Here is a 71,113-nt window from a genome sequence, read left to right on the forward strand (position 1 = left end):
TTGGATGTAGTCATGTAGGGCATAATAAGAAAAAAGTTTCCAAACCTCTTCACTACTACAGGGATCCTCTGTACAGGCGGTCCGGTTAGCCTCTACACAGGCGGTTCCAGGAACCGCTTGTGGTGCACCGCCTGTGATGTAAAACAACATCACAGGCGGTCAATCAAAAACCGCCTGTGATAGACACAAATCACAGGCGGTCCGGTTTAAAAGAACCGCCTGTGATACACACACATCACAGGCGGTTTTAATTATAAGCCGCCTGTATTCCAGAAACAGAATTAATAATAGAATTAATAACAGAAACAGAATTAATAACAGATTCAAACACAGATTCAAACACATATTCCATACACATATTCATCATACAAAGATTCCATACACAGATTCAAACAAGTTCTATAGCAGGTTCCATACACAGATTCATCCACATATATATCAAGTTCCATCATACCAAGATTTATACACATCAAGTTGCATAACAACTCAACATCTCAAAGTTCCATAGACAACTAAACATCTAAAGTTCCTAACTAAAGACCTAAACACTGTGTGATATTGTGTACAAACTTAGTTCTGGGAATTTTTGCAAATTTCCATTTACATTGTAGAATAGCCCTTGTTGATGAAGAACTTCACGGCGCATAAAGTAAAGCAAGTCTCTTACAACCTTAGCCACGCCGGTGGAAACCATATCTCTTTCTAACCATTCAGCATTGATCTTAGATTTAGGAACCTTCAATGAAAGCAAAAAGCAATCGGTGCTAAGAGTAATGTGATGAGCAACAATATAACATAAAAATTGCAACATAGACAATGATAGCGAACTTACATCCTCACGATTGACCATGTAATGGAAGGTGACACGACACCATTCGCATACATAATAACCGCACAGGACAGTACCCGGAGGTTGTTTGTCACCATATGGAAATAATGATATTGACAAATTAGGCTTGTCCTCTGGATGTTCGCCGCCAAGATCTTTCCAATAAAAACGGTATGCACTGCATATAAGAATAGCATTGTGAGATTAAGAATACATTTGTTAAGTTGTAATAAGTACAAGTGTGCAATAATAATCATACTTCTCCAAAATCTTCAAGAAGTCGTTATACGTAGCCTTTTCCATTCTCAATGAGTCAAAGACCACGACTTTACCATCCTTTGGCCAGATCATGATACAAATGTAGTGGTCACTATATAGACATAGACGAAAACACATGTTAATATCACGATTGCCATAATTTATAGTTCAAAATTAAACCATGTCGATAACTTACTTAAAGTGGTGCGGAGCTATTATTAAGTCCTTGCCATGTTGTACATGATTATACATGGCTCGTCCAATGTATGCCGCCATTACCTTCATTTCCTTTCTCTGGTTCTGTTTGACGGCTTTCTCAAATTCAGCATCGTCCAAGTCTTTGTATTCTTCTCCTTGCCTCCGAGCAACTACTTTGTAGCGAGCTTGGGATATCATCAACGGGTCAAGAAACCCTGTCTTAAGTTGTTTCTTCTTATCATCCATGTATTGCATCCTACGTGTAATAGTGTTAATCGTTAGACTCTCGTTTATGTGTGCGTGTACAAAACTAACAAATATGAAAGTTTAGAGGTACTTACAAGCAAAAGAGGGTTAAGTAGTTGGTTTCCATCCTTTGTCGGTGGTACAACGACCAGAGATCGTCAAAGAATAAATGCCGCACAGGATTTATATGATCATTGCTCTAAAATGCATCTTCTGGCACAACAAATGTGAATTCCTCGAGTTTGTATTTGTTGCTAGCCACCATGTACCACTCATGCATTCTAATCTCCGGAGTCGACAACTTAGAAAGTTGCACCGTCGTTAAGAACGGCCTCCCATTCACAAATTTAGGAGGAACATCCTCCTTCTTGTATACCGAGACATTGGTTTTAAGACGTAATGATTCTCGAGTATGAATCATTCCATCTTCTTCCCATACTTCGAAATTGTCTATTTGGGCCGACCGTGTGCCTACTCCATGAGATGCTGATACTTCTTTTGATTGATTAGTCATAACTCTCTGCAATTTATGCAGGTAGCGTGCCACTGATTCTGACGGTTTCTTGACATCGTCTGTGGCGATTCGCTTATGAATTTTCTTTGAAATAGTTGGCCCTTCAACATTGGTGCCAACCTTTGGTTCCTTTTTGATGTTGACGTCGACATTCTGAGGAACAATTTTGTCTACGTCCCCCTCGTCAAGTTCCTTCGCAAGAGGCGATATGATTGTTTCAACGATTTTTTTGGAGGTCGGTGTCATATCTTCCTGCACCATGGGGTGTGGAATGATCGAACGAGCTTTTTGTTGCATTGGTGTTGAATTCGGCTCATCACCAAACTTGATGTCGCGTCGATGCCAAAGGACCAACTCGTTCATTGCCTCCTGCAAAGTTATGATCCCCTCAACTGGAAAATCTATCTCCCAATCTTCACAACCACTGTCTGTGATTTCTAGAACTGAGACCACAGCATAGTGTGGCGGGACAGGATTGTCCTTGTAGTTAACAAGTCCTGGTTTTACCAAACCAGTAGCAGCTTGCTTTGTTTTTGTCCCAGATCGATTGATTGGAATATGAAGAAAGCAAGGCTTGTCCTCAACAATATCGTCTACAGGGTACTTGGTCAAGTCTTGCACAGATCCAACGCTGCTAGGGACTATAGGTGGACTCATGTGGCTTGGCTTGAGTTCAAATGATATGCATTCTGTTTTCTTCATTTTGTTCATCACGTCATTAATAGCCTTTTGTACCCTTTCATCAATAGTCTCTTCAAGGGTCCTTTTCGACTTCTCGTGTTTCCTATATGACGACGCATACTCTGGAAACGCCTCTCTCCAGGAAATCTTAGAAGAGATTCCCCGAGCCCGTCCAGTGTGTTCAGGATTGCCTAGTGCTGCAGTTAGTATGTCATTCTCCCTCCTAGGCTTAAATTCTCCTTTTTTCTCTTATCTGCATATTCTTGAATTTTTGACGAAACTTCGCCTACCAATTCTGGATGCAAAAGTTTGCCGTCCTCACTCAAACCTGCTCGACCTAAGATCCAACGAATAGATCTCTCATCGATATCTTTTAAAATTGGGTCCAAAGTGCCGTTAGTTATAGCTTCCTCGATAATCTTGTTCCACTGCACAGTTCGGTCTTCTGACGAACAAATTTCTCCCACTGAGCTTGAGTGATTTTCCCCATTTTCTTGGGCGGAGGAACCTTATTCTTCTTAACAAAGTCCCTATTCATCTCGGCCTTCCACCCACGAAACATCTTGGCCATAGCAGAGAGCATCGACTTCCTTACTGCATCCTCTGTGCCTTTTGGGAACTTGAATGACTCAGACAACTTAGCCCATAGCTTGTTGCGGGTGTCTTCATCTAAATCCTTCCATTTTTGAAGTGTGATTGGCACTATATCTCTAACAGTAGCCCCGCAGGAATTTCGAAACTTTGTAACCACGTCAAGTGGTTCTTCAGGAAACCCCTCTGCATTTAGTTTTGTTACATACATAACTGCACCTTCTTTCATCTGATTTGGACCTCGTCGCCCTCGTTTCCGCTTATGTGAAACGGATGATTCAGGCATCGGAGCATCCTCCGTGTTTCGTGTAGAAGATGCATCCTCTTTCTTCTCTTCATTTGAAATCTATATAGTGAAAAAATTAATGGCCTTTCATATATGAACATTATTTTACAATATAGTCGGCATATTTCTATTTACCTCTTCATCGTTGGGAATATAGTCGGCATCAAGCTCATCTGATGTTTTTTTCTTCCTTGGAGGTATAGGAGTACAAGGATTGTCGTCACTAGAACTATCCTCCCCGCTCCCTTCACCGGAGCTGCTCGTTGTCTGCCGTTCAAGTTTGGTCGCGTCTTCATCAACTTTGTTAGACGCACCGGTGCAGACCACATCCATACTAGGCTGCTCGTTGTCTGCCATTCAAGCTGGTTCCATCGATAAAGGGATATACTGTTAGTCTGATATACTGGTTCCATCAATAAGGGAACTTGGAGAAAAGGTGATTCAAAAGAAATCGAGCCCAAACCCCCCTACGGGGCAGGATCGGGTCGGGAAGCAAGCTCGCAGATAGAAGGGCACTTTCCAATGCAGTTAGACAGAGAAGGCATGGCTGTGATGTTATAATGCTGAAGGACCCCAAGAAGAGATTATGCCCTATAGTCTACCACCTCTCGTTATTTGTGGGCTTCACCGAGGGCGGTAAACATTTGGTGACATCAAACGACCTTCGGGCTGGGGACGTCTGCGAGCTTGTTAAGGGGCCAGACGATGGTGAGCCGGTGTACTCTGTCCGGATGTGTGGTCACAAAATTTAAAGCCGCCCCGGCTTCATCTGTGTGCTTCTCTTCTCTTATGTCGGCTACTAAGATCACTTAGGACCCCACCTAAGAGAAGAGAAGCACACACATGCAGCCGGGGCAGCTTTTAATTTTGTGACCACACATCCGGACATAGTACACCGGCTCAACATTGTCTGGCCTCTTAACAAGCTCGCAGACGTCTTCAGCCCGAAGGTCGTTTGCTATCACCAAATGTTTCCAGCCATCGGTGAAGCCCACAAATAACGGGAGGTGGTAGACTACATGGCTTAATCTCTTCTTGGGGTCCTTCAGCATTATAACATCACAGCCATGCTGAAGGACCCCAAGAAGAGAATAAGCCCTGTAGGACCCCAAGAAGAGATTAAGCCCTGTAGTCTACCACCTCCCGTTATTTGTGGGCTTCACCGAGGGCGGGAAACATTTGGTGACATCAAACGACCTTCGGGCTGGGGACGTCTGCGAGCTTGTTAAGGGGCCAGACGATGGTGAGCCGGTGTACTCTGTCCGGATGTGTGGTCACAAAATTTAAAGTCGCCCCGGCTTCATCTGTGCGCTTCTCTTCTCTTATGTCGGCTACTAAGATCACTTAGCACCCCACCTAAGAGAAGAGAAGCACACACATGCAGCCGGGGCAGCTTTAAATTTTGTGACCACACATCCGGACATAGTACACCGGCTCACCATCGTCTGGCCCCTTAACAAGCTCGCAGACGTCTTCAACCCGAAGGTCGTTTGCTATCACCAAATGTTTCCAGCCATCGGTGAAGCCCACAAATAACGGGAGGTGGTAGACTACAGGACTTAATCTCTTCTTGGGGTCCGCCGATTCAGGCATTCCGCCGATGCCATTCTCCATATAAGTCCCAAACAGAGAATAGGGATGAGGTAGTCAAGATTGTAGGCGCTAGTGCTCAACTACTAGCATCTATAGATATGGACACAAGTCCAAATTTGGTGCTACTCGGCACCATCGATATCACTAGAAAAAAATACATCAAAGAGATCCACTTCCCAATAGTACTCGAAGATAGTTCATTGACTTGACACTCTCTAAGAGGTTCATACAAAATACATTCTCTCTAAGAGTGAAACCTACGATACTCATATCGTGTTGTTTAGGACTAAACATCAACAACCCCTTGACTGGTCGCTATCATACTCAATTCCAAAATATTTTTCCAATATGTCGGCTTGAGTAAGGAGATCTGGGCTTGGGAGTTCCTCCAAATCATCTGCAGCTTCATCATCTTTAGCATATTGCAGGGCTTCATCTTGAATAATTTTAGCCCTCTTGGAGTCAGCATACTTTTTGATGGACAGAGCACACTTCTCAAGCATGTCGCATACATCTCCAATTTGAAACAAAGTGGTCTTAAGTGTGTACACTGATTCCGGTTCACTAGTATCCACAACCCCATCAGTCACTAGACTGCGAATGATGTCAACATGTGTCTCGATGACTCGAACTGAGCTCTCAACCATGTCAAGTGGCTCTTTTTCCATCTCTAAAACTGAAAATGGCCAAGTCTCACAATCAAAATTGAGATCGCAACAAAGGCAGGGATCAGAGGGAAAACAAGGATGTGGCTTATAGGGCAAAAAGACGGGTCCAAATAACATTGTCATGGCTATGAACAAGTCAAAGATGGGAGATAAGAACAAATCTTATAACATAGGGTTGGGAAGCAAAGATAGGTAGTCAAAAAACTAAGAAGGGAGATAAGAACAAGTCTTATAACATAGGGAGATAATAACATTGCCATGGCTATGTACTTCCATGATGTATGTGGCCATAAGCACTAAAAATAGACTTGTTGCCCCAATCACTATGGAGATTTTCTACCAAGAAGGGGTCCTAGTAGTGCACCATGATCAAGGAGTGCACTGATAATTAACAATATAAGCATGAATTTGTAGTGCACCAACAATATAAGCATAATGACCAACAATATAAGCATAATGACCACTGATGATCAAGGGGTACTAAAAATATGTAAGTGAAAACACCAACAATATAAGCATAATGACCAACATTAACAATATAAGATTAACAATAATTAATCTAAGCACTGATAATTAACAATATATGATCAAGGAGTGCACTGAGGAATCAAGGCATGACTAGCAGAAACAAGTAATCAAGTAATCAAGGCATGACTAGCAGAAACAAGTAATCAAGGCATGAATTTATAACAAGTAATTAAGGCATGATCAAGGAGTGCACCGAGGGCTCGGAGATGGGCACGGCGGCGCACTCGGCGCTCGGGCTCGGCGGCGCTCGGGCTCGGGGACGGGGACGACGACGCTCGGAGATGGAGACGGCGACGCTCGGAGATGGAGACGGCGACGCTCGGAGATGGAGACGGCGACGCTCGGAGATGGAGACGGCGACGCTCGGGCTCGGAGATGGGGACGGGGACGGCGGAGTTGGGCTCGGGGACGGCGCGGTCTGGCGGGCGCCCAGCTCGGAGACGGTGGCGCTTGGGCTCGGGCTCGGCGACGGCGTGGCGGGCGCTCACGGCTCGGAGACGGGGACGGGAACGACGGCGCAGCAGCCTGGCGGCGTAGTATCAGCTCCGGGCGAAACCTAAACCCTAAGCCACCGTACTGAGGCTTTTATATAGTAAACACATCACAGGTGGATTTTTAGAACAACCGCTTGTGATGTATAACATCACAAGCGCTTTTCTATTTTGACCGCCTGTGATATGTAAACTTCACAGGCGGTCCAAATAGAAAACCGCTTGTGATGTTATACATCACAAGCGGTTTTTCTAAAAATCTGCCTGTGATGTGTATGTAGTATAAAAGGCTCGGTGGTTCCAGCGCAGGAACCCTAACTTCCGGAGCCCGACACGCCGCTAGGCTGCGCACTACTGTAGCGGCGGCGGATTTTTTTGATCTACGGGGAGAAGGTTTTGTTTTTGATTTTCAGGCTTGATTTCAAGAGTTTATGCATATATATGATCTCCGTTTGTTTTCTTTGTCATTTTGATACGATTTTTTACCTCAATTTTGTAATATAGACCGGAATTGAAGAAAAACTCAGGAATTCCAAAATTTGGACTTGTAGTTGATCTAATTTAAAGATTTTTTTTGAAGAGTTGTCTCACCTCAAGGTACCTATATTGCTGCAATCTTGTTTCATTTTCATGCACATTAATTCGTTCATAATTTAGGGATTAAATTCAATTAATTAGGGATATTTTAAAAAAAATTTGTCTCATGTGCTAGGTACATCTCGATATGATCTTGTTTCACTTTCATGAACATTTATTTTTTCATGTTACATCTCGATATTGACGTTAATCAATATAGGGATAGGTAATGGACCGAGGTTGGATGTACAATGTGCCAAGACCACATCCGTCGTACATTCGAAATTTGAGAAGCTTTATTGAAGCGGCCAACAAGCACGCGAATTTGCGAAAGAGCAAGGAGATATTATGTCCGTGCATCGATTGTGATAATAAGATAACTTGGAGAGATATAGGAGTAATCCAATCACATCTGCTAAAAAGAGGGTTTAAAAACAATTACACGATATGGTCAGAACATGGTGAGTTGGATCCGTGTGAAGTGCCTGGTAATGACGAGAGAGTTGTCGGAATTTTAGATCTTAAAGTTGATGGTAAAGTGGATAATGTGGATGCTAATCAAGATTTTGAAGAATTTGATTGTGAAGAGATGTTGCGCCATATGGAACCAGAAATGTTAAGTTCTGTGGGATCGCAGAAAGGGCTATCTAAAATGGAGGGACTGGAAAGTGCCTCAAAAGAACCTTTATATGATGAATCAAAGGGTTGTGACAAAGAGTTTACTACACTGCGTACAGTTCTAGAACTTCTGAAGTTGAAGGCTAGCGCCGGATGGTCTGATACTAGCTTCACAGATCTTTTGAATTTTCTGTCTCAATTACTACCAAAACCCAACAAACTACCAACAAGCACTTATAAAGCGAAGAAGCTTATATCTCCCATAGCTCTGGGTGTGCAAAAAAATCATGCATGTCCGAACCATTGTATTCTGTATCGTGGCGATTTTGAGAACGCATCAAGATGCCCAGTTTGCAATGTCAGTCGATACAAGAAGAGCTACAATCAAGACTGTGTAAAAAAATTCTCGAAGAAAAATAAAAACAAGAAATCCACTATTGGACCTGAAAGTGACGATGACACTTTTGATGACATGGATGGGAAAAAGAAGTCAAAGAACCCAGCTTTGGTGATGTGGTATCTTCCAGTAATTGATCGCTTAAAACGTTTGTTCTCAAACCCTAGGGAGGCTGAGCTTATGCGTTGGCATGCTGAAAATCGCAAGCAGAATAACAAACAGATTCGACACCCTGCTGATGCATCACAATGGAAAAATTTCGATCTTATGTATCCTGAGTTTGCCAAAGAAACCAGAAATGTAAGATTTGCTTTGGGTACAGACGGAATGAATCCATTTGGTGAAAAAAGAAGTGTACATAGCACCTGGCCCGTGACTTTAACGATGTACAACCTTCCATCATGGCTGTGTCACAAAAGAAAGTATATTATGTTGACTATTCTTATTCAAGGTCCGAAATCAGCTGGTGTTGATATTGATGTGTTCCTAGAACCTCTTATGGAAGATATGACAAAGCTCTGGAATGAAGGAGTTAGAATATGGGATGAGTATTGCCGTGAGTATTTCAACTTAAGAGCAATTATATTTGTTACCATCCATGATTCTCCCGGTGGCGCCACACTATCAGGGCAAAAGACTAAAGGAAAGGATGGTTGTGTAGTGTGCGTCGATGGAACTGCTTCCATGTACCTTAAATCATCCAAGAAGTTGGTGTTCATGGGACACAGACGGTTCTTGATGAAGCAGCATAAGTACCGAAAGATGAAAGAGGAATTTAACAATCAACTGGAAAGTGAAGGTGCACCAAAGCCTTATAGTGGGAAACTTGTTTTTGAAATTGTAAAGAACATTCATGTTGTATTCGGAAAGGGAAAAACAAAGGAGAAAAGAGAAAGAGAACTGACCCTTCAACTTACACAACTTTCAAGAAGCAATCAATATTTTTCAAGTACCTCCCATACTGGAAGGATATGGAAATTTGCCACAGCATTGATTTGATGCATGTAACAAAAAATGTTTTTGACAGCATCATTGGAACCTTGCTGGGCATGCCGAGTAAGACAAAAGACGGACTTAAATCACGCAATGATCTAGTAGATCTTCAAATCAGACCGGAACTTCATCCAGTGGATAGTGGCAAAGGAAAGCCTTACCTCCCCCCAGCTAGCTACAACTTGTCAGTTGAGGAGAGAACAAAGATTTGCAAATGTTTGCGTGGGGTCAAAGTGCCCACAGGTTTCTCATCCAATATCAGCAGACTAGTCAGGATGAAGGACTTGTCTCTATTTGGCTACAACTCTCATGACTGCCATGTGATGATGACTGTGTTCCTCCCAATTGCGGTAAGAGCCCTCGAAACAGAGCATGTCAAAGTTGTCATCACACGCTTGTGTTACTTTTTCAATGCGGTTTCACAAAAAGTAATAGCTTTAGAAGACTTGGACTATCTAAAGGCATACATCATCGAGACTATGTGCAAGCTTGAAATGTGTTTTCCTCCATCATTTTTTGATATGCAAGTACACCTAATCATACATCTCGTGGATCAGATAAAAATATTAGGGCCACTATATTTACATCATATGTTTCAGTTGGAGCGATACCTGGGAGTATTAAAAGGTTATGTGCGAAATCGCGCTCACCCAGAGGGTTCAATCATGGAGGGATACACTACAGAAGAAGTGATTGAGAGCTGTATAGATTCACTACAGGAAACGACTAAATTTTCGTGGGCCAAAAACCCACGAAAATAAGCCTAAACCGACGAAAATAGCCTATTTTCGTCGGCAGGCCGACGAAAATAGCCGCCGAAAATAAGTTCGACGAAAATAGGGAATTATTTTCGTCGGTACCGACGAAAACGACTTATTTTCGTCGGCTTCCCTAAGGCCGACGAAAATAGTTGGTCGGCTGACTCTTTTCGTCGGCCACTGAGGCCGACGAAAATAGGGACATAATTTTCGTCGGCCCTGGGTGGTGGCCGACGAAAATATCTGGGCACGTATTTTCGTCGGCCACCACCCAGGCCAACGAAAATTCATGATACCCCCCAAAAACAGATTGTTCTACACCTTTTATTAATTCACAGCAAAATAAACATATACACAATCATATATACAGATTTCACAAACAATACAGTTTTCACAAACAACATTCACAAGCAATTACATAATTGTTTCAAACATATTCCATACATATAGTCCATACATAAACAAAGTCATTCCCTCCAGAACCATAAACAAAGTCTATACATATCCATACATAGTCCATAAACAAAGTCACTACTCACTCCGGCGGGCTATGTGAGTTTTGGCCACTCCCTCCTCCGCCACCAGGAAGGTGGCCACTCCCTCCAGAACCATGGACGAGGAAGTCTTGGACGTTGACAGCACCCTCCGATCCCTGAGCTCCCTGAGCATGTGACGCTGAACCCTGCAATTCATCAATCATTCAAATAAGGCTGTGTTTGGTCAATATTTGTATAAAACTAAACATGGAACGTCACCTGTGATCCATGGTGAGGAGGAGGCTGTGCATGCATCCACGGGTACTGTTGTGCTGGCCACCCCTGAGGTGGTGGCACCCACCCCGTCGGTGGCGGTGCCATCCACGCTTGAAATGGTTGAGAGCCCGCCGGTGGCTGGAAGACCGGTGGCACCCATCCCGGGACTGGCTGCGATCCTTGGAGTGGTGGAGGTGTCCAAGTGCCTGGAGGTGCCTGCGTCCACCCAACACCAGTCCACTGTGGCTGCGACGCTGGAGCTTGTCCTGGCCACTGTCCCCATCCTTGTACCTGCGAGCCATTTTTTATAATAAAAAAAGAGTTGCTATGGAATTGAAGTGTTCAGATAGTGTTACCTGGGGAGGGCGAAAAGCATCGGCCTACACTCTCAGGCTGTCCAAAATACGTGGACAATTCCGGAACGGCAAACCTCACAAGCCAATGTGACGTTCGCCGTTCCCGAACGGGTGACGCATACGGTTCGCTATGGTTAACGATTAAAACTAAACTCTAAACATTAAAAAAAATCGGAGATTAAACAAAAGACATCACCCTCTGATCACATTGAGGATTAGACAAAGAATGCAACGACACAACCATAAGATAGAAGTGCCCTATACGCCAATGGCACAACCATAAGACAGAGGCTCGTCACGGCCGCCACGGCACGCCACGGCCGCCACGACCGCCATGAGCATCAAATGTGGTGTGATAACAATCTTACAAACAATCTTACAAACAATATTATATACGGGGAGGCTCACCGCGGTGAACGAGGGCGGCGTGGACGAACGGCGAGCGCGGTGTGGACGAACGATGGGCTCTCTTCTTCGCGACGGCGGCCACGGGCTCCCTTCGCGGACGGCGGGCTCTCTTCTTCGCGGGCGGGCGTGGGGCTCGACAGGCGTGCAGGGGCAAGGGGCGCGGCGTGCAGGGGCGGGCGGCGAGGGGCGCGGCTGCCGGGGCGGCGTCCAGGCGTGCAGCACGGCGTCGTGGGGGCGCGGGAGCTCTGCGGGCGGCGTCGTGGGGCCGGGCGCGGGAGCTCTGCGAGGGGCCGGTGGTGCGCCGGCGTCGTGGGGCCGGGCGCGGAGCTCTGCGAGGGGCTGGGCGGCGCGGCGGCGTCGTGGGGGCCGGGCGTCGTGGGAGCCGGGCGCGGCGGCGTCGTGGGAGCTCTGCACGGCGGCGAGGGGCGGGAGCTCTGCACGGCGAGGGGCGGGAGCTCTGCACGGCGGCGCGGCGGCGTGTTGGCGTGCGGCGGCGCGGCGTGTGGTGAAAGAACGGTTTGAAACGAGCGAGAGAAGGCTGGGTCCGACGATGTAGGGCTTTATTTTCGTCGGCCTCAGTGAGGCCGACGAAAATACTGGTCGGTCAACGACGTATTTTCGTCGGTTTGGGCTCGGCCCACGAAAATAACGTTATTTTCGTCGGCCTAGTGGCCGACGAAAATAATAAAACATATTTTCGTGGGCCTGCCGACGAAAATATTAATGGGCCCACGAAAATACGTTTTATATTCGTCGGCCACTAGGCCGACGAAAATAACTTCCTTATGTTCGTGGGCCGGCCGACGAAAATATACCGGCCCACGAACTTTTAGGCTTTTCCTGTAGTGATTACATCAGTGACGGAACAATGATAGGTGTGCCTGTACCTAAACATGAGGGTAAACTATGTGGGAGAGGGAGAATGGGCAAGAAAACTTTTCGCGTTGAGGATTACAAGCTAGTACATTGTGCTCATGGTAGTGTACTACAACATCTCACGATAGCCGAGCCTTACATAGAGGAACACCTGAATGAGCTTCGTAAAGAAAATCAGAACCGCACAGAGGACTGGATCATGAGGGAGCACAAACATCATTTCATCGAATGGTTAATGGACAAAAACATCCCATTCGGAGACTCTTCGGATGAGAAAACAATGAAGAATTTGGCTTCTGGGCCATCGTGTTTTGTGACATCATGGCAAGCATATGACATCAATGGGTACACATTCTACACTAAATCAAAAGACATGAAAAGTGTTGCACAAAATAGCGGTGTTCGTATCGATGCTTTTGACCTACATGGACAGAAGACCACATATTTTGGATTCATAGAGGAAATATGGGAACTTGATTATGGCCCAAGCATGAAAATATCCTTATTTAAGTGCCAATGGGTACAACATCCCGTGGGGGTGATAGTGGATAACTACGGACTCACACTGGTAGACTTAAAGAAAGTAGGATATAAAGATGACCCGTGGGTTCTCGCCGAATGTGTTGCACAAGTGTTCTATGTACTCGATCCAGCAGATGAGAAGATGCATGTAGTTATTTCTGGAAAGCAAAAAATTGTTGGAGTTGAGAATGTGGGAGACCAAGATGAGGAATACAATAAGTATGAAGAGATGTTCGTCTTTAACGGTCCAGAGAGAATCAAGCGTGTGGAAAAGAAAATTGATAAGAACTTAAAGCCATACATGCGGAAAAATGGTAGTTCATGAAAAATTGTATGAATCAAATTGTATTTGTTATCATGTATGATCGACTATGAATTGTGGTTGCCAATTAATTTAAAATCTCTCTAGTTATCTATGTGTGCTATTATAATTCATTTAAATTGTATTTGCATATTATTGTTAAAAATTAAATATTAATTCATTTAAATTGTATTTGCATATTTCTGTTAAAAATTAAAATTATTTTCATATTTAAATTGTATTTTCATATTTTTACAATCACATGCGGTTTTTGTCTTAGGGTCCGCTTGTGAAAATGATAGAGCACCACAGGCGGTCCTAAACAAAAACCGCTTGTGATACTATTACATCACAGGCGTACTGAACCGTCTAGAACATCACAGGCGGTTTTCTAACCGAACCGCCTGTGATGTAAAAATCCTACCGCTTGTATAGAGCCAAATTGTACTAGTGCTTCGTCCCTGCATTATTTGCTTACCTTTTGTGTTGTTTTAGTACGCGTGGGAGTTCATATGCCACACTAGCGAGGCGTGAGAGATCGAACAAAGCTGGCGAGCACGTGGGTTATGTCTCCTAAGTCATGAAGGAGACATGCAGACTATCTTAGTATTGCATTGGACATTCAAGAAGACCCACACGTGTGAGTGTCCATACTAGCCAGAGCGCCCAGCGGTCGACTTGCATTGAGACATTGAGTAGAAACAAAGCATGCATGCACATGCCAATGGACGCACACATGCACTTTCTCGTTCAAAGAGAAGATTGGACAGCGATGGTGGACTGGTGAGAGAATTGGGACTGAAGATCAGCATGTGCACCTCAGAAGCGGCATAAAATCTCCATATCTCTAGTGTACTCCATCATTACTATTAAGGATAATTGTGATTATACTCTACGTTACACTTGTCACTACCGAAATCCGGCTCTTTACTAATTGTCTGGATCTTTACCGAGTGCTATTTATTTAGGCTTTGTCGAGTAACTGAAGCACTCGGCAAAACATATGTGTCCAGTAGTACGCTATTGTGATTTTGCCGTCCATTTTTCAACTTTGTGATTTTACCCCTCTGGTTTGAAAACAAAGCTACCGTTTACCCCTTCCTAATCTCAACGCTATAAGCAAAAATCAGAATTAGTAATTAAAAAATAAAAAATGTAAAAATAAATGGGTAAAAGGTTCGAACTATCCTACTTCTATTCCGTATGAGCGCTACCCCAACAAAAGTAAAATCACAATGGCATAATATAACCATGGTGAAATCACAATAAATTGTATGGGCATTTTTGTCTTTTCACATCAGATTTAACATTCTTAACTGCACATAACAACACAATTATGATTTGACCCCTTCATTTTGAAAACCAAGAGCTGCTATACCGTTGCACCGTTATGTGCAGTTTTTTTTGAAAGGGAGAGACAAAAGACTTGCCGCTCCAATATATTAGAAGAAGTAGAACTAACAGAAAATTACAAGAAACCAAGACGACTTACAAGACTAGAAGCGAACTCCTGAACAAATTTACTAAGCGGACCTACTAGCCAGCCGAGCCATGGAAACAACCAACTAACTCTTTGACCACTAGCGCGACCTGCTCCGCTGATCTAAGCTGACTGTGAAAGATTCTATTGTTCCTCACTAACCAAATGCTCCACCAAAAATAAATGATAAGGCCATCAAAGGATCTTCTCGAAGGCTTGTTGCACCTACTTCTCAAATTTCTCCACCGAGCCATAGATCCCCTTAAAGGACAAAAGAATCGTCCAAGACAAGATTTTGTCCCACACCTCCCTGCTGAAGGGGCAGTCCTTGCAGAGATGAATCGTCGTTTCAAAGGTCGAATTACAGAGACAACAAGAAGGATTGTGAGGCCATCCTCTTTTCTGAAGGTTCTCTGCTATCAACACTCTGTTGTGTAAAAGAGTCCAAGCGAAGAAGCGACACTTGGGTTCAGTTTTTGCTTTCCAAATGGAACATATTTTCATTGTGCAGAAGTTTGTTGAGAACTGAATGTGCCTGTTTGGTTCAGCTTTTTTTTGACCAGCTTTTCTGAAAATCTGGCTGTGGAGAGAATCTGGCTGTGGGGAGAATCTGAGTATAATTACGATTACGTGTGGAAGAAGATAAAGTTGTTCATAGGGCTCAGGATCTAGAAAGTAACGGATTCCTACTATTACAAACGACTCGACCGATTATGTGTTTATGTTGATTTTGGATGTTTTTTATCCCAACAAATTTTATAGAAGCTGGCTAAAAAGCTGAACGTTTGGCAGTCCGCAGCAGCTTTTGGTGGCCAGAAGCTGCCAGAAGCCGAAACAAACAAGGCCAATGTTATATGCGCTGCTTGCACTGTACTGACCATCAGTCGTCCATCTCCAAGAGATGGAATCCTCCAAGTTATTAAGTTCTTGCATGCTACTGATAGCCTGCCATAGGGTTACAAAATCTTTTATTTCGTCTTCTCGTATGCATGGCAGACATAGCTGAATCCAGCTATTGGCTCTAAGAGCATGAAAAACTGAGATGTTCTTCTTCCTTGCTTTCTTGAACAGAATTGGTGCTATATTCTTAGGAACCTGACCATGGATCCAACTAGATTTCCAAAAACTTGTTGTTCTCCCATTACCAACGTTGACCACCGTGGATGCATTGAAAAGTTCTTCATCTATTTTGTCGCATGGCGATTGCAAACCAATCCACGCCTTATCCCTGTTCTTCCAACGCATCCACAGCCATCTGATTCTTAAAGCCTTTGCGTAGCGTTCTAGGTTCAGAATGCCCAGTCCCCCCTTGTTCTTTGGCTGACATGTTGTAGACCAGTTGATCAAACAGTGACCTCCACTGCAAGCTTCGGGGTTGTTTCCTTTCCAAAGAAAGCCTCTTCTTATCTTATCAATTTTCTTTAGCAGCCATTTTTGAACTGGAAAACCCGTAAGATGATAAATCGGTTGGGCTGTTAATACTGATTTAACCAATGTTTCTCTGCCTGCTTTAGAGAGTAGTCTGCCTTTCCAACCGGCCAGTCTGTTGTTGATTTTTCCAGTAGCGGTTGCAAGGAGATCCTTTTAATCTTCCTAAAGTGGAGGGGAAGACCAAGATACTTTCCAGGTAAGTTAGCATATTTACCCGGGAACACATCGGCAAGATTTGACCAAAGCGACTGAGGATAACGAATTGAAAAGATTTCTGTTTTATCAAAATTTATCTTTAGCCCTGAACAACCTTCAAAGACTTCCAGAATCGTTTTGAGAACTTTGAGGTCCGACTTGTCTGCTCTCACAAACACCCCAGCATCATCTGCATATAGGGAACAACGAAGCTTTGCCCCTTTAGGCAGGACGCTTCCCAGTAGCCCAGCCTGAGCCGCCTTATCGATCATACGCTGGAGAGGGTCCATTGCTAAAATGAAAAGAAATGGAGAAAGGGGTCCCCTTGTCGTACACCACGCCTGTGTTTAGTTATGTGCAGTTAAAAGTGTTAAATCGAATGTGAAAAGACGATAAATCTGATTAAATTTGTGTGTGTAGTAGTGGTAAGTATACTAATGCATACTTTGTGTTTTAAACACATTGATACTTCTTTTTATAAACTCAAGTCAAGTTTAGCTTGTTTTGATCTTGAAACAATTTAAAATTGCAAATGTTTTAGGACAGAAGGAAATTATATGTTTTTGTTGCAAAATAGTGAAACTCGCGAAAACAAAATATCCTGGAGTTGACAATAATCAGAAAACATGGATAATGGATAAACAATGGTTCCTCCACAGTTCTCACTATATATAAAAAAACAAGTCCCATCTATACATGTTGAGTCGACTTTAAACTTGAACTTAACTATATATGTATAAGTTCACCAGTATATTATAGAGATCCAGTTGCGGAGGATAGGTGAGAAATAAAGGCATGACATATATACATTGTCTAATAAAACAATGGATTATTATAGTTTATCGCAACTTTAGCAATTGAAACAGCTATAGTAGTAGGTACCGGACAAACTCAAGGTATGACAATATCGTACCAACAAGACACTACCGGAATCAGCTCCTTTGCCGTGTGTTCTAAACACACGGCAAAGGCTATTTTACACTCGGCAAAGGCTTTGCCGAGTGTAACACTCGACAAAGAACGCTCGGCGAACTGTACATCGGCAACAGCTTCTTTGCCGAGTACTTTTTGTCGGGCACTCGGCAAAGTCTTTGCCGAGTGCCATTTGGCACTCGGCAAAGAAAAGTCACCGTCACGGCGCCAAGTAACGGTGACGGATCCTTTGCCGAGTGCCTACGGCGACACTCGACAAAGACTGGTCCAGTGGACCCCACAGCCAGTCCTTGTGCCGAGAGCCCTAGTAGGCACTCGGCAAAGGAGGTTTCTTTGCCGAGTGTCTGGTGTCCTGGCACTCGGCAAAGAACCCTCCAGTGGGCCCCTTTGCCAGTATCTTTGCCGAGTGCCTTGGCAAAAGCACTCGGCAAAGATGTCTTTGCCGGTTCCCAGGTTTCCTTCTTTGCCGAGTGCCACTGTCAGCACTCGGCAAAGATGTCTTTACCGGTTCCCAGGTTTCCTTCTTTGCCGAGTGCCATGGTCATAGCACTCGGCAAAGCAACCCTTTGCCGAGTGTTACACTCGGCAAAGTGACCAGGATGTCCCTTTTTTATTTGCTTTTGTTGTTCCATCCAAACAAACAAAAGATATATATCATTCACATCACATTATATATCAAGCACATCACAGAAGGCGCAATTTCATCGATTAAAATAAATGAAATATAGCATTACATCGATTAAAAATAATCTTCATATGTGTCCGGGTTAGCCGGATCATAAGTGTCATCATCACTATCAACCATTTCATAGTCGACATCATCTGAAGGCGCAATTTCTTCATTGGCATTGCCTTCAAGTATTTCTAAGTCATTCTCGTTTTGCACCTCATCATCCTCGTCATCAACAACCATTTCAATATCTACTTCCATTCCGATCGCTTCGGTTAAGTCTATCTCAAATTGCCCTTCGAGCCCATCTTCTTGGAAGAACTCTCTGTCATATGTGTCCGGGTCTAAGTTATAATCTTCATCGTTTGGAACAGGTAATTTAGCGTGCGGTGATACCTTATACACAACATCCCAACCCTTAAGATGTTGTTTCGTTTGGCACGCATATGGAAGATAATACACTTTGTGTGGCCTGTTGGGCCACAATATAGACATCGTCTCCTGGTAAGGTGGAATCCTGTCGAATTTCGACTAGCCCAAGATTAGAATGTGTCCGTCTCGTAACTTCAGGGTCAAACCAATGACATTTGAATATCACTGGAGTAAAAGGTTTGGAACCATAAAAATTGAGTTCATATATATCTTCAATTCTTCCATAATACTCGACCTCGTCAAGCCCGGGCGTATAGACTCCAGAACACGTGGTTTTTCGATTGGGCCGGCTTTGGTCGTAGCTTGTTGTGCGAAAACGGTATCCATTGACGTCATACCCAGAAAATTTCCTGACCCTATAGGCAAAGCCATTGGCTACTTGTCTCAACTCGGCACTCATAGACGACTCTCTTTGGCCCTGCAAGTTCAAACACGCTAGATTGTTATATTATTCGCACGTAAGAGCAACTTCAAATGACAAACTAAGCACGTACCTTACGTTTAAACCAGGAAATGAAATCGGGCAATCCATTTCCCGCACCCTTTCGAAGAAGGGTATCATATTCCTGTGGAGTTGGGTCCCTTGATCGACGCCAGAATTCATGAAGAAATTGCTCCATGTATGGCATCACCTCTTCAAGGTTGGTCAATACATATAGCATGATATGGCGCCACTCTTCATGTCTCAGGGTCTTGGTGGTCGAACCACTTGCGCTTCCGAGTTGCCCTCGAAAAATGCTGAGGTTCGATTCATTGTCGCCATCATTGTAACGAGGGGGTGGATTATGCACGCTCGGCAGTTTGTCACCATAGTAAGTTGTTGTGAAGTTTGACACCTCCTCCAGTATGTATGCCTCTGCAATGGAAGCCTCGAAGTTTCATGTGTAGTTCTCTTAGGTTTCTACACATAGTGTCCCACAACTTTCTCCAAACATTCTAAAATTTTTATCGCAGCCTGTACATATGATATCATGACACGTGAACAAGTTTCAGGATTTTCTGACTTTGTTTGTGTTTTATACAATTTTTAAACATGTGTATGGCAAGTTCACGGCCATGTTTAGTGAGCATGTTGCTCGAAGTTTCCGGTCCTCTCCTGGAATCGGTCGTAACTTATGCTAAGTAACATGAATATCATTTTTGCATGCACGATTTTCCAAGTTTCGAGTGACCTACAGTTCAAATCTAAATTTTCCGAAGAAATTCAAATAAACGAACTAAATCTACTAACGATTGAAAACTCTGTTAAAATTGTCCACAAATGATACATGTAGGTCTACATAGTGTAGGAACACACCACAAAAATTTCGAGAGACAAAATAAAAAAAATAAAAATATACTTTGCCGAGTGTCCAGAGATGGCACTCGGCAAAGTATGTTTTGCCGAGTGCCTGCTATGTGACACTCGGTACAGAACCTCTTTGCCGAGAGCCAACGGCTGACACTCGGCAAAGACTAACGGCCGTCAGCTTTGGGACGGCCGCTGACGGCCGTTTGCCGAGAGCCCCCTTTGCCGAGTGTTTGACACTCGGCAAAGTTGTCTTTGCCGAGTGTCGTTCTATGCCGAGTGTTCAGCTCTCGGCAAAGCACGATTTGCCGAGTGCCTAACTGTACCGAGTGCGGCACTCAGCAAAGCTTTCTTTGCCGAGTGCCCGACAAAAGGCACTCGGCAAAGAAGCCCACACTCGGCAAAGCCTCGAATTCCGGTAGTGAGAGCTCCATCGCTAAGTACGTCTCTATTCCCTAACGGTTTTATACGTATGATTTTATATTTCATGATGAGAAAAAAAATCAGCGTTATTATACGTACGAGCCAAGTTTGAACTCGCAAGAAGGAAAGCCGATATGATCGAGTATTCCTTGGAGTGAACATGGCCTCCTCTACAAATTCACATGAAAAATTCAGAATGGGGCCTAATTGGTTTGTACTAGCTAGTTTACAGCTTTACAGAGGAAAGAGGCAGGGCGGAAAAACTAAAAGTGCTACTTATCCTAGCTAGTTTTCATCATCACTTATTGACAAGGCCATACCATCAGCAGTCTCAAATCCAAGGTGAATACATTCACACACTACCGAAAAACTCCATGCATGCGCACGAAGCTAGGTTAATCAACTGAACAGTGTGTGAACTCCGGTTAAAATTAAAGTAACCAGCCTTCACCGCGTAAGTATGAACAGGTAACTGCATTTAATTACTACTGCCCTCTATTAGTTTGAAACCCTCTCCAGTAGACCTCTCTAGGTTTGACGGTCAAAGTTTTAGGCGAGGGGAGGGGGAGGCCCAGCTAGCGGTGCAGTTACCGAGATAAAAACACACAAGGCCCCTATCTTAACCTCCACTTCTCCTCCCCCCGTAAAGAGAGATTAAAAAAGGATTAGTTCTTCTGTACTAGCCTGGCGTCCGAGAGAGAGAGAGAGCACCCGGCCTTGTTAACAATTCGTCCTGGAGGATCCTATGCGAGGTTTTTAGGGTGTTTTTTGCTCACTTCTCCATGCGCGGCGTTGAAGCTAGACGATGGACTTGCTTGGGAACGCCAAGCTTTTCTATGGCCGGAAGACAAGGGTTCGTGTCCTCTTCTAGGATGCAGGTGGCACGTACTCTCCGTCCAGCATGCATGAACTTGGTCCTCGTCTTTTCATCTTTTCTGCCTGTCGAGTGTCGACCCTTCAATTCATCTTTTGAAGCAAATTATAGTGTAGTATTTCTTTCCCTTTTTTTTTGAAGCATGCATTGCAAGTAGGGATTGTCGTGCACCATCTACAATACTCCATTGAGAGTATTGACTGACTATCGATTGCATTGAAAGAATTTTTCCTATCTCACACAGTATCATATGCATTTGGATACAGACCATTTCATTATTTTACGATAGCTAGGGTAGGAATTCTTTAGTTCTAGCTAAATCTTGATCATGACTGGAGTTTTGGAATGATTGTGTGAAATATTACACGGTATATATATAATGATTGTAGTACTTGTGTTAGATGGTGAGATAATGGAGCTAGGAAGGGCGAACCTAGGATTTTGTGAAAAACCCATATCAGATACATGTTCAGCTTCTGCATGTGACTGTGAATGCGTTAGGGTTAATATAATTAAGGAGAGGCCTAGACCATACCAGGAGTAATTGCTCATATGCTTATTTCAGCAGGCTTGAACAGTGTTTTGGCTCGTAGCTGGGGCAGCTTGATGCTGTAATATACAGTTGAAGAAGCGTATACATGCATGCATATGTCAACTGGATGTGCATAAATGTCCAGGCACTGGTGTACTGTACCCGTGTGCGTGCATGTGCATCTATCATACAATTGAAAAAAAAAATCCTACCAGAACATCTGCTTACTAATTGAGATTCTAGACAAATAGAACAAAACTTAGATCTCGTGTCATTTCTTTTTTTTCCTTCTTCCAAGATGGGTTCGATTTCTTAATCGTTCTTGACAGCAACCTGCCAGTCAAATGGCCGTGACAACGTATACTATTATCGAGTAAAAGGTCGCCACTTTAGTAGTACATGTACATGCATGCGCAGATACATCATCAGGTACTCATATATGGGCACACATATAGACATGTTTTGAGGAAAATGAGACAAAGTATAGTGGAGACTTCCCTAGAAAGCAGAAGAAAAAGAAGTGGTTTATGTTCCGTTAAATCATACTACAACTTTTTTTTATTATACTCTCCATTTTGTCATCATTAGGTACTCATATATGGGCACACATATAGTACTGCCAATTTTTCTTGCTAAAAAAAGTTCCACTATATATATGTATGTATGCACAAATAAACTAATTTTCTTAGAAAAGAAAACCGGTGTAATACATACTAAGGGCTAGTTTGGGAACCCTGGTTTTCTAAGGAATTTTATTTTTCCAAAAAAAATAGTTTATTTTTCCTTCGGAAATTAGGAATCTCTTATAAAATTCGAGTTCCCAAACTATTCCTAATATATATATCATACTCTCCATCAGTCTATATATAGATTACATATAGTAAGTATAGAGTATCTCGCTATCACATAGTGCCACTAATCTTCTGGAGTGTACCAGTTGTATAAATATCTATCAGTATCAGCACTACTGTTTGCTGAATACCCCAAAACTCTCTGCTTGACTTCTCTTCCCTAACCTTTGCACTGTCCAAAATGGCTTCCTGATCCCCTCACTTCCTCGAATCATTCTAAGAAGAAACTCAAGCCGCTACCATTAGGGGCAGATTAATTGCTGCACTTTCAGATAATCTACCATGGCCACTGTGAACAACTGGCTCGCTTTCTCCCTCTCCCCGCAGGAGCTGCCGCCCTCCCAGACGACGGACTCCACGCTCATCTCGGCCGCCACCGCCGACCATGTCTCCGGCGATGTCTGCTTCAACATCCCCCAAGGTAGCATCTATCTATCTGGCGACATACGTGCATAAATAAGTGCTCATATATATCTTCTGCAGTTTGTGGTACGAATACTTATTGAGGCTAGCATGAAATGTCGTTTGTTCTTTCAGATTGGAGCATGAGGGGATCAGAGCTTTCGGCGCTCGTCGCGGAGCCGAAGCTGGAGGACTTCCTCGGCGGCATCTCCTTCTCCGAGCAGCATCACAAGTCCAACTGCAACTTGATACCCAGCACTAGCAGCACAGTTTGCTACGCGAGCTCAGCTGCTAGCACCGGCTACCATCACCAGCTGTACCAGCCCACCAGCTCCGCGCTCCACTTCGCGGACTCCGTCATGGTGGCCTCCTCGGCCGGTGTCCACGACGGCGGTTCCATGCTCAGCGCGGCCGCCGCTAACGGTGTCGCTGGCGCTGCCAGTGCCAACGGCGGCGGCATCGGGCTGTCCATGATCAAGAACTGGCTGCGGAGCCAACCGGCGCCCATGCAGCCGAGGGCGGCGGCGGCTGAGGGCGCGCAGGGGCTCTCTTTGTCCATGAACATGGCGGGGACGACCCAAGGCGCTGCTGGCATGCCACTTCTCGCTGGAGAGCGCGCACGGGCGCCCGAGAGTGTATCGACGTCAGCACAGGGTGGTGCCGTCGTCGTCACGGCGCCGAAGGAGGATAGCGGTGGCAGCGGTGTTGCCGGTGCTCTAGTAGCCGTGAGCACGGACACGGGTGGCAGCGGCGGCGCGTCGGCTGACAACACGGCAAGGAAGACGGTGGACACGTTCGGGCAGCGCACGTCGATTTACCGTGGCGTGACAAGGTAAGGGGGTGGATGAATCAAGTAATCATGAAATTTTGAAAAGCCATTGGTAATCCAAGGAACTGTCATGATAGATTTGATTGCATCTAGACATAGTTCCGATCGAATCAAATGAGTAGGCCAATGTTTAGCCTTTGGGGATCTCGCTGATTATTAGGAGTACCATTGTATTGGGCATGGTTGTGGTATAGTAGTAGACAATTAACAAAAAAGCTACCACTTTTCAATTATTTTAGGCATAGATGGACTGGGAGATATGAGGCACATCTTTGGGATAACAGTTGCAGAAGGGAAGGACAAACTCGTAAGGGTCGTCAAGGTATACAAATATAATGCAACATACTGTCATTAAATATGCTTTTTCTGTAAGTTTTATATTTCACCAATGATGTTGTTATTGTTAACTGACATTGCTTCACACTATCAATTTTGGATTCGGCGCAATGATTTGTGGGATTGAAATCAAATCTTAAATCAACAGTCTATTTAGGTACGCGATTTCTCTTCAACTACTTAATGCAGTTCGTTTCTCCCTATAACCATATTCTTTTTCATCTCAAATCTCACTCGACTCTTTTTTTTTAATCTTGTACCATTGATAGGTGGCTATGATAAAGAGGAGAAAGCTGCTAGGGCTTATGATCTTGCTGCTCTGAAGTACTGGGGTGCCACAACAACAACAAATTTTCCAGTATGTATATGTAGGATGCGGTTTTACTTTACTGAAGTTCATATCTCGTTATGGCCTACAAATATGTATCAAATGCTGTACATTAGCTAGTGATCTGGAGTGAAGGTTCTATAGTAAAGTAAACGCTGTGTGCGGAGTGCATTAGCGGGAGGTCTCTCTTTTATTTTCTAAAAAAATGGACATTACTGAAATTGTACTTAAAGTCGTTTTTTTGTATTTCCAGGTGAGTAACTACGAAAAGGAGCTCGAGGACATGAAGCACATGACAAGGCAGGAGTTTGTAGCGTCTCTGAGAAGGTCGGTCTAACAGCATTGATTAATCAGTACCAACTCTACTGAATAAAATCTGCTGCTCTTTGTTAAATTTTGAGCGAGGTCAACTGCATATTTGATCTTATTAGACCACTGTATATGAATGCAGGAAGAGCAGTGGTTTCTCCAGAGGTGCATCCATTTACAGGGGAGTGACTAGGTATGAATCCATATATAATAGCTAGGAACATCAACAAACACACATACACTTGGGTTGATGTGGCAGATGCATGCATGGATTGAAAATGTGTGCATGGTGTTTTACTTGAACTGTCTGTAATTATAGGCATCACCAACATGGAAGATGGCAAGCACGGATTGGACGAGTTGCAGGGAACAAGGATCTTTACTTGGGCACCTTCAGTAAGTAGCAAACAAATATGTTTTTGCATTGTATATTTAAATTCACCACATATACAAGCAAGTTACAGTCAACTAACACAATCTCAACGCAATGAGAAAGCAAGTGTTCCAGCTGATAGTACACATTTGTAGACCAGCTGCATATGGTTGTTTGGTATGCATGATGACTATTAAAAATGTGACCATCGCATTAAGTCATGCAAAGTTGCATTGCAGTAGTACATTGCTTAGTGCATGCTCCTCAAGTGGCTTTTTTCAAACCTGATCCCATGTCTGGTTATATTGTTGTCTCCCATTCACCCGTGCATCAGGTCAAAATAGTACCATGCCTGATTAAGAAAAACAAAACGAGCATGCACTGGCAGCAGCAGACTAATAAACAAAGTTCCAGCATTTACTAATAAACTAATTAGGCTACAGCATCCAAAAGATTCTTCCAATTAAGCCACAACTGTTCATGCATACATGGGTATGCCACCCAGGATACCATGCATGCATGCATGCACCGTGCACGACGAAAGCGAAACGCTCGTTCTCGGAATATTTGAACTGACGAAGCCGAGTGCAACCTTCCGTCGTGGATGCAGGCACCCAGGAGGAGGCAGCGGAGGCGTACGACATCGCGGCGATCAAGTTCCGCGGCCTCAACGCCGTCACCAACTTCGACATGAGCCGCTACGACGTGAAGAGCATCCTGGACAGCAGCGCCCTCCCCATCGGCAGCGCCGCCAAGCGTCTCAAGGAGGCCGAGGCCGCAGCGTCCGCGCAGCACCACCACGCCGGCGTGGTGAGCTACGACGTCGGCCGCATCGCCTCGCAGCTCGGCGACGGCGGAGCCCTAGCGGCGGCGTACGGCGCGCACTACCACGGCGCCGCCTGGCCGACCATCGCGTTCCAGCCGGGCGCCGCCACCACAGGCCTGTACCACCCGTACGCGCAGCAGCCAATGCGCGGCGGCGGGTGGTGCAAGCAGGAGCAGGACCACGCGGTGATCGCGGCCGCGCACAGCCTGCAGGACCTCCACCACTTGAACCTGGGCGCGGCCGGCGCGCACGACTTTTTCTCGGCAGGGCAGCAGGCCGCCGCCGCAGCTGCGATGCACGGCCTGGCTAGCATCGACAGTGCGTCGCTCGAGCACAGCACCGGCTCCAACTCCGTCGTCTACAACGGCGGGGTCGGCGATAGCAACGGCGCCAGCGCCGTTGGCAGCGGCGGTGGCTACATGATGCCGATGAGCGCTGCCGGAGCAACCACTACATCGGCAATGGTGAGCCACGAGCAGATGCATGCACGGGCCTACGACGAAGCCAAGCAGGCTGCTCAGATGGGGTACGAGAGCTACCTGGTGAACGCGGAGAACAATGGTGGCGGAAGGATGTCTGCATGGGGGACCGTCGTCTCTGCAGCCGCGGCGGCAGCAGCAAGCAGCAACGACAACATTGCCGCCGACGTCGGCCATGGCGGCGCGCAGCTCTTCAGTGTCTGGAACGACACTTAAGCTACGCGGGCCGGCCTGGCTCTCCGAATCCGAACCGATCGATGCGTCGTAAAACGTACACTGACATAAGTAACAACACTTAGGGTTCTTCATGGAGTTGTTACCAGTAAGTTGTTACTTGTCATATGTTTTAAGTTCTCAATTTGTAGCTGGAAGGAAAGCTAGGGTTTCTTCTGAAGGGTAGGGTGATGGCTTGTGAAGAGTGCCACGCATGCACGGGGTTTTCTCCATGATGACGGTACCTTCACTTGCTGCCATTTTGGGGTTCAGGTTCAGAAGATGGATACCGAGTAGCAGTATTAACCAAAAGCCATGTTTAAATGGGATGGGTAGGAAATTGAACCGGCAAGCTTGCTTGTAAATGGTAGCTAGGGTGGATGAGCTGACACGAGGTGAAAATGATGGCACCTTAATGGTCTAGTGTTTCCATTCTAGAGATCAAACTGAAGCAGGGAGATGCGCAATAGTTCATTCATTGCTTTTGCTGGTTCCATTTTATCCTGTTCATAGTCGTTCTCCTTCATGCTCTCCGACTGTTTCCGCGTTCAGTGCCCTCTCCTTTTAGATAGAAGTCATGGGCCCGGTTCAATGCATCGGGTAGATTGGGCCCAATCTGTTCGCCTGAACTGGCTCCCACCGACCAAACCAGATGCAATCATGCACCCCATTTCTTTTTGGCACCAAACAAAAGACAGAGCTACCCACCTCGAAAAGAGACCGCAGGATGGACAAGCACAGGTTAATTAAGTGCGAGCAAATGAAACAAACGGGCAAGTAAACGAACGATCATTTGTTAGTTTAACCTACTCTCTTGCATTGCATGGAGATGGAGCAGGACGAATCTATTACCCTAGACCATTCTAGCTGACCAAGAGCGGCGCCCTGTGCGGTCAGTGGGCTCTTTTTTTAGCAGAGCAGTTGAGGCCACACACACACCATTTCATGCAGACCTTTTGACAGGGTGAAATCTGAAATATGAAGCGGTTAGCTTCCTTGATCTCTAGTAAGTAACAAACATCTCTACTAAATTTTTTTGTGCCCCCTGCCACAAATGCTGAGTGTCAAACATTGACATGTTCCATCCCTGAAACTGCTGGGCTTGAGTCGTTATGTGATAATATAGCATATTTTCTTCTGAATGGACGACACACGACGAAATCCTGTCGGGTTTTTTTTCTTTCCCCTTGTCGGATTTCTGCATAGCAGTGAAAAACTAACATAGGCATATCTGTATGCCAGCATAAAAACACCATTTCTCATCCAATCCACACTACGAGAAGAATTTAAAACCCTGAACCCTTTTAGAATCATGAGATGGACTTTGTTATGCAATATAAAGGTGCAGAATTACAAGCAACTAGAGCATGATAGTGTTGACCACCCACTTCACTCCATCCCCTACCTGCTCTCGATCCCTCAAACCTCGCTGCAACCATGGGCATCGGCAGCAATATAAATAGCCATCAACATTTTGAGGCCAAAACCATCCACATCCTCTCCTTCTCCCGCTCGGCAAAGCACGGTCTAGCTATGAAGATGAGCACGAGAGGCCAGCCAGCAGAGGGTCACCTGTGGCTGGTCTTCACCATGCTGTTCGTCACTTCTGCGGTGCGCAGCGTGGGGGCGAGCAGCTTTGCTCCTCCACCGTCTGTCTCCGTATCATCCCCAGCGTACGATCCTGTTATCAAGGTGGTAGGGAAGGTGTACTGCTACAGATGCTTCGATGAGGCGCACCCAGATGAATCGCATGGGAAGAAGCACCTGCAAGGTGAAACTTCGTGCCTGCCCCTGCTCTTTACGATCCCACCGTGCTAATGCAGTCAGCTGGAAGATGTCGTCTGGCCTTCTGATTTTCAGCATATTATCCCTGAATGTCCTTCTGAGTTTCATGTTTGTCTGTGTTCACAACACAACGATCTGGATGCAGGAGCCATGGTGAAGGTTACTTGCCAGGCAGATGACCAAGCGCTAGTGGCATTCGGCTACACCAGAAGCAACGGCAAATACAGCGTGGTCCTCAAGGGACTGCCGATTAGTAGCAGCAGCAGCAGCAACTACGGGGCTGCTGACTCGTGTAAGGTCGAGCTACACGGAGCGCCAGGAGGATCGGACTGCAACGTGCCGATCGAGCTAAACCTGTCAGGGCTCAGCGTCTACTCCCGATCAAGCGAGGAGGTGGTCTTCAAAGCGAACCAGATAATGGCGTTCGCGTCCAAGAACGCGTTTGGCTGTTCATCGAAACCACAGACGCAGTCGTCATCACCGGTTCATCCCTACTACAGCTCCCCACCACTCATCCCTCACCAGTACCCCTCGCCTCCGGTGCCGGCGGCTACCCACAGGTCTCCACCACCGTTGCCGTTGCCGTTGCCGTTGCCTTATCAGTATTCAGCACCACCACCAGCAGCACCTGCTGCTAACCAGCTTCCATCCCCAGCGTACCAGTACATTTCGCCACCGCCTTACCAGCAGCAGCAGTCCATGCTTCCCAATAGCTACCAGACTCCACCACCTCCACAGGGCACGGAGTCTCCAGTACTACAACCCCGCAAGTATCTACCACCTCCATACTACTACTACAACTCTCCACCAGCACCACAACACCACCAGCACAGCTACGTACCTCCACCACCGCTAGCTTACCAGTACCCTCCACCTCCACTCATCCACAAGTCGCCGCTTCTTCCATCGTCGTCACCAGCGGCTCCATACCACTACAACTCTCCACCTACCTACCAGTATCCACCACCTCCGTATAGCTACCAACCTTCGCCGCCACCTGCCGGCCTGTACTCTCCACCATTATTGCCTCCAAATGCTCCGGAACACCTGCATCCAAATGTCCCCCATGCGAAATCTCCACAGCCGCCTCTCCACACCCCACCACCTCCGAACGGTGCCGTGCCGTCGCCGTCGCCGACGACACCACCTCTGCGCTACTACACATCCCCGCCGCCGACGGACCAGCTCTCTTGAGCACGATCAGCTAGCACCGGCCTGTGCTATTTAATTAAGTGTAAGTCTCTTTTCTGTTGTCAAATACACCGTGTCAAACTTTAATTACATGTATGGATTATGGATATAAGATAGTGTGCATTGTCTCCGAGAAAATAAATCATGGTACTGCCACGTTTGAAAGTTCCGACATGACTTTTGCAGGAGCTAAAATACACAGCATCATCATTTAAAGAAAGAAAATGTATTCTCAGGGTGAGGTTGCATGCTATGTTAACATATGACTCTGGCTGGCTTTCAGGACCATGCATGCATGAGCAGACAAACGAAACAAGCTGAAGCCCATGTTGAGAATCTCAAGATTGAAGGAGCGTCATAGCCGGAGCCTTCAGATCCCATCAGTAATCTATATGTAGAGTCTGCCTATTGAATTATCTAGAGTCGTTGCAACTTCCGTTTCAGTATATTTCAATGCCTATAGCTATTTCAGCGTTGTAACCGTAAGCTAAATGAGCTTTCTTAGTAGCTCTATCAATCCAATATATGGTGTGTTAGTGTGTGCTCCTTGCGGCTAAAAAATCCAGCCCTCTTGTTTCTCACTTATCATTTGTCAAGAAAATGGAACGGATCAGAAATTCAGAATTCACTTGTTCCTCTCTCCGTTTTTTTATATGGCAAGAGCTCTGTCACTTAAGATAGAAAAGAGAGTTCATATGCAGAAGAGCGCACACTTAGACAATTCTCTCCGTTTTTTTAAATGGCAAGAGCTCTGTCACTCAGTTAAGATAGAAAAGAGAGTTCATATGTAGAAGAACGCACACTCCGACAATTCACTTGTACATGACATAAATACTATACTATAACATTAAGGTTCGAGTTTACAAAACTCCAAAAATAACACACTTTAGAGCTTGATATTTAAAACGTACCAATCAAACATATTTTGGCTTCCAATACCATAATATTTTCAAACCGAGCCTAAAATCGCTTCTTCTGCCTCTTCACGCTCCATTCTTTCTTCTTCGCCTAGACGAGTGGGAAGCCTACGCAGACTACGAAGACGGACTAGCTAGTGAGTTAACAAGTGGCTCTAGGGACTCACCGTGGAGGAGCCTGGTGGACATGCCGCGTGTGCATGTGTTACAAGCCAGGCGTCAGTACCTGATCAACCATGGGAGCAGCCCCAGCGTCGCAAGCCTGGAACGCGTGAGCGTCGTGCCAGTGTGCGCGTCACAGGACCGGAGTGGGTGTAGCTGTGTGCGTGGTGTTCCTGCCTGTCTGGTGGACCAGCTGCGTCTGGTGGTGGAATTCCTTATGTATCGTGAAGTCTGAACTGGAAAGGATATCAAACAAACAAAGGAAATATCTATTTCGACCAGTTCCTATATATCTCTCTGTCGTCGTCCTCCTCCAACCTTTACCCCAATTCCTTCTGTTGGTATAGATCGGCGCTGTTAACAATTGGTATCAGAGCTCCAACGATCCTCGGACCTTCTTCCTCCATGGCTACTGCTTCATCACCGATCGACGCCCAGCTCACTCAAGCGCTGGAACACCAAACCCGTGCCATTCTCGCCGAGCTCGACAAACGCTTTTCCGCCATCGATTCCAAGTGGGAGCTCCGCGTCGGTGCCCTGGAGTCCCAAGCGAAAGAGTTCGCCCGCCACCACGAGGACATCTCCTCCACGATCCGGGCGGATGTCGAGGCGCACCTCTCAGCGGCCGATGCGGATACCCTGGACCGGATCCGCTACTGGGAGGCATCCACAGGTGCTCGCGTTACCGCCCTGGAGTCCGCCATCCACCTGCTCGATACTTGGCGTCCTCGAATGGGGTCTTCAGTGGATGCTTTCCACACCTCCATGGATACAGTTCACGCTGAACTGTCCAAAATGGAGATCCAATGGTCCAATGGAGCGCGCGTTGACGGCTTCTCCAGGCCCAGCCTCCTTGACGCGCGCGAATCGGCACCGGCGCGCTCACCTGCGCCCGTCAGCTTCGCCGATGGCTCATGTTTTGGGCCCCGCCTTTCCTCTACTAACCGGGACTGTGGATTTGGGCCCTATGTGGTCGATCTCCACTTCCCGGTCAAGGGTACGTGGTCTCCTCAACCCCATGGTTCATTTGAGTTTCCTGCCCACCATAATTTCAGTCCTGGAGAACTAGAGCGTCGTGGACTCTCGAGTCGCGGGTTGGGTGGCCTTCCTAAACTTAGTTTCCCAGTATTCAATGGTACTTGTCGCAAATTATGGCAAAAACGGTGTGAAGACTATTTTGATATGTATGCCACCGAAGAGATAATGTGGGTCAAAGTCGCTACTATGCACTTCCAAGGTGTAGTTGCACGCTGGCTGCAGTCAATTGAGCTTGTTTGTCGTCGCTCTCTTGGCGCCAGTTTTGCCAATTCGTCCATGAAAGATTTGGCCGCCAGCAACATGAATTGGTTATCCGCCAGCTTTTCCACATAAAACAGACCTCTACTGTCCAGGATTACATTGATCGTTTTTGCGAGCTAGTTGATTTGCTGGTCACCTATGAACACACAACAGACCCTTTATACTACACTATGAGATTTGTTGATGGCCTGCGCGATGATATCAAATGTGTTATTCTTGTCCAACGACCTGGCGATCTCGATACTGCCTGCTCCTTGGCCTTGTTGCAGGAAGCAGCGGAGCCTGCTCGTGCCGACCGTTCTTATACGGCTCGGCCAATGCTGAAGCCTGTCGCGGCTCGCTGGGATCAACCTCGAACTGGGACTAGTGACAACTCCAAGCACTCCCTCGCTGCTGCTCCAACTGCTGATTCTAAAGTGGCTTCTCTTCGTGCCTATCGCCATGCTAGAGGTCTCTGCCAATATTGTGCTGAGAAATGGAGCAAAGGCCACAAGTGTGCTGAGACAGTGCAGTTGCATGTTGTTCAAGAGTTATGGGATATGTTGTCTGTTGATCAGCCAGAGTCTAAGGGGGAGTTTGAGGATTCTGTTGACCAGTTAATGCTCTTATTATCCAAGGAATCTATGTCGGCTAATACACTATCTAAGGCATTCAGAATTTGTGGACAACTGCAAGGCATGGAGATGTTGATGCTGCTTGATTCAGGGAGTTCCCATAGTTTTTTGAATTCAGTCCGCACCACCGACTTATCAGGTTTTGTTCCGTTGGACACGCCCTTGTCGGTCAGAGTAGCCAATGGCAATGTCTTGCTTTGTTCAGTGGAGCTACCTAATGCAGAATGGTCAGTGCAGGGTGTCACTTTTTCTTCCACATTTAAAGTCCTGCCTCTACCCTTTTATGATATCATTTTGGGCATGGATTGGCTTGAAAATCTGAGCCCAATGACAGTGGATTGGAAACACAAGTGGTTGTCAGTCCCACTGGCTGGCAGTACAGTGCTTTTGCAAGGTTGTCACCCATTAGTCCCTGTGGGAACTTTGCTGGAGGTCCCACAGGTGGCTGTTAATTCAGCCGAATAGATTCAGTTATTGTCTATTGAGGAGTTGCAGTTGCCCGAACATGTGCTGCACTTACTTCGTGTATTCCAAGACTTATTTCAATCACCATCTACTTTGCCACCTAGCAGGTCCTGTGATCACACTATTCCTCTTATTGAAGCAGCTCGACCAGTTAATATTCGACCCTATCGGTTTTCTCCTGCGATGAAGGATGAGATCGAGTCTCAAGTGGCTGAAATGTTGCAAACTGGATTAATTCAACATAGTCACAGCTCGTTTTCCTCTCCAGTGCTGCGGGTCAAAAAGAAGGATTCTTCTTGGCGTTTTTGCGTCGATTACAGGCATCTTAATGCTCTTACTATCAAGTCCAAGTACCCTGTCCCAATTATTGATGAGCTACTCGATGAGCTGTTTGGTGCATCCTGGTTTTCTATATTGGACCTTAGGGCGGGTTTCCACCAGATTTTATTGAAAGAGGGTGAGTCTTACAAAACCGCCTTTCAAACTCATTCGGGCCACTGAGTTTCGAGTTATGGCTTTTGGTCTCATTGGAGCTCCTGGTACATTCCAGAAGGCTATGAACCACACCCTAGCTCCCCTGCTTCGGAAATGTGCTCTTGTGTTTTTTGATGACATTCCGGTTTACAGTGCCTCCTTGGAAGAGCATATTCATCACTTACAGCTAGGGCTGGAAAATTAGCTCGAGGCTCGCGAGCTGGCTCGAGCTCGGAGCGGCTCGGCTCGGCTCGGGGCGGCTCGCGAGCCTCGAACGAGTCGAGCCGAGCCTCTTCTTCGAGCTCGTTTTTGCAGCGAGCCGAGCCGAGCCGGCTCGTTCCAGCTCGCGAGCCTCACAAAAATGATTAATTTATGGAATAATAATGAATATTAGATAATTTTATGGATAATAGCTCATTTTTTAGTCTTTGATGATGAATATATTAAAAGTTATAATTTAATTTACTCATAATGTAGAATGATGATTCTATATTTCAAATTTATATAATGTTAATTCACCAAATAATGCAACGGTAAGTACCAGAATATGGCTCGCGAGCCGAGCCGAGCCGAGCTCGGCTCAGCTCGTTTCCAGCCCTACTTATAGCTAGTCTTCGAGTTGTTAGCCGAGGATCAATGGAAAGTTAAGCTCTCCAAATATTCTTTTGCACAACAGCAAGTCTCCTATTTGGGCCATGTCATCAATGCTCAAGGTGTAGCTACAGATCTAGTTAAAATTCAAGCTATTGCCGAGTGGCCAGTGCCAAACTGTCTCAAGGATTTACGCAGTTTTTTGGGTCTTGTCAGCTACTACAGGAAGTTTATTAGGCATTTTGGGGACATTTGCCAGCCCTTGACCGCTTTACTGAAGAAGGGCAGTCTGTTTGTTTGGACAAATGAGCATGGTATTGCATTTGACACTTTAAAAAAGGTTTGACAGCTCATGTTCTTGCATTACCTGATTTCACTGCTGTTTTTCTCATGGAAACTGATGCTAGTGCTGTCGGTGTGGGTGCAGTCCTCATGCAAAAGGCCATCCCCTCGCCTTCCTTAGTAAGGCCCTGGGTCCCAAGTCTAGGGGATTGTCAACATACGAAAAAGAGTACTTAGCAGTGATCTTGGCTGTTCAACAGTGGCGCCCCTACCTGCAACACCAGGAGTTTGTTATCCTCACAGACCATAAAAGCCTCACACAGCTTAATGAGCAGCGCCTCCATACTCCTTGGCAACACAAGGTATTTACCAAGCTCCTTGGTTTGCAGTACAGGGTCTAATATCGTCTGAGCACTGAGAACCGTGTTGCTGATGCGTTGTCGCGGTGTGCCACCGCTGATCTGCACGCTCTGTCATCAGTCGTGCCTTAGTGGTTACTAGACGTGCAGGCCAGTTATAGACAGGATGCTGCAGCTCAATCCATTCTGGCCAAACTTGCAGTCGACCCAGAGGCCCTTCCAAACTATGTACTGAAGGATGGACTGATTCGGTATAAAGGTCGTATATGGTTGGGTGCCGATGAACAACTACATCGTCGAGTTGTTTCTGCGTTACATTGCTCAGCCGTCGGTGGCCACTCGGGCTTCCCTGTTACTTATAGCCGAGTCAAGCATCTGTTCGCTTGGACCAAGCTCAAGTCATTTGTTCAACGCTTTGTCCAGCAGTGTCAGATCTGTTTACAAGCTAAACTGGGCAGATCTTCATATCCAGGCAAGTTACAGCCCTTGGAGGTCCCTAAATCAGCTTGGCATACAGTATCCCTTGACTTCGTGGAAGGTCTTCCTCGTTTAGGAACAGCTAACTGCATTTTGGTGGTAGTGGACAAATTCACTAAGTTTGCTCATTTTATTCCCATGTCACACCCATATACTGTTGCCACAGTTGCCACACTATTTTTGTCTCATGTGTACCGACTACATGGATTTCCTATGGCTGTGATCTCGGATCGAGACCCTGTTTTCACCGGTCATTTTTGGCAACATCTCTTTAAGATCGCCGGGGCCGAACTGCGCATGAGTTCTTCATACCACCCTCAGACAGATGGCCAAACCGAACGCGTTAACCAATGTCTTGAGACGTTCCTCAGGTGCTTCACTAATGCTTGCCCCAAGAAATGGTTTGTGTGGCTTCCTACTGCTGAATTCTGGTACAATACCAGCCAACACTCCGCCTTAGGGTGCTCTCCTTTTGAAGTTCTGTACGGTCGTAAGCCTCAGTCACTTGGCATTTCCATTGATGCTGATCTACCCGATACACTGTCTGATTGGTTACAGGAGCGCTCCCAAATGCAAGATTTGGTTCATCAGCACTTGGTTCGAGCCCAACTCAGGATGCAGCGTCAGGCTGACAAAAACAGGTCTGAGCGCTCGTTTGCCATCGGTGATTGGGTGTACATGAAACTCTAGCCCTATGTGCAGTCATCTGTCTCGCCGCGAGCTCATCATAAGCTGAGTTTTAAATATTTTGGCCCTTACAAAGTCACAGCTCAGGTCGGTAAGGTGGCATATCGTTTGGAGCTGCCGGTCTCAAGTAAGATCCACCCGGTGGTCCACGTCTCACAACTGAAACTGGCGGCAAGTTACAAGGGCCCCGCTCCTGCAACTCTACCTATTGATTTACCTGAGTTCAGTGTTCCTGTTCAAATCCTTCAGACGCGAGGACTTACCAAAGGCAACCATCTCGTACAGCAAGGCCTTGTGCAGTGGTCCGACTTACCTTCTGACCTGGCCACCTGGGAAGATCTTGAAGCTCTCCGTCAATGTTTTCCTGGTGCTCCTGCTTGGGGTCAAGCAGGATTTCAAGGGAGTGAGAATGTTACAAGCCCGGCGTCAGTACCTGATCAACCACGGGAGCAGCCCCAGCGTCGCAAGCCTGGAACGTGTGAGCGTCGTGCTAATGTGCGCGTCACAGCACCGGAGTGGGTGTAGCTGTGTGCATGGTGTTCCTGCCTGTCTGGTGGACCAGTTGTGTCTGGTGGTGGAATTCCTTATGTATTGTGAAGTCTGAACTAGAAAGGACATAAAACAAACAAAGGAAATATCTATTCCGGCCAGTTCCTATCTCTCTCTCTGCCGTCCTCCTTCTCTAACCTTTACCCCCAATTCCTTCTGTTGGTATAGATCGGCGCTGTTAAGACTGAATTCAACGGATCACGCTGCCGCTCCCACGCGCCAAATTTGGGGGCTACAGTGCACACGATATACGTTCAACGCATCACGCTACCAGGCGCTCTACGCGGATGTTCCTCCTAGCCAGCTTCTCTCTCCCCCTCGTTCTGTGGTGCCTCTCTCACCCTCTCTAATACTGTTCACGTGAGCCCACTTCCAATTATTAGTAGATGAAAAATTGATAGGAGGTGAAAAATAGGTATAGAAAATGATATTTTATGGTTGTAGTGGGGTATAGGGGAAGGATTTAGGGGGAACCGCTGTACAGGGTGGAGATATAGGGGGAAGAGAACGCTGACATGACACGTGAGTGAGATATAGGGTGAGATATAGGGGGAGAAATTTAGGGGTAACCGCGGAAGACAGTCTAACAGCATGGTCCTGCGTGGCAGGTTTCGGCGACGGCGCAGCGACGCTCGGATTCGGAGGCATCGCAAGAAGCAAGCAGATCCGGACGGTTTGGGTTGGCTTCGGCCACGCAGAACCGTTGGGCCTGCCTTTGGACCAGGCCGTCACTGGGCCAGTATCGTCGCCGCCTTAGCGTCACTCACACTGACAAAAAAAAAAGAGAGAGAGAGAGAGAGATGAAAAAACAGCTCTCTCATCGAACTTCGATGGGGAGAGCGTGCAGCGGCACACGAAGTTTTTTTTATAAAAAAAAGGCGTGCAGCACACCGATCAATGTGGCATCTCTCCATATCCAGTAGTATAGGCGCACAGCAGGTACAGCCACGCACATCGGCACATGGAGAATTGGAGACACGATCCGTCGCCGCCATTCTTTCATGTGGACAATTCTCATCTCGACGACGGTTCGCGTGCACCGGCACCAAGAAAATGTTATCTGAACCCTGAAAAAAAAACACATGCGTCTCAGGACTTCCGCGCATGCATCTGACGACTTGGAATTTTGGGATTTTTTTATTTAATATAGACATGACTCATATTTTATTAAATTAAATTAATATAATTTTAAACATATTAAATATGTTATATAGCTCTTAGCACGTCTCTTAGAATGTATTTGGTTAGATGTAGATGGAGCATGAAGGGATGGAAGGAGGCGGACACAATTTCAATAATATTTGGTTGAGAGTCATACAAGGGTGAGGTAAATCCTGGAGTAGTTTTTGGTGGCGCGCGTGATTCAAAAAAAAATAAGGGAACATAGCCGCCCCTGCCTATCCCACTTTGACGTCAAACCAAATACATCCTTAATGGTCTTTGGAACATCAAGACCCTCCCATGGTTTTTTGGAAATGGGGCTCTCTGTCCTTTGTGACGTCGACCTCCATGTGGCTCTCAAGATGTCCAACGGACGTTGAGGACTAGTGCTCAAAAAATGGACTAGACTTTTTGGGTTAGCACGATCTAAAAACAAGAGCCTAAAGATAAATTCAACACGAAATGATATAGGTCAAGCTAGCACGGTACGAATGTGGGTATGGGCATGACTTCAAATTTTGGCCTGTCGGACCCCTGACACGACCTGCACGCATGGGCGGGGCTTGGACTGGCTCGGCCTAATAAAGCTTGTATTGTTTAATTTCTTTAATTTAATAAAGTATGAATTTTATGTGGTTGTAATATTTGAATTTTATGTGGTCAAATGATACTCGCATTGTTTAATATCTTTAATTTAGTAAGATATGAACTTTGTGTGATTGTAATATTTAGTCTTTATGATATATGAGTTGAGCTTGGGCCGACACAGGGCGTTGAAGACACGACATGCTTTTAAGGCTAGGTTGGGCTACTATTTCTACTTTTGGGCTAACACGACACGACCCAAAAGTTTTTGGATCTTCTTGACCCAAACCTGTTTAGCCCAAAGCACGATAGGTCTGAGACGGACTAGCCCGGGTCGACACAATTCCTACCACGACACGAACTCGGTAGGGAACTAGGGATCCATGTAGAAACTGTCGTGCCATCTGTCAGTTTGTTGTTTTTACCTGAGCAAGTAGGCGAGGTATGCAGAGGATCCTGGTGCTGAAACATCGTTCTCCAGAAAAGCGACCAAAGTGATGACTGACAGAAAAAGAAAAAGAAATAGAAATGAAAAGCGGCAAGCGGACGAACCAGAATTGGGCGATCATGAGGCTGCGGTCGGCGTTGCCCGCGGAGTCGCAGGCCGCAGCTGGGGAACTTTTTTTTTTTGATGCCAACGGAATATGGGTGAGATATTCCCGTGCCCGTGCACGCAGCACGCGGACGGAGACGCCTGCGGCGCAACCATCCAAATTCCAATCTGATCCGATCCAAACTGCAAGTCACAGTCACGAACGAGCGCTGGACCCGGCCTTATCTCTCTCCTCATCTCTTGTCTTCTCCCTCGCCCAAATGCTATCCATACGTCTCGATTCCTTTTCGTCTGCCAAAAGTGTTGCTCTGCTATGCTGCCCAAAACTGGCAGTGCTATTTTTTTTTTCATTTGAAGGAGGCTGAGCAATTAATGCCAGTATCCTGTAAATAGCAACATCTTTCGCCGTTTATTATTATGTAAGTACTAACGGATTGCGTTCCAGAATTTTCAGTTCTCTACCATGTCACGCACGGGCACAGTGATCTGGTCGCTGCACGAGTTATTATAATTCAAAACTAGGAAGCAAACTGCATCTATTCATCATCGTCATTTTGTTTGCATACGTGCATGGGACCAGGCCAACGACCAATAATAAATGCGGAATTTACTTTGAGATCCAACTTCACCGACTCCAAAGAACAACAACCCTAGGGATACGCTCGTACGGGAAGGGAACCCTAAAAAAATGATGTGCTCCAGTGTTGGGCATAATCAAGCCGGATCATGTTTATATTCGTTTCAAACCAGTTTCTATCCTCAGTCTATAGAAACTGGTTTATAAAAATAAAAATGAGTACCGATGTTTAGAACTCAATTTCTAAGAAACAAATTTCTAGTTTTTAAACAACAATTACTAGCATATACTTCCTCTATTTTAAAAAGCGATGGCAAAAGATGTAAATTCCATGAAACCAACAATGTCATGATGTAATTGAATAAACAAAAGCTGGTTTTAGCTATGAAAGATTAGCTTTCTGGTTTTTAAGAAACTGAAAATTCGATTTCTATAAATTAGTATGTTTGGAACCATTCTAGTTTATAAAAACCAGTTTATTAAAAACATGTGCTTACAAACAGGACCTTAATCGCATTATCATTCCCCCATCTTCACATAGAGCTTTTAAAAATGAAAATGAAAAAGTTAATTATGAAAGGCCCAGAGGCTCTAGTGGTAGAATTGTCTTCAAACCTGGTACCATTTTTTTTCTTTTTTATAGCCGGTGTTAGTGAAAATCGAGAGAAGAATTTCTAATATAAGAGCATATTTTGTCCTTAAAATAGTGACCTAAAAATTTAAATAATGTATAATTTAAAGTGTTTAAGACAGTAAGAATAAATAAATTAATCTTTAAATTTTGTATTTTAAAAATAGATTACATCATTAAAAAGGATTTCTACTATAAGAGCATATTTGTCCTTAAAATAGTGACATAAAAATTTAAATATTGTATAATTTAAAGTGTTTAAGACACTAAGAATAAATAAATTAATCTTTAAATTTGTATTTTAAAAAAATAGATTACATCACTAAAAAGGAAAGTTTGAGAATGATGTTGAAAATAAGAATATGGCACTAATCTAAGGTGTTTATATTTGTCACTTCATATCCTGTCATATTTTTTAATAAAAATTTTTATTATTGGATCTATTTTTATTAGTTAAGTTCTATATTTCAAGATAAAGCATTGAATTAAGGTGTTATTTGGTTCGTGTAATTATAACGTATTTCGATTTTAGCTGTAAGTGTTTCTGTCAGATTTTGTTTGGTGCCGGCCAGTTGTGTAACCGAATACAAAGTAATCAGATATGAGACATACACTTTTGTTACCGCTCCTTCAGCTCTGTAATCCAATTTCAGCTATTTGATTTTGTTAGTGACGTGAACCAAACAAAATACGTAGCTAAATCAAATCACGGTGTCATATGATTCTATTAATAAAATATATTTTTAACCAACTAACTATTAACTCTAGTGCATTTAAATAAACCTGACTATAACGAAAAATGTTCTAATCGTGATGAAAGCTTGCCCTGCGCTGTGCGTGTAGGATGCGCAAATTACCAAAAGGGCCCTGGGCTACTGAGTTGGCGGCTGCTCTCTCGGTGGTCCCAAAGGGAAGAGGGGGAACCGGGCAGAGAGCAGCGCAGGACAAGACAGGCAGAGAAGTCGCTAGCCAGACTAGTCTGCGCGGTGATCCGTCTTCCCTGGGGTGTTCCGCCGTCCTGCAGCAGAGGCAGGGGGTTGCCGCTCTCGCCGCCGCACGCTGCGGCTCTGCTCTGCTCCGCCTGATCCTTCCTGCGGCCCTTGTTTTTTCCTCTCGTTTCAGGTGGCCAGCCTTGGTTTTGCAGGTGAGCGCCGCTGACCTCGCCCTTCCCGTATCCAATCTGGTTGCGCTGCGAGGGTTGGCGTCCCCGAGATGTCTACTGCTTCCTTTTTAACTGTCCATACTGGTTTATTTCCTTTTAAATGTCCATACTAGTTTATACTTTATAATGATGCTTGGCTTGAAGAACAGGCTACAGAGGATACCTGTTCCGTGACCAGTGCAGTTCGCATGCGGTTGCTCACTGAACTATATAGTCTTGATTGATTGGAGAATTCGGTTGAATCGCTTTGGTATTAGTTTGTTACAAATTTGCAGTGTGACGGTAATTGCAACGGCTTCAGTTGGTAAAGTGCTCTGATCTGGTCCCACCGTCAGTACAAGGTACTGAGGAATTAGGCCGGATGGACTAAACATAACATAACTTGGGTTCGGTTTCGATGTGATCTTTGTGAACATGAGTGGTTTGCACATTCACAAGTGTCTCGTTTCCCTCAGCGGATTATCCCGGTTCATCTGACTAGAACTCTGCCATTATCCAGGGCAGGAAATAGTGATATGCCTAACTTCTTTGAAGGAAGGTGTTCACGAAGACCTAATTTTTCTTCCATCTGGATGCACTTTACCATGTTACGTGTTCTAATCCGAGTAGGCCTCATTGGTCAGCCAGCTGCATTTGATTGATAATCAACACAATAACCGAATAACATATTGTGCTCAATGTTGGAGAGGGTACAGATATTAGTTATGCTCCCTTCCTTTGAAACAGATGAATTTTTAGCCATTTTTTCTTTTTCAGAAAAGGAAATTAACCCTTTCTTTTGTCATCGGTACCCTCTTGTGTATCATTTTCTTTGAGAATACTAGTAACATCTGTTTGATCTGGTACATAGCAGCATGTTTAAATTGTGTCAAGACTGGAGAAATACCATCCATGCAGAATCATCCATATTATGTACATATTCCTTGAAAAGAGTATTTTAAGTACCTGAGCAATCCGCATTTTTTGGCCTAACAATTACGTTTTCATTTTTGCAGAACTCATTCAGTGGCCTCTGCTGAAAAGTGTTCAATGGCGTCAGGAGCCACCTTAAGCTGGGTTAAAACCCCATTTGACACCCGAAGATTTCATGACCTATCTAATCTAAGGTCCTTCCAATCCTTATCGTGACTGACTCTCAATGGCTTTCTTGCATTTCGAATCTAACACCTGCAACCATTTCTTGCAGTTTCCGCTGCCGAAACCCTTTTGGATCAATTCAGCCCTGGTGGCTGCAAACTGATCAAGACTCATCCCTAATCAAGGTTCGCGTGGCTGCTGATTATTCAGACTCAATGCCAGATTCAAAGTACACGAGAGATCGGGGTTATCACCCTCTTGAAGAAGTTAAAGAACGTCCAAAGAAGAAGGACCTGTTGCTGACAGATATTGAAACAGCTAGAACAGTAGTAGAGGTATGGTAACCTGGTGCAACTAAATAGTGTGTTTCTTATGCACCTAGCTATTTAATGTTTCATAGGTATGGTTATGGCCTGTAGTATAGAGTTCTTCAAACTAATCCAAATATTTGTTGTAAAAACCTGCACAAATTCCTCCAGGCGCGTAACAAACAAAATGATGGTTTATACCTTTATAAGACATGCCAGTGAGTATCTGAGCCTAGGTAACGTTTGCAATCTTCCTTCTCTAGGCAAATAGCAAGGGGTTGCTTGTATTTCCTGCTAGGGTACACAATGAACCTCATGGACATGTTTCTTGGTCGGAGTTTCAATATGTTGTTGATGAATATGGAGGTAATATCTTGATGCATAGGGGAAAATGTACAATAGAGCCTTCACAGTGCTCATCTTGTGCAGCTAATCTGTTGGTAACTTATGTACAGACATTTTCTTTGAAGTACCTGACAGTGAGAACATCCTGGAAGATGATACTGCAAACAATCCTGTGGTAAGATGTTGTGCTGCTGTGCTCACCAGCACAATACTATTAAAACTAGATAGTAATAATTTGCTTTAGTTGTTAGTGGCTTAGTTTCCTCGTAGGTAGATATGTAATCCATCTATTCCAAATTATAGGTTGTTTTGGCTTTTTTAGATACACATTTTTTACTTTGTATCTATACATAGCATATATCTATGTGCATAGTAAACCCTATGTACCTAAAAATGATCTATAATTTAGGATGGAGTACTATACTATGGAGAGGTGGACAAGTTTACATAACCCACATATTGTTCCTTAGGGCTCAAGTTGAATAGTCCTGATGTCTGATGAGTGACCTTGTATCCATTATGAACAAGGCTAAAAATTTGAATGGTTCTTCTCTCTACCAAAAGTTGATCATCTGGTATTATGTTGCATGGTAGTTATTATTTTAAGGGATAATGTTCACAATACAATATCATTTCCCCCTCTTTTTTCTATGTAAGCTAGCACAGATGCATTCTATGGTAGTAAGGTGATGTTAATGGGTTGTATTTGTGGAGTTTTTGCAGCTTGGAAGTTTAGTTCTGCAGTTAACATGCCATTATCTTGCTATAAAAGTGTTACTCTGAAGTAAAAAAAATTATGCACCAGTGCTTGAATCGATCATTTAATTGCTTGAAATGATGATTTACTAATTGCACTATTGCAGACAGTTTTGATTGGAATGGATGGACCCATTATTGGAGAAAGTAGTGTGGCGATTAGTGATTTCAGTGATTACATGGATGGTGAAAATTTTATGGACGTTCCTGATGAGCACCACACCAAGGTTTGCTAACAAGTTATTTTCCCTGCTTTCATCAGGTACTATGGGTCATTCTTCTTAGTAGCAAGTAGCGCTATCATTATTGATGTTTCCTTTGTGAAATGTCCAGATTGATACAGAAATAACTGATATTCTCATAGAGTGGGGGATGCCTGCAACAATGCGTGCAATACATCCGATTTACTTTGCCAAATGTTTGACAAAGGTAAGCGATAAATAATTATTTGAAGAGTGCAGACACCACAAACCAGCAGCACTTGGAATAGTGAAAATGGTCAAGCTGATAAAGATGCTATTAACGAAAGGACAGACCCAGTGGGCAGTGGCCCGTTCTGGTGGCTCCCACATGAGTAGGGTCTAGACAAGGAATAATCAAGGCAAGCTTTACTCCTGCATTTTGCAGAGAGGCTGCATTGAACTAGGACCTTTGGCTCAGTGAGAAGGCTTCGCACCACTGCACCAGGCTTGCCCTTCAATAAAGATGCTATTAATGATTCATTGAATTCAGCTTACATCATGCACGATTTGAATGTGAACCTTCAAATCATGCACTTTAGATTGCAGTCTCCAGACCACTCCGGTTGCCCATATCAAGTTCTGAAAAAAAAGGCAAAGATAGAAAATCAAGATGGTCTCATGTTAGCTTCAGAATATGGTATCTTTCAGGAGGGATAGCAAATATCAGTAAAACAAAAGAAAGATTGGCAACAGTTTGATGTCTTTCTCGGAGTATCCCTTTTCCCATCAATTAGTATTTGATAAAAACTCTGCTAAAACTAGAATATATTTAGCTTTTGTATATATGCCAATCCGAACTTTTTAATTTGTTCTGAACTTTCATGTGCCAGTCTGTTGTAGAGTAAAAACTTTACCAAAGCATTTCTCCGAGCATAAGTGGTCACAAGAGCATAGCTCTAAATGTGTCCCTCATCAAATCTCTCAAGTTGCAGAGAACTAGGCAATCACGTTACCTGCTCTTTTACTGCACAGGCCATTCATAATAATAATGGGGAGAAGATGGATAGTCCATCAAACGGTCTCTCTATTGTAGGATATCTGAGACCTGCTTTCATAGAGGAAGAGTCTTACTTGAGGAGCATGTTTCATGGTGACAATGGTGGTTATTCATCTGACTGGAAAGGTACTCCCGTAGCAATATTGGCTAAGAAGATTATTTCCTTGTCTCAATCTTATTCATCAATCCAATGCCTTTTTGGATGTAGTAAATGAAACCGATGAATACAACAGAGAAACTCGGCCAGTTTCTGGAACCAATCGCCTCATTGGTAATTTAGTTGGTTGAAATCTTGCACGTCAGCTATCCACTTTACTCCAATTTTTATTTTACTAGTACTAAGCAAATATTCAGATGATGATAAATCAAGATTTGACTTCAATCATGCTGAAACTAGAACTGATTCAATGATCTACAAGCTGGAGATAATGACAATTGAACTGTTTTCCATGTATGGAAAGCAGGTAATGTTGCTTCAGTATATCATATGACTACATATTCTCGGTATTGTGCCCATTACAGTTTCATGTATTCTGTGGATCACTGCAGTTTAAGATTGATCCACAAGATTTTCAAGATTCAGAACCAGATATTCTTGCAAATTCTGCTTCATCGATAATAGAACGGATCAAAGAAAACAGTGATCAGTGTGCCGCGGCTCTCAGGTCGCTCTGTCGCCGGAAAAAGGGCCTCACTGTCGAGGTGTGTTTGTTACCACTGATGAGTTATTTTCATGGTCGCAATATGCAAGTTATCATTTCTTTGCATGGAATGCTCTTATTTTAACCATGTATCCAAATTCAGTATTTCATTGCGACAAGGGTTTAGCCCATTTTTCAACCGCCAACTTTTGTGGTAGTTTGAAGTTCAGCCTTGAACTATGAAATCGAGTACCATACGCTCTCCAACTTTCAAAACTAGACAAATTTGGCCATCTTCCTGGTTCCGAAGGTGGTTTTCTTTATTTCTAAAAATAATAAAAATCTGCTTTAATCTCTATAAATTCACAGGTAATTGATTTCAAATCAGAAAAATATGAAGTAGTATCATTTTTTCTGAAAAAGTTATCTTTGAGGTTGAAAATGTACTTTACCCTAATTAAGCATGACGCTCTCACTGTTGCATTGCCAATAGGACCCTAATTAAGCATGACATTGTCACTGTTGCATTGCCAGTAGAACAAGCACTCCTTCAGCATAAGCTTTGTTTGCAAACTGATATGTTCCGCAGGAGGCAAGCTTGATTGGTGTTGACAGCCTTGGTATTGATGTAAGAGCCTTTTCTGGCTTGGAAGTTAAGACTGTTCGATTTTCATTCAATGCACAGGTTAGTTATTGGACTTAATAAACTTTTAAATTACCTCGTTTCTTTTAGTGGTAGCTGGAACAATTCCTTGTAATATTTGGTTTCAGGCGCTCTCTGAACGTTCAGCTGAAAAGAAGATCAGGCGAATGCTTTTCCCCCGTTACCAGCGTAAAAACGTGAAAGCCTCTACTGAAGATGAGTCTTAACCTATCAGCTGTTTTTCCTGAGAAAGCATGCAAACACCTGGTTCAAAGACAAGGTGTCAAGGGAATCAACACAATATCATCTTATGCGAGTTTGCTAGGAGATAGCGCACAACCTGTCGACTATGAGAATGACCAAAAACATCAGAGTAATAAGGTTTGCCATGCATGGTCTCTAACATGCTTCCAAGAATATAGTTTGGTTTCTGACAGATAATAAAAAAAAAACGAATAAGGTGCCAGTTCATGTATAAAAGATGAACTGCGACTTTATGCTGGCGGAAACTGATTAGCTGACCAAGCTTTGTCAGCTACAAATTCCCAGTAATAATAACGAGCTGCGAGGTGAAAGGGCAGAGTAATAAGGTCTCGTTGGCCTAAATCAGTTCTTAGTTTCTTACCCACAACCTGTAACTAACTTTGTTGTCTCTTTTCATGTAGACATAAATGTCATGCAACGCAACTGCGATTATGGCATTGTTTTGTTGAACTATACATAAAAGAAAACTTGATAAAGTTTCGAGTGCTTTTAGCTGTCAGATTCTACTGTGCTCGATTGCACTACTGTACTCGTGTACTGTAAGAAAAGACTGACCAGTTATTTTCCAGGAAAATTAAAGAACAATGAAATTTTAAAATTTAAAGAACAATGAAATTTGATGATCTCTTATGTTATCAAACATATTACTACAAATAAGAATAAAATTTTGTATAAATTGTTTTATGCATTATTCACTCTAAAAAGGTGAATAAATATTTGAATTAGTGTTCAAATCTGTATCAAAATTTTATATCTATTATTTAAGAAATATACAATAAATCTTAGGTTTACCTTTTACAAGCTTAATACTAAAACAAAAATATAAATTTGTATAGTAGATTCTATATTCTATTGTTCGTAATCAACCAACAAATTGATATTCAAATTGATATTCGAATAAGTACATATATCTGACCTTTTTTTTATCCCTAGCTATATACTCTATGGGTGTGTTTGGCATGGATCCAGAGCAGAACTTCAAGGTGGAGTTGGCAAGAGCCTGCCAAACAACTTAACTCCAGAGTTACGAACTCTATGGAGTTTTCAGAGTTGCAATACAAATTTTTAGAGTACTTTTTTTGCTGCTCTAAAAACTCTAAAAAACAACCTAGATGATCTAGACATGAAGTTCGGAGTTATTTACCCACCACTGCCACTGGTTATTAGGAAATAATTTAAACTCTGAAGCAGAGTTGCTCCACCTAGAGATTTAGGGCGTGTTTGGTATGGCTCTGCTCCACCCAGAGCAGCTCTACTTCAAAACTCTGAGTGGAGCAGCTCTGCTCCAGAGTTTAGATTGTTTCTAATAACCGATGGCAGTGGCCGGTAAATAACTCCAAACTCTATGATTAGGTTACTTTTTTAGAGTTTTCAGAGCAGCAAAAGAGGTACTCCAAAAAATTGTATTGTTGCTCCAAAAACTCCATAGAGTTTATAACTCTGGAGTTAGGGTGTTTGGTATGCTCTGGCTAGCTCCTCCTTTGAGTTTTGCTCTGGAGCGATACCAAACAGGTCCTTAGAGTGGAGCAAAGCCATGTCAAACACGTCATAAATCGCGAGAAGTGGATCGTGCTAAGGTAATGGTATGGCTCCGTTCTAATTTTTAAAAATGAAATGACTTTGTTCTGTGTTCATACTGTGTTCAGAAGATGAATTTTTGAGAACTACGGATCACCATATCCGCTCTCTTTCCTCCCGTCAGTAGATTAGACGCGAGAAGTTGTAGAGTACCCGTCTCCCTTCCCATAAGCACGATAGAGAAACACACTAGACACATGATATAGAGTTGGGCCTCTAGCCTCTTTCTCATCTCTCTGTATAATGAAGGGATGTACAAGTTCTTTATATAGAGATATGAGACCCTTAGGGGTAAAGTCGGTATTTGCCCATATAACCTTAACTAGGGTTACTTAACACTCTCCCTTGGGCGAATACCGCGACCAACACATGTCTCTTTAAAACTCCGAAAAATCCAGTGAGAAAAATATGGAGAAAGAGTGCATGGTGATATAAATTGCATTTACACTTTGTTGCCTCGTTAAAAACTCATGTGAGAAACTTCAAGAAAATTCACCAAGGGAAAAAGAGTACAACAGCTGTCATCAGGACAGATTTCGATCCCTGATCCTTGCAAAACCGTATCAATAAGACAAAACATCTTCTTTTGGAAGTATATGGACATAAAGATTTAGCAAACGGATTGCATATCCTTGCAAGGACTATTTCAGGAACTTTACCTCTACTCACTTCTAGGATATACGAGGTAAGTGCACGTATCAACATAAATAAGCCACTTTGACTGATGGTGTTCGATCGACTGGATCTATATATTTGATAGAAAGTTTCATAAAGGTTCACATATTGATCATCAAGCTCACACCTTCAGGGCATAGAATATGACATTTATTGTCTCACGATTGTGATCAATATAAGCATTCACTACCCCTAACGATGACATCTGTCAAAGTCATTATCCCTCATAACTCAAGCATATTCTTCAAGATATATGTCTCATTGTTCATCTGGAATAACGAGAATGGATGAGATCGGGGTGCTATCATTTTCTATCTTACACCATAATTTATACATAGTTGTGCAAAGCAAGTGACATGTCCTTTAATAGGACTTAGGGGATAATATAATTGCAATAGTACATATTCTAAATATGATACATCGCTCCAGGCGTTCATCCATTGCAACATCTATGATGGTGTAACAAAAGTCCATCAAAGATCGTAATCTATCAGAGATTTTCATCGATTAGATACATCGTTATAGTATGTCATTCTGGCACAATGGGGATATTTTGCCAGCAACACCTAAACCTTATAGGTTTCTGCCATCAGGGCTTTAGAGGATACCGTAATTTCACATCTAGTGGAAATTACCATGAGTAAAACTCATGGAATGCACATGTGTTTATTCGGTGAACTTCAAGCCCTTTGGTACCTTATCTTATTCCTTTTTGGGTTTGTATGAGTCTTTATCCCTTTATTGGGGTTATCAAACTTTGGTATTGAACACAGACTTTGTTTCATCTTAGAAGGTTCCATTTGGGAACTATAATCTCAACTAGGAGATATTCTCTCTACACTGGAGAGTGGTCATTCATCAGGAATGCATTATCCGGTATGAGATTTATATGTTGCATATTTATAAATCAAAGATATGAATCCTCATAGGATCTCATGATGGATCTTCAGAATCCTATTAACTGTATATTTTAATTTATGCCATTTGCCAGATGTATTACATAGCAGAACAATGTTTATTCAACACATATGTGGGGTGGGTCTCTCACAAGACCACTTGAACCATCGCATTCACCACACATTATTTCAATAGTGCCCATAAATGTCCGAACTTCAAGCTCACGACTTTCATTTTGCGATTATTGATTCAGCCTTGATTGCATTTATCAATGACCCGATAAGAGAGCTTCAAGCACTCATGCCTATAACTTTGTTTTGGATCCCTTTGCAATTTAGAGAGGCAAGATAGGTGTCGACACATTTATCTCCCACATTTAATAATGATCTTTGTCATTTCCCAAAAACGAAAGATTCATTTTTCCGTATTCCTAGCACAATGATATTGCGTGCATTGCTATAAATCACATGTGTAAAAATTATGGACATGATTGTAATTTTACACGAAGCTATACTACTTCACTATAAATAAAGGAACAGTGCCATGTATTGGACGGCGTGCATTGATTGGTAGAGCTCAAGGACACTGATTCATTCTACCTTCAAAGGTACCTCCGAATTCTAATTTGTGAAGTCGAAGGTATATTTTTAATTGTGTTTTGTTGCAAAGATGAAGCAGATTTCATTAAGGGGAATAAGAAAATGAATAAAGAATTTCCATTTGTTTTGTCTTGAGACATACCTATTCTAATAATGTCCCTATAGCTATCTTCCCCTCTTTTTTGAATATTCGAATGATGATCAAACAAAGAGGGGAAGCTTTAAATCTTCTCACTTGTGATGCCTTGTTTTCTAGTATCCAATTAGGATCTCAAAACGAGTGACCAACAAATATGGCATAGGGCTACAAAAAGCTCGAGGTTTGCGAGTCGGCTCAGGCTCACTCAGGCTCGACTCGGCTCAGAGAGACTCACGAGCTTGAACAAGCCTGAACCAAGCCTAGTTTTGTGGCTCGCTCAAGAAGCGAGCCGAGCCAACCGCTTAGGCTCTCAAGCTAGCTTAATTCTATGGTGCTATGATTCTACACTATTACATTATTATGTTATTGATTTTTTATTTATTTTTATGGATTCAATGTTAGATATAGTTTAAAACATGTGTTGGTTTTTTGTGCATGTTTTTTTTATTTTATATATAATAAAAATACACAATTTATGCTTTATATAAGACTTAGTGCGACGGCTTGCGAGTCGGCTCACAAGCTTGAACGAGTCGGAGCCAAGCCACATGACCCAGCTCACAATACGACTGAGCCAAACCGAGCTTGGCTTGGTTCATTTCTAGCCCAAATATGGCATATGCAAGGTTTGTGTGGCCTTCGAGAGCTTCCATGTACACAAAGTCCATCGAATCCTTTTAGTTGATTTACTAGCCCAAGATAGCACAAAGCAACAAGTTAAATAAATAATCAGCATGAAGCAAACAATAAAACACTAAAAAGTAACACATAAGGTTCAAACTCTAAATATAGCAACAATAGATAGATTATATTTTTGAAAAACTTATTATATCAATTCTTTTTAATTCAAATAAATTAGTAATGAATGCTTAGAGATTAGATAGGATCTATCTTAGTACAAGAAAACTATTTATGGAGACAGAAGCACCTTCAAAAACTAGCTAAATGACTAGATTTATGTAGCTTCTATATTTTGATGGTTAAAGATATCTACGTTAATTTTAAGTTTAATGACCGAAATAAGACTCTAGCTAGTGATAATTCAGTTCTTAGTGATCTTGGATTATTAACGCCATGTACAATGGAGTGATAGATAAATCAGAGATTGGCCATGTCATTGCCGAGGGGAAGGACCCAATAGATCGTCCAAGCTAAAGGAGGGTGTAACCAAGTAGAAAATGAATTAGCTTTATTCATTTAACAGTTTGGTGCATGTGATCTTTGTGAACACAAGGTTGATATGTGTCCTTGTGGTTTGGGTTTGTGATGAGTGATCGTTAATAAGAATAGTGTCTTGGGTTGAGTCATGTGCACTAATCATGGTGTGAGTATGTATGTGCAACATGTCTCTTCGCTTGTGTTGTGCCGCTATGTATTCTGGGGATGGTGGTCGATGGCAAAGATGAAGGTCATGCAAGTTTATACCGATAGACCAAGAGCGGTGAAGAACGAGCGATGTGTCTTGACTGAGAGACTAGAGAAGGCAGATGATTAACTGGGGTGGCTTACACCTAGGGACACCAACAGACGCAAGGACATGAAGGAGTGGATCTTATTGCCGACGTGGTTGAAGAGAGGCATGACATGTGTCCATGATGTGGAGGATATGTACGGAGTACTCTACCGACAAAAATTTGGTGGTTGAGCCTTAAAACCATCTAGCGATAGTTTCACGAGCTTCATCGGGTTTGGGCCTTAAAATTCGGTGGTATGGTTCCAAAGGAAATTAGAGGAGTCATGTGGCATCATCATAAGGAGTGCATCAAGGTGAAACAATTTTTTGAAGAGAGTGTGGCCGACATATCAATGTATCAAAAGTTAGTCCATTTTGCTATGATTGAGTGGATAAACTCTATGTATTTAGGGGTAGTTTAGAAAAGAGAAAAAGCCTCTATAAATAAGGGAGAAGGGAAGCACAACTAGTGATATCTCTGGCTTGTATCCTTTCACTTTCTTAGGTTCAGTTGTTAGGAGATCCCTAGATGTTTCGATACTATATCTTTGTATTCATGATTTAAAAGAAGTGTGGATGTAAGTACTATATCTTTGTAATTACATCACGACCTCTAGAGTAGCCTCTCTTGGATGTTCTTAGCCTTATCCACTATCAAGAGTTTCTAGTTGAAACAATGTGGGTTTCATTCTATGTCGTAAGTGGTGACAGACACGCCACACACACAGTTGGTGTGATTATAAGCCCTTCTGGTACAACTAAGACAATAGTGCACACAAGCACCAAATGGTAAGAGGTGTTCTAACCTCACTCAAACACTAGACCTAAACATAGGGCAAGCGCATAAGTAGGAGTCTAACAATTCTAACAATTTCGCAAAAGCACCTAGCTAATCAACAATTGATATTTGAGCACTTTGGTTGTATAGAGCTACTAGAAATGAATCTCAACTCTTATGTCATGTTCCTTAGCTCCCCCACTCTCAAATGGCCGGTTTGAGTGGTATATATAGCCCTCAAGTCTAAAACTAGCCATTGGATGGGATACATAAATTATGCACTCACTGGACATGCCTGATGCATTCACCAAACATGTGTGGTGCATCCATGTTAGCTAACCATTAGAAGTAGTCGTTGTCGACCATTTGAATTTGGGCATATGGTGTTTTGACTGGTGTTGCATTGGACACTTTACTGCATTATAGCCCTCTCTTAGTCATGTTGCAACCCTGGTTGAGTACCATGCTCAGTTGAGTACTCGGTGTTACACTGAATACGTCTGATGCCTTATGAATGTCCCCAAACATGATGTAGTCTTCTCTGAATGTCTTATCTGGTGCCTTATTAGATATATTTGATGATTGGTATTCGGTATATACCTACATGTTTGGTGTACTCTATTGAAGTATTGTGATACTCGTATTTCGTGTTTATTTGATGCCTTACCGGACATGCCCGATGCTATAGAGCAGCATGTTTTTCTTCATTTCTTTATATGTCTTTGTTTGGGCTTCATTGCATCTTGTGTCTTGGACTCTTTCATGTTCTTGTAGGTATTTAATGAGTTTTCTAATATCTTGCTTGAGATATTGATCACCTGAATCACCTATTTGCCTCCGTCTAGGTTTATTTTGCATTCTTGGAACTATAGCCAAAGACAATAGCAGATGATATTACTCTAAATGGTTATATTAGCCATCGAACAAAAAATCTTACTATAGATCAGTCTCAATATATTTTTCTTACAATCCAATATTCAAGTTGTGGATGAATGTAACTTAAAACTCTAAGTGTACGTTCAGCTTTAACGATCTCTTCCAACATACTAGTATATAAATAGCAGTGAGAGAAGAAAAATATCTATACTAGGCATTTGAGATCTAGTGGGGGTTGTAAGAATTTATATGGTCTAATTTTCCAAGCCTATGAGAAGAGGTGGAAAACACAATATTAATTAGTATCATGTTGCTAATTGATATGGAGTAAGGGATTCACCTCTCTCTATATATTTATCAATCCTAATGGGAAAAGACAGAAAAAATATTATTTGAAAGTTTGTAATTTGAAAAATCCTACAATTAATTTTTCTCTCTTCTTGCTGCTACACTTTCGTCATAGTCTCTCTATCGCGAGCGTATACGTGCACTGATGGTTTGAAGAGCATGTCTCCGTAACCATCGTCTTCGTGAACTTATACAAAGAGATGACGAATAAGATTTTGGGAAGCACTTTTTGGTACGACTTATCCCAACTTTTAAGATGATCATATCCTATTAAAGTCAGACATCGATACATCTCGACGCATTAGTTTATTTGAAACGTAGATTAACATAATTTATGTTCTGGTTCTTATCGGAAAATTGTCGATATGAACATAAGCTATGGCGTGCAGTTTGTGAATCACATATTTGCAAATGGTCATAAAGAAATTCTAAAAATTCTAATTCGTGTGTCCGTTTCATTGCAGAACCATTCAGAAAGTTTGACCCATTTCTTCGCTTCAGAGGACTGTTCTGAGTCAAGTTAACGATATTTAGAGAACTGTTCTGAGTCAAGTTAACGATATTTTGACAAGCCGGATTGCTGCTGCTTAATTATTTCACTAATTTAGTTTATAGACCTTGATTTCAAAGGGAGAACAAGTAAGTTTACAATGAACTCTATGATTCCCTTGAAGCACTGTTTGCATTGACCAAGGATGATGATAACGATGGTTGTAGGAATGCAGAATCACATGATCTTCAGCAACTGAACATCAAACACCAGTGACAGTAGACTTCGCCTTGGTCCAAACTGCAATTTCAATAAAAAATAAGCAGAAGAACTATCAAAATTATGCAAAATTTATATTTTGGAAGTACTGTACTAATGTTCCGTCAAATCAAATCTAGATAAAGAGTACAACATCAATATCGTGGGCTTCAATGTTTCACTGATGTAGCCTACATCAGGAGAGGGATTAGAGCCCTCCTCAAGTCATAAAAAAGGTTAAAATAAAATGGATGTCCTAAAAGCATAGTGTCAGACCACCAAGATTCATATCGTTATAAGAAAAAAATAGAACAAATGATTTACTATGCAGCCAAGCTGATATCTAAATTACCTTGAGCCTTCATCCCAATTAGAATGCCTTTCATGTCTCGAATCATCTGAATATCACATAATCTATAGATGTCACAACAAACAAATTCACAGAACTAAAAACTGCAGCAGAGTCAACCAAGAGGGTATTTATACTCCTGAAGAACGTGGGAAAAAATTCCAAGTGCGAAGCTTGTAACCTCTTCTCTGCCTATTGGAAGGGTCAATTGCACCTCATCGCCTTCCCGTGCTTCAGGACCCTCCCCTCGACGACATCTTCAGATCAAGTGCAATTCGTCCCTGAGCAATCAGAAACATATCAAAAAGTGCGCCACGACAAATCGCTGCTACCAATACCTTGGAGGATGACTCTGGTGTGTAGCTTCCGGTACCTGAAAACTTCAAAATGGAAACAAGAGATCAGATTACGTTACCACCGGAAAAATCTGTATAGCTGCGACGACTCATCCCGCGTTACATGATAATATGAGGCTCCAACATTGTTGCTTGCGCTGGCATGGACATGGAGAGGGCCACAGCACCAAGAACCGCCTGCTCGGAAACTGTCCTCTGCCTAGAGAGCCCACATGTTGCCTTCACAGATGGAGCCTTAGTGTGGCATGTTGGCCGGATCTTCTTCGTGTCTCATGGACACCAGCATCCTGAACACGACCTCTTCTCATTAACGGTGAGTAGCGATGATGTTCTGCATCATATTGCAAATGAAAAAAAATCACTGCAACATGACTGAAGAAACAGAAATATGTATAAAGTGAATAATTTTATCAACTTGACGAGATGGCCGAGTTGGTCTAAGGCGCCAGATTAAGGTTCTGGTCCGAAAGGGCGTGGGTTCAAATCCCACTCTCGTCAAATTATTTTTTTATCCTCCCAGTGGCTGCAGTGCTCGTCCTGTTATTTCTTCATTAAATTATTTTAGTTTTTTTCAATGACCATCAAAACTGTTCTTGATTTTACTTATCATTTTTTTATTTAAGACTACTTATCAACTTTTTTATCGATGTAGTTATGGCTTCAGTATTTTTATGACTTGATTTTACTTATCAATTTTTTTTATCAATGAAGTCTCTCGTCAAATTATTTTTTTATCCACCCAATGGCTGCAGGAATGCTCGTCCTGTTATTTCTTCATTAAATTATTTTAGTTTTTTCAATGACCATCAAAACTGTTCTTGATTTTACTTATCAATTTTTTTATTTAAGACTACTTATCAACTTTTTTATCGATGTAGTTATGGCTTCAGTATTTTTATGACTTGATTTTACTTATCAATTTTTTTTATCAATGTAGTTGTGGCTTCAGGAATACTCGTCCAGTTATTTCTTACGTCAAATTATTTTTTGTTTTTTTCAATGACCTTCAAGATTGTTCTTCTTGATTTTACTTATCAACTTTTTCTTCAAGACTATTCTTCAAATCAAATGTAGAATGACACAACCTTCAGCAGCTGAACCTCAAACACCAGTGGTTCCTTGGCATAAGACCTCAGACTTCGCCTCGGTCTAAATTATAATTTGAACAAAAAACAAGCATAAGAGTAACCATAAATAAGCTGTATTGTATAAACCATCACAATTATGCATAGTTTACATTTTGGAGTAATGTACTAATGCTCCTTCAAATCAAATCTAGATAAAGAGTACAACATCAAGATCAAGCTCCTCTTCTATTATGGGCTTTAGACTTCAGTGCCTCACTGATGTAGCCTTCGTCTGGAGGGATCAGAACCCTCCTCTTGTTTACACACCTCTACCAAGGAAGTGAGGCAGGGTTCTACTACGAGGTCTTTACAAAGTTCCATTAGCTTCAGAAAACTCGCTACAGTTTCTAGGAAGCTCCAGTGTAGGGATCCCTCGCCTGACTGCCATCGCAACAAAATCAACCCAAGGACCTCCCTACACTGACCACCTCCTACTGCCCTTGCCCCTATCGGGTAAGGTAGTCCTCCACTAGCTTTCCTAGTTAGTCAGCCAAGGGCGTCCCATACCACCCTTGTGGTAGCACTGTTTTCCCGGGTGGTTCTCCATGTTCCCATTAACATAATGATCTTATCATAAACAGTAAATAATAAACTAATAATAAAAAGTGTAATTATGAGTGATGTATATCTCCATACCCAAAATCACATAAAGCAATAACATGTATGAAAGGGAATTAGGCTTACACCTATTTCCTATACTAATTTTGGTGGTTGAATTGCCCAACACAAATAATTGGACTAACTAGTTTGCCCAAGTTTATAAGTTCTACAGGTACAAAGGTTCACCGTACGCCAATAAAAAGACCAAGAAAAAGGGTTCAAACAAAGGAGCAAAGGGACAACCGAAGGCACCCTGGTCGGGGGCACCGGACTGTCCGGTGTGCCACCGGACAATGTCCGGTGCACCAGGGAAGATCGACTTCAAACTCTTCACCTTCGGGAATTCTCGGAGCCGGCGCGCTATAATTCACCGGACTGTCCGGTGTACACCAGACAGTGTCCGGTGCTCCAAGAGGACGCGGCTCCGAACTCGCCAGTCTCGGGAATTCGCAACGGCTGCTCCGCTAAAATTCACCGGACATGTCCGGTGTACACCGGACTGTCCGGTGTAACAGCGGGGCAACGACTACTTCAGGCGCCAACGGCTACCTGCAGCGCATTAAATGCGCGCCAGCGCGCGCAGGGGTCAGACACGCCCATGCTGGCGCACCGGACACCCTACAGTTCATGTCTGGTGCGCCACCGGTCATCCAGGCGGGCCCAGCGTCAGAGCTCCAACGGTCGGAACCCTAACGTTCGGGTGACGTGGCTGGCGCACCGGACATGTCCGGTGTGCACCAGACTGTCCGGTGCACCATGCGACAGACAACCTCCACCCAAACGGCTAGTTTGGTGGTTGGGGCTACAAATACCCCCAACCACCCCACATTCAAGTCATCCAAGTTTTCCACTTCCCAACCACTTACAAGAGCTAGACATTCAATTCTAGACACACCAAAGTGATCAAATCCTCTCCAATTCCACACAAGGCTTTAGTGATTAGCGAGAGAGATTTGCCGTGTTCTTTTGAGCTCTTGCGCTTGGATTGCTTCTTTCTTTCTCACTTGTTCTTGTGATCAAAGCTCACTTGTAATCAAGGCAAGAGACACCAATTGTGTGGTGGTCCTTGCGGGGAAGCTTTGTTCCCGGTTTTGATTTGAGAAGAGAAGCTCACTCGGTCTGCGGGATCGTTTGAGAGAGGGTAAGGGTTGAAAGAGACCCGGCCTTTGTGGCCTCCTCAATGGGGAGTAGGTTTGCAAGAACCGAACCTCGGTAAAACAAATCAGCGTGTCACTCTTCATTCGTTTGCGATTTGTTTTGCGCCCTCTCCCTCGGACTCATTATTATTTCTAACGCTAACCCGGCTTGTAGTTGTGATTAATTTTGTAAATTTCAGTTTCGCCCTATTCACCCCCCTCTAGGCGACTTTCAATTGGTATCAGAGCCCGGTGCTTCATTAGAGCCTAACCGCTCGAAGTGATATCGGGAGATCACACCAAGAGGGAGATGGAGACCGGCGACAAGCCCACTACGAGTCACGGGAGCACTTCATCGGAAGAGTCCCGCACCAAGAGGAAGGAGAAGAAGAAGGACTCCTCCAAACGGAAGGAGAAAAGATCTTTCTCTTCACACCACAAAGAAAAGAAGGAAAAATCCTCTTCCCACAAGCCGCATCGGAGTGGGGACAAGAAAAAGAGGATGAGGAAGGTGGTCTACTACGAGACCGATTCTTCGTCGACATCCACCTCCGACTCCGACGCAACGTCCGTCACTTCTAAGCGCCAAGAGCGTAAGAAGTATAGTAAGATCCCCTTACGCTACCCTCGCATTCCTAAACATACACCTTTGCTTTCCGTCCCATTAGGCAAACCACCAACGTTTGATGGTGAAGACTATGCTAGGTGGAGTGATTTAATGCGATTTCATCTAACCTCACTCCACAAAAGTATATGGGATGTTGTTGAGTTTGGTGTACAGGTACCATCCGTAGGGGATGAAGACTATGATGTGGATGAAGTGGCTCAAATCGAGCACTTCAATTCCCAAGCCACAACCATTCTCCTCGCCTCTCTAAGTAGAGAGGAATATAACAAGGTGCAAGGATTGAAGAATGCGAAGGAGATTTGGGACTTACTCAAGACCGCGCACGAAGGTGATGAACTCACCAAAATCACCAAGCGGGAAACGATCGAGGGGGAGCTCGGTCGCTTCCGTCTTCGCCAAGGAGAGGAGCCACAAGATATGTACAACCGGCTCAAAACCTTGGTGAACCAAGTGCGCAACCTCGGGAGCAAGAAATGGGATGACCACGAGGTGGTTAAGGTTATTTTAAGATCACTTATTTTCCTTAACCCTACTCAAGTACAATTAATTCGTGGCAACCCAAGATATACACTAATGACTCCCGAGGAAGTAATCGGGAATTTTGTGAGCTTTGAATGTATGATTAAAGGCTCAAAGAAAATCAACGAGCTTGATGAACCCTCCACGTCCGAAGCACAACCGGTGGCATTTAAGGCGACGGAGGAGAAAAAGGAGGAGTCTACACCAAATAGACAACCAATTGACGCCTCCAAGCTCGACAATGAGGAGATGGCTTTAATCATCAAAAGCTTTCGCCAAATCCTCAAGCAACGGAAGGGGAAGGATTACAAATCCCGTTCCAAGAAGGTTTGCTACAAGTGTGGTAAGCCCGGTCACTTTATTGCTAAATGTCCATTATCAAGTGACAGTGACAGGGATAACGACAAGAAGGGCAAGAGGAGAGAAAAGAAGAGGTATCACAAGAAGAAGGGCGGCGATGCCCACGTGTGCCACGAGTGGAACTCCGACGAGAGCTCCACCGACTCCTCCTCCGACGACAAGGACGCCGCCAACATCGCCGTCACCAAGGGACTCCTCTTCCCCAACATCGGCCACAAGTGCCTCATGGCAAAGGACGGCAAAAAGAAGAAGGTTAAATCTAAATCCTCCACTAGATATGAGTCTTCTAGTGATGAAAATGCTAGTGATGAGGAGGATAACTTGCGTACCCTTTTTGCCAACCTTAACATAGAACAAAAGGAAAAATTAAATGAATTAATTAGTGCTATACATGAAAAGGATGATCTTTTGGATTCCCAAGAGGACTTCCTAATTAAGGAAAACAAGAAACATGTTAAGGTTAAAAATGCTTATGCTCTAGAAATAGAAAAATGTCAAAAACTATCTAGTGAGCTAAGCACTTGCCATGACACTATTGCCAACCTTAGAAATGAAAATGCTAAATTAATTGCTAAGGTTGATTCAAATGTTTGTAATGTTTCAATTCCAAATCTTAGAAATGATAATGATGATTTGCTTGCTAAGATTGAGGAATTGAATGTATCTCTTGCTAGCCTTAGAGTAGAAAATGAAAATTTGATTGCTAAGGCTAAAGATTTTGATGTTTGCAACGTTACTATTTCCAACCTTAGAAATGAGAATGATATATTACATGCTAAGGTTGTAGAATTAAAATCTTGCAAACCCTCTACATCTAATGTTGAGCATGTTTCTATTTGCACTAGATGTAAAGATGTTGATATTGATGCTATTCATGATCACATGGTATTAATTAAACAGCAAAATGATCATATAGCAAAATTAGATGCTAAAATTGCCGAGCATAACTTAGAAAATGAAAAGTTTAAATTTGCTAGAAGTATGCTCTATAATGGGAGACGCCCTGGCATCAAGGATGGCATTGGCTACCAAAGGGGAGACAATGTCAAACTTAGTGCCCCTCCTAAAAGATTGTCTAATTTTGTTAAGGGCAAGGCTCCCATGCCTCAGGATAACGAGGGTTACATATTGTACCCTGCCGGTTATCCCGAGAGCAAAATTAGGAGAATTCATTCTAGGAAATCTCACTCTGGCCCTAACCATGCTTTTATGTATAAGGGTGAGACATCTAGCTCTAGGCAACCAACCCGTGCTAAGTTGCCTAGAAAGAAAACTCCTAGTGCATCAAATGATCATAGCATTTCATTTAAAACTTTTGATGCATCTTATGTTTTGACTAACAAATCCGGCAAGGTAGTTGCCAAGTTTGTTGGGGGCAAACACAAGGGCTCCAAGACTTGTGTTTGGGTACCCAAAGTTCTTGTTTCTAATGCCAAAGGACCCAAAATCGTTTGGGTACCTAAAGTCAAGAACTAAACTTGTTTTGTAGGTTTATGCATCCGGGGGCTCAAGTTGGATCATCGACAGCGGGTGCACAAACCACATGACAGGGGAGAAGAGGATGTTCTCCTCCTACGAGAAAATCCAAGATCCCCAACGAGCTATCACATTCGGGGATGGAAACCAAGGTTTGGTCAAAGGTTTGGGTAAAATTGCTATATCTCCTGACCATTCCATTTCTAATGTTTTTCTTGTAGATTCTTTAGATTACAATTTGCTTTCCGTTTCGCAATTATGTCAAATGGGCTACAACTGTCTATTCACTGATGTAGGTGTCACTGTCTTTAGAAGAAGTGATGATTCAATAGCTTTTAAGGGAGTGTTAGAGGGTCAGCTATACTTGGTGGATTTTGACAGAGCTGAACTCGACACTTGCTTAATAGCTAAGACTAACTTGGGTTGGCTCTGGCACCGCCGACTAGCCCATGTTGGAATGAAGAATCTTCATAAGCTTCTAAAGGGAGAGCACATTTTGGGACTAACAAATGTTCATTTTGAGAAAGACAGGATTTGTAGCGCATGCCAAGCCAGGAAGCAAGTTGGAAATCATCATCCACACAAGAACATCATGACAAGTGACAGGCCACTGGAGCTCCTTCACATGGATTTATTCGGCCCGATCGCTTACATAAGCATCGGCGGGAGTAAGTACTGTCTAGTTATTGTGGATGATTATTCTCGCTTCGCTTGGGTGTTCTTTTTGCAGGAAAAATCCCATACCCAAGAGACCTTAAAGGGATTCTTGAGACGGGCTCAAAATGAGTTCGGCTTAAGGATCAAGAAAATTAGAAGCGACAACGGGACGGAGTTCAAGAACTCACAAATAGAAGGCTTCCTTGAGGAGGAGGGCATCAAGCATGAGTTCTCTTCTCCCTACACCCCACAACAAAATGGTGTAGTGGAGAGGAAGAATCGAACTCTATTGGACATGGCAAGAACCATGCTTGATGAGTACAAGACACCGAATCAGTTTTGGGCCGAGGCGGTCAACACCGCCTGCTACGCCATCAACCGGTTATATCTACACCGAATCCTCAAGAAGACATCCTATGAACTCCTAACTGGTAAGAAGCCTAATATTTCATATTTTAGAGTTTTTGGTAGCAAATGCTTTATTCTTGTTAAGAGAGGTAGAAAATCTAAATTTGCTCCTAAAACTGTAGAAGGCTTTTTACTAGGATATGACTCAAACACAAGGGCATATAGAGTCTTTAACAAGTTCTTAGGACTTATTGAAGTTTCTTGTGACATTGTGTTTGATGAAACTAACGTCTCTCAAGTAGAGCAAGTTGATCTTGATGAGATAGGTGAAGAACAGGCTCCGTGCATCACGCTAAGGAACATGTCCATTGGGGATGTGTGTCCTAAGGAATCCGAAGAGCCTCCACATGCACAAGATCAACCATCCTCCTCCACGCAAGCATCTCCACCAACCCAAAATGAGGACGAGGCTCAAGTTGATAAAGAGGAAGAACAAAATGATGAGCCACCTCAAGATGACGACAATGATCAAGGGGGAGATGCAAATGATGAAGACAAGGAGGATGAAGAACCAAGGCCGCCACACCCAAGAGTCCACCAAGCAATACAACGAGATCACCCCGTCGACACCATCCTCGGCGACATTCATAAGGGGGTAACCACTCGATCTCGTGTTGCACATTTTTGTGAGCATTACTCTTTTGTTTCCTCTATTGAGCCACACAGGGTAGAGGAAGCACTTCAAGATTCGGATTGGGTGATGGCGATGCAAGAGGAGCTCAACAACTTCACCAGGAATGAGGTATGGCATTTAGTTCCACGTCCTAATCAAAATGTTGTAGGAACCAAGTGGGTCTTCCGCAACAAGCAAGACGAGCATGGTGTGGTGACAAGGAACAAAGCTCGACTCGTGGCCAAGGGGTATTCACAAGTCGAAGGTTTGGATTTTGGTGAAACCTATGCACCTGTAGCTAGGCTTGAGTCCATTCACATATTATTGGCCTATGCTACTTACCATGGCTTCAAGCTTTACCAAATGGACGTGAAGAGTGCCTTCCTCAATGGACCAATCAAGGAAGAGGTCTATGTTGAGCAACCTCCTGGCTTTGAAGATAGTGAGTACCCTAACCATGTCTATAGGCTCTCTAAGGCGCTTTATGGGCTCAAGCAAGCCCCAAGAGCATGGTATGAATGCCTAAGAGATTTCCTTATTGCTAATGGCTTCAAAGTCGGCAAGGCCGATCCTACTTTATTCACTAAAACTCTTGACAATGATTTGTTTGTATGCCAAATTTATGTTGATGATATTATATTTGGGTCTACTAACGAATCTACATGTGAAGAATTTAGTAGGATCATGACACAGAAATTCGAGATGTCTATGATGGGCGAGTTGAAGTATTTTCTAGGATTCCAAGTCAAGCAACTCCAAGAGGGCACCTTCATTAGCCAAACAAAGTACATTCAAGACATTCTAACCAAGTTTGGAATGAAGGATGCCAAGCCCATCAAGACACCCATGGGAACCAATGGGCATCTCGACCTCGACACGAGAGGTAAATCCGTCGATCAAAAGGTATACCGATCGATGATAGGCTCATTGCTTTATTTGTGTGCATCTCGACCGGACATTATGCTTTCCGTATGCATGTGTGCAAGATTCCAATCCGACCCTAAGGAATCCCACCTTACGGCCGTAAAATGAATCTTGAGATATTTGGCTTATACTCCTAAGTTTGGGCTTTGGTACCCTCGGGGATCCACATTTGATTTGATTGGTTATTCGGATGCCGATTGGGCGGGGTGTAAGATTAATAGAAAGAGCACATCGGGGACTTGCCAGTTCTTGGGAAGATCCTTGGTGCCTTGGGCTTCAAAGAAGCAAAATTCGGTCGCTCTTTCTACCGCCGAAGCCGAGTACATTGCCGCAGGCCATTGTTGCGCGCAATTGCTTTGGATGAGGCAAACCCTGCGGGACTATGGTTACAAATTAACCAAAGTTCCTCTTCTATGTGATAATGAGAGTGCAATCCGCATGGTGGATAATCCCGTTGAGCATAGCCGCACTAAACACATAGCCATTCGGTACCATTTTCTTAGGGATCACCAACAAAAGGGGGATATCAAGATTGCATACATTAATACTAAAGATCAATTAGCCGATATCTTTACCAAGCCACTCGATGAACAAACTTTTACCCAACTTAGGCATGAGCTCAATATTCTTGATTCCAGGAACTTCTTTTGCTAATTTGCACACATAGCTCATAAGTATACCTTTGATCATGTCTCTTTTATATATGCTATGACTAATGTGTTTTCAAGTATATTTCAAACCAAGTCATAGGTATATTGAAAGGGAATTGGAGTCTTCGGCGAAGACAAAGGCTTCCACTCCACTCTACTACTCATCATTCGCCGTCGCTCCGCATCACTCTCCGTCTTTGGTATAATCTTCACTCATATGTTTTATTTGCCAAAGGGGAGAAAGTAGTTATCAAAGGGCTTATATCTCACTCAAAGTCTCCGTTTTTGGCGATTCATGCCAAAGGGGGAGAAAGTATGAGCCCAAAGCAAAAGGACCGCACCACCACCCTAATTCTAAAAAATCGATGATTTTCAATTGGTAAAAATCAAATTGGTATCTCTTTGTGTTCTAAAGGGGGAGAAAGTAGTATTTTCAAATTGATATCTTAAAACCCTCTTGAACACTAAGAGGAGAATTTATTGAGGGGGAGTTTTGTTTAGTCAAAGGAAAAGCATTTGAAACAAGGGGAGAAAATTTCAAACTTGAAAATGCTTTGCAAAATTCTTATTCATTTACCTTTGACTATGTTGCAAAAGGACTTCAAAAAGGATTTACAAAATGAATTTGCAAAAACAAAGCTTGTGGTGCAAGCGTGGTCCAAAATGTTAAAAATAAAGAAACAATCCATGCATATCTAGTAAGTAATATTTATTGGCTCAATTCTAAGTAACCTTTGCACTTACACTTTGCAAACTAGTTCAATTATGCACTTCTATATTTGCTTTGGTTTGTGTTGGCATCAATCACCAAAAAGGGGGAAATTGAAAGGGAATTAGGCTTACACCTATTTCCTATACTAATTTTGGTGGTTGAATTGCCCAACACAAATAATTGGACTAACTAGTTTGCCCAAGTTTATAAGTTCTACAGGTACAAAGGTTCACCGTACGCCAATAAAAAGACCAAGAAAAAGGGTTCAAACAAAGGAGCAAAAGGACAACCGAAGGCACCCTGGTCGGGGGCACCGGACTGTCCGGTGTGCCACCGGACAGTGTCCGGTGCACCAGGGAAGATCGACTTCAAACTCTTCACCTTCGGGAATTCTCGGAGCCGACGCGCTATAATTCACCGGACTGTCCGGTGTACACCGGACAGTGTCTGGTGCTCCAAGAGGACGCGGCTCCGAACTCGCTAGTCTCGGGAATTCACAACGGCTGCTCCGCTAAAATTCACCGGACATGTCCGGTGTACACCGGACTGTCCGGTGTAACAGCGGGGCAACGGCTACTTTAGGCGCCAACGGCTACCTGCAGCGCATTAAATGCGCGCCAGCGCGCGCAGGGGTCAGACACGCCCATGCTGGCGCACCGGACACCCTATAGTTCATGTCCGGTGCGCCACCGGTCATCTAGGCGGGCCCAGCGTCAGAGCTCCAACGGTCGGAACCCTAACGTTCGGGTGACGTGGCTGGCGCACCGGACATGTCCGGTGTGCACCGGACTGTCCGGTGCACCATGCGACAGACAGCCTCCACCCAAACGGCTAGTTTGGTGGTTGGGGCTATAAATACCCCCAACCACCCCACATTCAAGTCATCCAAGTTTTCCACTTCCCAACCACTTACAAGAGCTAGGCATTCAATTCTAGACACACCAAAGTGATCAAATCCTCTCCAATTCCACACAAGGCTTTAGTGATTAGCGAGAGAGATTTGCCGTGTTCTTTTGAGCTCTTGTGCTTGGATTGCTTCTTTCTTTCTCACTTGTTCTTGTGATCAAAGCTCACTTGTAATCAAGGCAAGAGACACCAATTGTGTGGTGGTCCTTGCGGGGAAGCTTTGTTCCCGGTTTTGATTTGAGAAGAGAAGCTCACTCGGTCCGCAGGATCGTTTGAGAGAGGGTAAGGGTTGAAAGAGACCCGGCCTTTGTGGCCTCCTCAATGGGGAGTAGGTTTGCAAGAACCGAACCTCGGTAAAACAAATCAGCATGTCACTCTTCATTCGTTTGTGATTTGTTTTGCGCCCTCTCCCTCGGACTCATTATTATTTCTAACGCTAACCCGGCTTGTAGTTGTGATTAATTTTGTAAATTTCAGTTTCGCCCTATTCACCCCCCCTCTAGGCGACTTTCAATGTACTACCCAAAAATTCAGTGGTAAAACAAGGTATAAAGATAGCCAAACTAGGGTAACCTATTGGGTTCCATCAAAATTAACCTATGCAGATCATTATGATTAATAAGAACATGACTGGATAAAAAGAAGTGATCAAGGGCACAACTTGCCTTCAACGAGCTCCTGCTCAGCAGTCTCCACCTGCTGAACCCCTGAATCCTCTGTGACTTACTCGTCTACTCGCATCAATACAAACATACATAGTATAGCAAAATTAACATCACACTAAACAATAGAACAGGATACATGATGAAAGTGCATTCATCCCTTTTGTGAGTTTTGGTAATTTGGATAACAACACATTTAAAGGTCTAACGAGTTTGCTAAGTGTTGAACAGGAAATTCAGTATGATGAATGTTGGGGGTCTGCTTCGTCGCCGAAGGTCTCATAAGAAGAAACACCTTCGAAAGTGTTGGGGCCATGCTTCGTCGCCGAAGGTCCCGCAGGAAGAAACACCTTCGGCAAACCCGTTTAAACGTAGTACCGAAGCTACCACTCATGAAGCTTCGGTACTGTAATGTATCTGAAGACGAAGGTTCGAACCGACTTAAAGATGAAATGACTTCTTAGTCCATAAGGGTCTGAGTCATAATTGTAATCTTTTGTAAGGGGCATGATTGTAATTTCTCACAGGCTGCGCCCTGTGCCTATAAATAGGTGAACAGTACTCCTTTACTGTTCACGCAATCCTGTAATCATCGGCGCACCACACTGGAATTATCGTTCTTTGCCAAGGCAAAGGTATAAATGTAATTAAATATCATATTCTAATACTCAAATTTGTATAATGAAATTTATGTATAATAATATTTGTCCTTGATATAAATTTCCTTAATGTTTCATATTCAGCATTGTTTACATAATTTTATAGAAATGATCACGAAGATAAGACCTTCGTGATATTTTGCTTATGGTCTTCGTCCGAAGTTCATTAAATCCTAAAGGAGATAATGCTTCAGCGGACGAAGGGCATTAACATTTAACATTTTATGTTGCCTTGTTCTTAATTCAAAGCAGTTGAGAACAAGTCCCCAACATTGGCGCCCACCTCCGGTGAACTCACTTCCACTTTCTGAGCTGATGGCTTCATTCAACAACAAAGCTAGCGCTGCTTCGGCTATGAAGCTGGTGCTCCCAATAACAGGCGGATCGTGCTCAGAACCGGCCAATAAGAAGCAGAAGAAGGAGGCACAGAGAAGGGTACATCATGTCGGGGTACAGGGACCCTTCATCAAGTCAAGATGATCTCATATCCCAATTACCTTCTCCCAAGAGGACCTTCAGCTCAAGGATTACCCTCACAATGATGCTATGGTCATATCTTGTGTCATCAAAGGATTTTTAGTCCATAATGTTTTGGTTGATACAGGCAGTGCATCCGACATTATATTTGCTAAAGCCTTCAGACAGATGCTAGAACCAGAAGACAAAATTCATGATGCTACGCACCCTCTTTGTGGCTTCGGAGGAAGACAAATTGTAGCGCTTGGCAAGATTACCATGCCAGTGACCTTCGGATTTGTCAATAATACAAGGACTGAGCAAGTTGTGTTTGACATTGTCGACATGGAGTACCCTTACAATGCAATCATTGGTCGCGGAACACTCAATGCTTTCGAAGTAATTCTTCATCCAGCATATCTTTGCATGAAGATACCTTCGGATCAAGGACCTATTGCTATTTATGGGAGTCAGGAAGTTGCTAGAAAGGCTGAGGGGAATTGGACAGATTCAAAGGCAATCCACAATATAGATGAAGCCGAAGCTTATGAGCAGTACAAGTACAGAAGGGAGAAGGCTGCTTCGGCCGATCAGCCGAAACCCATGCTTTTATGTGAAGATATCGCAGAGCAGAAGGTGATGCTGGGATCTCAATTATCTGAGGAACAAGAGAAAACCTTGATAAGGTTTCTGTTCAACAACAAAGATGTCTTTGCATGGTCAGCTAACGATCTCTGTGGTGTTAACAGAGATGTTATTGAACACTCGCTCAATGTTGATCCATCCTTCAGACCCAGAAAGCAGAGGCTTTGGAAGATGTCTGATGACAAGTCCGAAGGTGCTTGAAATGAAGTAAAAAGACTCCTCAGCGCCGGAGTCATCAGAGAAGTGAAGTATCCAGAATGGCTGGCTAACACTGTCATGGTAAAAAAGGCCAATGGCAAATGGAGGATGTGTATTGATTTCACTGATCTCAACAAGGCTTGTCCAAAGGATGAATTTCCATTGCCAAGGATAGATTCCCTAGTTCACGCAGCAGCTTCGTCAGAGCTTATGAGTCTGCTAGATTGTTACTCGGGCTACCATCAAATTTGGATGAAGAAAGAGGACGAGCTAAAAACCAGCTTCATAACTCCTAGTGGAACATATTGTTATCTTCGGATGCCTGAGGGGCTCAAGAATGTTGGAGGAAGCTTCAGCAGAATGACAGCGAAGGTTCTCTATTCTCAGATAGGCAGAAATGTGCTAACCTATGTTGATGATATTATAGTAAAAAGCACCAAGGAAGAAAACCACATTGCTGATCTGCATGAGACATTCGCTAATTTCAGATAGGCTGGTCTGAAGCTGAATCCAGAGAAGTGTGTCTTCGGAGTAAAGAAGGGGTCCTTGGTTGTTTGGTCTCAACAAAGGGAATCGAAGCTAATCCAAATAAGATCGAAGCTATTCTTCGGATGGAGCCGCCTAGCACAAAGAAGGGGGCTCAACGACTGACAGGAAGACTGGCATCTCTTAATCGATTCATATCCAGATCAGCAGAGAGAAATTTACCATTCTTCGAAGTACTGAAGTCAGCCGAAGTCTTTCAATGGGGATCAGCTCAGCAGAGAGCCTTCGAAGAGCTGAAGCAATATTTTATAGACTTAACGACGTTAACTTCACCAACGCCAGGGGCTCCTCTGTTGTTGTACGTGGCAGCTTCGCATTCAGCAGTGAGTGCAGCACTTGTTCAAGAAAAACTTGAGGGACAAACCAAAAAGCAAGCCCCAATATACTTTATCTCCGAAGTCCTTAGTCTATCAAAGAAGAATTATACAGAATTGGAGAAGGTCTTATATGCTGTCTTAATGGCATCCAAGAAGCTTCGACATTATTTTCAAGCATATCATATAGTTGTTCCTTCGTCACAACCTTTGAAGGATGTCATGAGGAACAGAGAAGCTACTGGAAGAATTGGAAAGTGGGCTACAGAATTCAATGAGTTCAGCATTGATTATGTGCACAGATCCTCAATACAATCCCAGGCGTTAGCAGACTTTATTGCCGATTGGACGCCAGGGGCTCAAGGAGAAGAAACAACTAAAGATACTGAAGTATGGACAGTATTTTGTGACGGTTCTTGGGGAACCTTCGGGGCAGGAGCAGCTGCTGTGTTAGTAGCACCCTCCAAAGTTAAAACTTGCTACGCAGCAAAACTTGATTTTAGCTGCACAAATAATATTGCTGAGTACGAAGCTTTGCTTTTGGGCCTTCAGAAGTTAAAGGCAATGGAGATTAGAAGGGCGGTTCTCAGAACCGATTCCCAGGTTATTTCTGGTCATATTGACAAAAGTTGTAAAGCAAGAGACCCGAAGCTTGAGAAATATTTAGACACAGTCCGAAGGATTGAAGCTTCCTTCGAAGGGTTTTCTGTCAAAAACATTCCTCGGGGAGAAAATGAACATGCTGATTTGCTAGCCAAGTCTGCAGCACAGGGGCTGCCTTTACCTTCGGAAGTATTTTTTGAAACAATAAAAGCACCTTCGGTTGAACTTCTTGAAAGAGCAGTCCTTAACATATCTCCTGTTCATAGTGAAGATTGGAGAACTGAGATCATTTCTTTTCTTCAGGGTAATTTCCTTTCAGATGACGAAGCTTATAACAAGAGAATAGAGGCAAGAGCCCGACCATATGTTATAATAGAAGGAGAGCTGTACAAGCATGGAGTCTGTTCCCCATTACTCAAATGTTTATCCAGAGCCGAAGGTATAGAATTGAAGGAAATACATGCAGGCCTCACATTGGATCCAGGCCTTTGCTGGGAAAAGTTTTCAGTCAAGGATTTTATTGGCCAAAGGCTGCTTCGGATGCAGCGGAACTAGTCCAAAAGTGCGAAGGCTGTCACAAATGCGCAAGAGATCAAAAGCAGCCTTCGTCTCTGACTCAATTAATACAACCCACTTGGCCATTGCAAAGGTGGGGCCTTGATTTGTTAGGCCCGCTACCACCAGCACAAGGAAATTTAAAATATGTTGTAGTAGCAGTAGAATATTTTTCCAAGTGGATTGAAGCAAAGCCTTTAGCCACAATAACTTCGGTTACCATTCAGAAATTTTCTGGCAGAATATCGTTTGTCGCTTCGGAGTGCCGAAGGCCATTACTGTGGATAACGGAACACAGATTAATGCCGAAGCTTTTAAAGAGTTCTGTGGACAAATTGGCACGAAGATCCATTTTGCATCGGTTAGGCATCCAGAGTCAAATGGTCTTGTCGAAAGAGCTAATGGCATCATAATGATGGGAATAATGAAATTAATCTTCAATCAGCCCAGAGGAAAATGGCCAGATGAATTAATTAAAGTGGTGTGGAGCCACAATACAACAGCATCAAGGTCAACAGGCTTTAC

At 43.5% G+C, this 71,113-nt stretch overlaps 4 protein-coding genes and 1 non-coding gene across 11 annotated transcripts; all 5 read left to right on the forward strand.

The window, feature by feature from the left end:
* The first annotated feature begins 22,589 nt into the window (after positions 1-22,589).
* Positions 22,590-27,138, forward strand: LOC103650883 (AP2-like ethylene-responsive transcription factor BBM2). The gene is made up of 9 exons (XM_008676474.3): positions 22,590-22,970; positions 23,087-23,783; positions 24,020-24,102; positions 24,265-24,273; positions 24,386-24,474; positions 24,698-24,771; positions 24,896-24,946; positions 25,073-25,149; positions 25,737-27,138. Exons 1-9 carry the CDS (start codon positions 22,832-22,834, stop codon positions 26,645-26,647), a joined length of 2,130 nt encoding a protein of 709 aa, XP_008674696.1. The 5' UTR covers positions 22,590-22,831; the 3' UTR covers positions 26,648-27,138.
* Positions 27,139-28,030: 892 nt separating this feature from the next.
* LOC103650884 (extensin) lies at positions 28,031-30,248 on the forward strand. The gene is made up of 3 exons (XM_008676475.2): positions 28,031-28,415; positions 28,575-29,663; positions 29,904-30,248. The coding sequence occupies exons 1-2, from the start codon at positions 28,082-28,084 to the stop codon at positions 29,621-29,623; spliced, it is 1,383 nt and encodes a 460-aa protein (XP_008674697.1). The 5' UTR covers positions 28,031-28,081; the 3' UTR covers positions 29,624-29,663; positions 29,904-30,248.
* A 180-nt stretch (positions 30,249-30,428) lies between these two features.
* Positions 30,429-38,439, forward strand: LOC100502382 (uncharacterized). 6 transcript variants are annotated; one of them, XR_004857025.1, is made up of 3 exons: positions 30,429-33,534; positions 34,359-34,482; positions 34,570-38,439. XR_004857025.1 is itself a non-coding variant. In XM_008675162.4 (2 exons), exons 1-2 carry the CDS (start codon positions 31,105-31,107, stop codon positions 35,890-35,892), a joined length of 666 nt encoding a protein of 221 aa, XP_008673384.1. In that variant the 5' UTR covers positions 30,429-31,104; the 3' UTR covers positions 35,893-38,439. The 6 variants fall into 6 exon arrangements, 2 of the variants coding, with proteins under 2 accessions (XP_008673384.1, NP_001183789.1); XR_004857023.1 differs by having other exon boundaries at positions 30,429-34,482; XR_004857024.1 differs by having other exon boundaries at positions 34,359-38,439.
* Positions 38,440-40,820: 2,381 nt separating this feature from the next.
* LOC100278323 (Pentatricopeptide repeat (PPR) superfamily protein) lies at positions 40,821-46,937 on the forward strand. 2 transcript variants are annotated; one of them, XM_008674422.4, is made up of 14 exons: positions 40,821-41,147; positions 42,019-42,077; positions 42,161-42,271; positions 42,352-42,577; positions 42,814-42,916; positions 43,006-43,070; positions 43,759-43,878; positions 43,985-44,080; positions 44,866-45,016; positions 45,099-45,161; positions 45,245-45,354; positions 45,440-45,592; positions 46,121-46,216; positions 46,303-46,937. In XM_008674422.4, exons 3-14 carry the CDS (start codon positions 42,195-42,197, stop codon positions 46,399-46,401), a joined length of 1,359 nt encoding a protein of 452 aa, XP_008672644.1. In that variant the 5' UTR covers positions 40,821-41,147; positions 42,019-42,077; positions 42,161-42,194; the 3' UTR covers positions 46,402-46,937.
* Positions 46,938-55,651: 8,714 nt separating this feature from the next.
* TRNAL-AAG (transfer RNA leucine (anticodon AAG)) lies at positions 55,652-55,732 on the forward strand. The gene has a single exon. It is a non-coding gene; the product is annotated as a tRNA-Leu (tRNA).
* Positions 55,733-71,113: the final 15,381 nt, after the last annotated feature.

This window comes from Zea mays, chromosome 3 (genome assembly GCF_902167145.1).
Source record: "Zea mays cultivar B73 chromosome 3, Zm-B73-REFERENCE-NAM-5.0, whole genome shotgun sequence".
NCBI lineage: Eukaryota > Viridiplantae > Streptophyta > Magnoliopsida > Poales > Poaceae > Zea > Zea mays.

What these genes read in the sequence shown, in the direction of transcription:
- LOC103650883 (XM_008676474.3), top strand. Translation starts at nt 22,832, where the DNA reads ATGGCCACTGTGAACAACTGGCTCGCTTTCTCCCTCTCCCCGCAGGAG. An exon ending in ATTTACCGTGGCGTGACAAG is followed by an intron (nt 23,784 to 24,019) that starts GTAAGGGGGTGG and finishes CAATTATTTTAG; the next exon opens with GCATAGATGGACTGGGAGAT. An exon ending in ATTTACAGGGGAGTGACTAG is followed by an intron (nt 24,947 to 25,072) that starts GTATGAATCCAT and finishes CTGTAATTATAG; the next exon opens with GCATCACCAACATGGAAGAT.
- LOC103650884 (XM_008676475.2), top strand. Translation starts at nt 28,082, where the DNA reads ATGGGCATCGGCAGCAATATAAATAGCCATCAACATTTTGAGGCCAAA. An exon ending in TGGGAAGAAGCACCTGCAAG is followed by an intron (nt 28,416 to 28,574) that starts GTGAAACTTCGT and finishes ATCTGGATGCAG; the next exon opens with GAGCCATGGTGAAGGTTACT.
- LOC100502382 (NM_001196860.1), top strand. Translation starts at nt 31,105, where the DNA reads ATGGCTACTGCTTCATCACCGATCGACGCCCAGCTCACTCAAGCGCTG. An exon ending in TCTCCACTTCCCGGTCAAGG is followed by an intron (nt 31,697 to 37,104) that starts GTACGTGGTCTC and finishes CCTGCGTGGCAG; the next exon opens with GTTTCGGCGACGGCGCAGCG.
- LOC100278323 (XM_008674422.4), top strand. Translation starts at nt 42,195, where the DNA reads ATGGCGTCAGGAGCCACCTTAAGCTGGGTTAAAACCCCATTTGACACC. An exon ending in CTGATGAGCACCACACCAAG is followed by an intron (nt 43,879 to 43,984) that starts GTTTGCTAACAA and finishes TGAAATGTCCAG; the next exon opens with ATTGATACAGAAATAACTGA. An exon ending in TTATTCATCTGACTGGAAAG is followed by an intron (nt 45,017 to 45,098) that starts GTACTCCCGTAG and finishes TTTTGGATGTAG; the next exon opens with TAAATGAAACCGATGAATAC.